At 40.9% G+C, this 72,089-nt stretch overlaps 2 long non-coding RNA genes across 3 annotated transcripts; one reads left to right on the top strand and one right to left on the bottom strand.

Moving 5' to 3' along the window:
* Positions 1-14,904: 14,904 nt before the first annotated feature.
* On the bottom strand, positions 14,905-46,242 carry LOC147343278 (uncharacterized). The gene is made up of 2 exons (XR_015156604.1): positions 17,536-46,242; positions 14,905-16,332 (listed from the first exon to the last, which is right to left on the bottom strand). It is a non-coding gene; the product is annotated as an uncharacterized LOC147343278 (long non-coding RNA).
* Positions 46,242-69,843, top strand: LOC147343277 (uncharacterized). Of its 2 annotated transcripts, none has more exons than XR_015156606.1 (3): positions 46,242-49,394; positions 68,120-68,201; positions 69,691-69,843. It is a non-coding gene; the product is annotated as an uncharacterized LOC147343277 (long non-coding RNA). The 2 variants fall into 2 exon arrangements; XR_015156605.1 differs by lacking the exon at positions 46,242-49,394 and adding an exon at positions 56,440-56,576.
* The last annotated feature ends 2,246 nt before the right edge of the window (positions 69,844-72,089 follow it).

The following is a 72,089-nucleotide window of genomic DNA, read 5'->3' as shown; positions in this document are numbered from 1 at the left end:
ATTGTCACCCTGTTTATTTAACTTATATGCAGAGTACATCATGAGAAACGCTGGACTGGAAGAAACACAAACTGGAATCAAGATTGCTGGGAGAAATATCAATAACCTCAGATATGCAGATGACACCACCCTTATGGCAGAAAGTGAAGAGGAACTCAAAAGCCTCTTGATGAAAGTGAAAGAGGAGAGTGAAAAAGTTGGCTTAAAGCTCAACATTCAGAAAACGAAGATCATGGTATCTGGTCCCACCACTTCATGGGAAATAAATGGGGAAATAGTGGAAACAGTGTCAGACTTTATTTTTCTGGGCTCCAAAATCACTACAGATGGTGACTGCAGCCATGAAATTAAAAGACGCTTACTCCTTGGAAGGAAAGTTATGACCAACCTAGATAGCATATTCAAAAGCAGAGACATTACTTTGCCAACAAAGGTTCGTCTAGTCAAGGCTATGGTTTTTCCTGTGGTCATGTATGGATGTGAGAGTTGGACTGTAAAGAAGGCTGAGCGCTGAAGAATTGATGCTTTTGAACTGTGGTGTTGGAGAAGACTCTTGAGAGTCCCTTGGACTGCAAGGAGATCCAACCAGTCCATTGTGAAGGAGATCAGCCCTGGGATTTCTTTGGAGGGAATGATGCTAAAGCTGAAACTCCAGTACTTTGGCCACCTCATGCGAAGAGTTGACTCATTGGAAAAGACTCTGATGCTGGGAGGGACTGGGGGCAGGAGGAGAAGGGGACGACAGAGGATGAGATGGCTGGATGGCATCACTGACTCGATGGATGTGAGTCTCAGTGAACTCCGGGAGTTGGTGATGGACAGGGAGGCCTGGCGTGCTGGGATTCATGGGGTCGCAAAGAGTCGGACATGACTGAGCGACTGATTTGATCTGATCTGATCTGATACTGTATTGGTGTTTTTCTTTCTGGCTTACTTCACTCTGTATAATAGGCTCCAGTTTCATCCACCTCATTAGAACTGATTCAAATGTATTCTTTTTAATGGCTGAGTAATACTCCATTGGGTATATGTACCACAGCTTTCTTATCCATTCATCTGCTGATGGACATCTAGGTTGCTTCCTTGTCCTGGCTATTATAAACAGTGCTGCGATGAACACTGGGGTACACGTGTCTCTTTCCCTTCTGGTTTCCTTAGTGTGTATGCCCAGCAGTGGGATTGCTGGATCATAAGGCAGTTCTATTTCCAGTTTTTTAAGGAATCTCCACACTGGTCTCCATAGTGGCTGTACTAGTTTGCATTCCCACCAACAGTGTAAGAGGGTTCCCTTTTCTCCACACCGTGTCCAGCATTTATTGCTTGTAGACTTTTGGATCGCAGCCATTCTGACTGGCGTGAAATGGTACCTCATAGTGGTTTTGATTTGCGAATCATCTTTTAAATATTTTTTCTCCATATGATCTTCTTCTTGATATTGATAGGCATGGGAACATCTAAGCCCTTTTGCAAGCATAATTATTTTTTTAATTCTACTTCTCTAGTTGTGTTTACTTAAAATTAACATCTAAGAGATTATGAGAGTGTCGGTAGAAATATAAGATCAGGGAAACCACCAGAGTGGTTAATGTCTGACATTGTAAACTTTGAAAATAATAGCATTTATTTCTAAAGGATAGAGATTATGGAAGCTTCACAAAGATCTATATGATGTAGAAATATTTTTAAAATATTAAGTTCAACTGAGGGAATTTCCAGGTGGCACTAGGGATAAAGAATGTGCTTGCCAGTGAAGGAGACATAAGAGATCCTGGGTCAGGTTTGATTCCCAGGTCAGGAAGATCCCCTGGAGGAGGGCATGGCAACCCACTCCAATATTCTTGCTGAAGAATCCCATGGATAGAGAAACCAGGCAGGCTACAGTCCACTGGGTCGCAAAGAGTCGGACATGACTGAAGTGACTTAACATGCACACTCACAAGTTTAAGTGAACAATTGGCCTGTAAAAATGAAAATATAGAGAATTGTCTTCCTAGATAAGGAAATAATAAGGAAATAATCTCCCTGACAGAAGGGAGATGCTTATTTGGTTTTTTCTGCAGTCAACAACTTACTGGTTTATTTAGTCATACACTCATATGTTCATTTGACATTCTTCTATCCAACTTCCATGAAATGCCAGACACTGTACTTTTCCAAAATTGGGAAAAGCATAGTCCTTTCTTGGAACACCAACAACATATAACTTTTGTGATTTTTATGGTTCTATTTGTTCAAGTGCCTTTTTATTTGTATGACACACATTTTCTCAGGAACCTTCAATATGTCAACCTGATAAATCACATTTATTCAAAATTTATTTATTCTTCTAAACATATGGTAGGTTTTGAATAGTTCTTTTTTGAAAAGATTCATTTATTTATTTTTGTGCTGGGTCTTCGCTGCTGCACATGCAGTCTTTCTCTAACTTCAGTGAGCGGGGGCTACTCTCCAGTTGCAGTGCACGGGCTTCTCATTGCAGTGGTTTCTCCTGTTCTGCAGCATGGGCTCCAGGTGTGCAGGCTTCAGTGGTTGCAGCTCTCAGGCTCTGGAACATGAGCTCAGTAGTTGTGGCACACGGGCTTAGCCCCACATTCCACTTTCCACATTCCCGTGTGGAATCTTCCCGGATTGGGGAATCCAACTGTGTCCCCTGCATTGGAAGGTGAATTCTTAACCACTGGACCACCGGGGAAATACTGAGTAGTTCTTAATAGCTGATTGTTAGATTGAAACAAGTAATTTTTGCAAATAACATTAGAATATAAATATAATCAATAAAATGTTACTTCTAAAAAATGAATCTGAAATAGATTCTTATGGTTATAATTATATACGTATAAGGGATTATTTGTTATTGTTTTGTTTAATATATCTTATTTAATTCTCCTATAAGTTAAATTTCATTAATTTAAATAATTAAGAAATGATATGGATAAAAATAATCAAGAAGTAAGATTTTTTAATAATTTAACTTGCATTCTCACAAGGGCTATGCAAACTCTATTTGGTTCTTTCTCTATAAAATAAAGATAACTATGTCTGTAGTTTCATAGACTTGCATGTGTGGAACTGTTACTCAGATCACTCAGAATTACCTAGGCACTTAATAAGTGTTTTGTTAATTGACTGAGGTATTGCTGATCATTTCACTGATTTACAAGTTAGGAAAGACAAAGGAAGTTGCTTAAATCATTTTACAAGTAATCCTACTTCTAATAAATGTACTACTTTTGTTATTACAGCTCTGTATTTCCGTGTAATCGATGTATATAGTAAAATATGTTGTTGTTGTTGCTTAGTTGTTAAGTCATGTCCAACCCTTTGCAACCCCATGAACACTAGCCCACCAGGCTCCTCTGTCCATGGGATTTCCCAGGCAAGAATCCTGGAGTGGGCTGCCATTTCCTTCTCCAGGGGATTTTCCCCACCCCGGGATTGAACCTCTGTCTCCTGCTTTGGCAGGTGGATTCTCTATTGCGGAGCCACCAGGGAAGCCCGTAGTGTGTTCAGGGAGTCTGTGTTGTGTTAGTCACTCACTCGTGTCCAACTCTTTGTGACCCCATGGACTGCAGCCCACCAGGCTCCTCTATCCATGCGATTTTCTAGACAAGGACACTGGATTGGGTTGCCATTCCCTTCTCCAGGGAATCTTCCTGACCCAGGGATTGAACCCGCATCTCCTGCATTGGCAGGTGGGTTCTTTACCATCTGAGCCACCAGGGAAGCCCATCAGGGAGTCTAATAGATATATCATCATATCCTGTCAGACTTGTTTATAAAGGAATGTTGCTCTTTTTATCAATGAGGGGAAAGTCAGGGTTAGATTGAATATTCCAGAAAACGAAGTTTTTATTATAGGATATGTTTTAAAAAACATGTATTTGGTTTCATACATCCCGATTATCTAGTATTTATTTTGAGAATTTAAAAAACATATATTAATGCCTCTAAATGTGCCAGAAAAGAAGGTGGAAAGCTCTTCTTTGAAGATTGTTAGATATGAAGCAGTTTTTCTTTTTCAGAACTACATACATTGCATTTTTATAGCTGCACAGATACTAATTCTTGAATCTCAGTTGCTGACATAAGTTATAACATGAATTTGCATTCTTAAAGCTCCAGCTTACTTGAGATAATACTTAACTTTTAAATTTTCTTAATCTACTTAGTAATAAACCTCAGTCAAGCTTCCTGTTGGAGTGGTCCCTACTGGTTCAGCCATACAGAAGTGCTGGTGCTATTTAGTCATTTCTGTTTAGATAGTAGTTACACCTGTTAATAATAAGAAATAAAATTAATTAATTAATTTTCTGGTTGAGGAAGGTGAAAGCAGAAAGGTGTGTACAACTGAGACAACCCTCAAAACAGTTGTGCTTCCACTTGGGGCTCAGGTGGGAACAGAGCGAGGGAGGACAAGACCGTCTGGGCCATTAAACTAAAGTAACATGACACAGAGAATGTCTCCCTTCATCCTAAATATTCTCATCTACATGTGTGGGTTTACTGGGATGAGTTTTATTTAACGCTGTATATTTAGTCATTTTAAAAAATGTATTTCTACTCACTTTGGTCTCTCTGCCTAGGACAATAGCAGAAGCCTGTTGTCATATATCGTGTCATATGATCTTCGAAATTTTGATGAGGTGAGATAATGTTCACAGAGTCGCATTCTGTTATTCCCTGTTGTTGAGCGATGTGGTCGTGTTTCGTGTTGTTTGTCATTGCTGCTGCTGCTCTGTCCTCATTTATTTAAAAGTCTGTGCTTCCTGCTGACCAGGAGGCTGGGAAAGAACAGTGTGTGTTTCCACTGCCCAAACCTCAGGACCTCTTTCAGGCCTCACAGATGAAGTTTGAAGATTTTCAAAAAGACCTCAGAAAACTCAAGAAAGACCTGAGAGGTAACTTACAATTATGCTTCTTTAATGAGAAAACAGATTTTTTGGTGTTTCTAAAGAAGGTAAAAATCAGTGTAAATAAACATTTTCATATGTGGCAAAAGAAAAATTTTACAAGTAATCTTATTCTTTTATTGCTTAAAAAGTATGTGTATTAGAATTCTAGTTATTTAATCACATCTTGGTTATTTGAATAGGAGCCTCTTTCATCAGGCACAAATTTTATTGTCTTACTTTCACTTTATGTTCAAGAATATTTGTACATTTATCATATCGTGTTAAAAGACACATATTTCCTCCCCACTCACCCTTGGTATACTTGCCTAAGATTTTGTGGCATGTGAACTTTCCCAGGAAGAAAACATTTTTTCATGTATTAGGTTAAAAAAAAAAAGCACGTGTAATGCTTTATTGTTATTGTTCAGTGTTACTGTTCAGTTGCTAAGTCGTGTCTGACTCTGTGACTCCATGGACTGCAGCACACCAGGCTTTCCTGCCCTTTACTGTCCCTCAGAGTTTGCCCACACTCGTGTCCACTGGGGCTCCCAAGTGGCGCTAGTGGTACAGAACCCAGCTGACAATGCAGGACACAGAACAGATGCAGGTTCAGTCCCGGGGTTGGGAAGATCACCTGGAGAAGAGCGTGGCTGTCCACTCCAGTATTCTTGCCTGGAGAACCCCCATGGACAGAGGAGACTGGCTGGATACAGTCCATAGGGTCTCAAAGTGTCAGACACCACTGAAGCAACTTAGCACACAGGCTCAAATGTCCACTGAGTTGGTGACGCCATCCAACCATCTCATCTCTGTCACCCCTTCTCTTACTGCCCTCAGTCTTTCCAGCATCAGGGTCTTTTCCAATGAGTCAGCTCTTCGCATCAAGTGCCCAAAATATTGGAGCTTCAGCTTCAACATCAGTCCCTCCAGTGAATATTCAGGATTGATTTCCTTTAAACTGACCAGTTTAATCTCCTTGGTGTCCAACATACTCTTAGGATTCTTCTCAACTGTTAGTTGAGAAGCCTTAGATCATTTTGAAAAGACTTTGAAATTCTTCAGAATGGTAAATTTAAAGTAATGCACAAAAGCAAATAGTTTACAATTTTTTATTTTTTGTAAATAAAAATCCTTTCATCTGTCCTACCTTTATAAATGAGGTACAGTTGGCTTATTATTATTAGTTTCAGGTGTACAACTTAATGATGACAAAGGTCCATATAGTCAGACTATGGTCTTTCCAGTGATCATATACAGACGTGAGAGTTGGACCATAAAGAAGGCTGCTGCTGCTAAGTCGCTTCAGTCGTGTCTGACTCTGCGTGACCCCATAGACGGCAGCCCACCAGGCTCCCCCGTCCCTGGGATTCTCCAGGCAAGAACGCTGGAGTGGCTTGCCATTTCCTCCTCCAATGCATGAAAGTGAAAAGTGAAAGTGAAGTCGCTCAGTCGTGTCCAACTCTGAGCGACCCCATGGACTGCAGCCTACCAGGCTCCTCTGTCCATGGGATTTTCCAGGCAAGAGTACTGGAGTGGGGTGCCTTCGCCTTCTCCAAAAGAAGGCTGAGCACCGAAGAATTGATGTTTTCAAATTGCAGTGGTGGAGAAGACTTTTAAGAGTCCCTTGGAAAACAAGGAGACCAAACCAGCCAATCCTAAAGGAAATCAACCCTGAATACTCATTGGAGGGACTGATACTGAAGCTGAAGCTACAATACTTTGGCCACCTGTGTGAACAGCCAATTCATTGGAAGAGACCCTGAGGGTGGGAAAGATTGAGGGCAGGAGGAGAAGGGAGTGACAGAGATGAGATGGTTGGATTCCATCATGGATTCAATGAACTTGGGCAAACTCTAGGAGATAGTGAGGGTCGGGGAAGCCTGGTGTACTGCAGTCCATGGTGTCACAAAGAGTTGGATACAACTTAGTGACTGAACAACAACAAAATTTTCATATATTATACACCAGCGTATTACAGTGTTAAATTCCCCATGCTGTACCTTGCATCCCTGTGACTTATTTATTCTGTAACTGGCAGTTTATACCTCTTTAATCCCTTTCACCTGTTTCACTCACCTACTTTATCTTCTTTTCATGAAGTTTCATGGAGCTTTGTATGGTCACAGATAGTTACTAGACTCACCATGGTATTCATTCCATAATGTATTTAAATGTTGAATTAGTGTTGTATACCTGAAACTAACATAATGTTGTACATCAACTATAATATTTTTAGTTTCTTTTTATAATCCCCTAAAGTGAAGCCTTGATGCTGGGCTTCTTTTGACAGCATTGGATACTGACATTTGTCAGTTGCCATGGTTAACAGGATTTCCTAAAACGATTTGTAATTGTTTCAGTGCACTGTTAGCAATGTGACATTCTGAACACTGTTTCTCTTTAATTTCAGCCTGTGAAGTTGAAGTGGGGAAAGTTTACCAAGTGCCCTCAAAAGAGCACATCCAGCCTTTCAAAGAAAACATGGAACAATTTATTATTCAAGGTAAATTCTGAAAAGATACTGCACTTCCCTCCCTGCTCAGCAGAAAGGTAGAAGGCATTTTGAAAAATAAGCATTGGTTTAAAAGGAATTATTTTAACATCACAGAAAAATAAATGATGTTGTATCATAAATCATACAGTTGTGACAGATGAGCAATTAGCTAAACATGCTGTTCAACTTGGTATTTGCTTTATCAAAACATTGTGCTACAAAACAAAGTACATTGACGATTTTCTGATCTTTAAAACATTATATTCTATTTTTATAGGATGTATAAATACTCCTGGATATTTAACACATTTTCCCCAAGGACCATAAAAGCTTTATAAGTATTATATTCTTGATTCTTTCTATATTCCTATGAAATAAGCAGCAGTGGAAAATTTCAAATAATATTAAAGGAACAAAAAATTTTAATAGGAAAAATCTATTAATCTATTGCTGTTTGAATTCCTTGAAACATGATTATATCAAAGGACTCACTACTCCACACATTGCTGCTTTGGAATGTTACATATCTTCTGAAGATCAGATCTGTATGAAGCTGTGCTCTGGGGAGGCTCTCCTAGTTCAGGAATTCTCTGGAGACTATATAGTCAAGACTGAAGCCTGAGACTGAAGCCAAGCAGTGCTCTGGAGACTGGCTTCATCTTCTGTCGTTTTACAGGTTGTTCAGGCATCTGTAATGATGATAACCCAGTGAATGAGTTATACTGGAATTTGATTAAACATATTTATCTCATGTTTCCATACAAATAGTAAATTCTTTTCTTCTAATTCTGTGAAAAATGCTATAGTTTCATAGGGATTGTATTGAATCTGTAGATGACTTTGGGTGGTATGGTCATTTTGACAACATTGATTCTTCCAATCTAGGAGCATGGTATATCTCTCCATCTGTTAGTGTCATCTTTGATTTCTTTCATCAGTATCTTACAGTTTTTGAAGTATAGGTCTTTTGCCTCCTTGGGTAGGTTTGCTTCTAGATATTTTATTCTTTTTGATGTGATGGTAAATTATATTGTTTCCTTAATTTCTCTTTCTGATCTTTCACTATTAATGTATAGGAATGCTAGAGATTTCTGTGTTTTAATTTTGTAGTTTGCAACTCTACCAAATTCATTAATGAGCTCTGGTTTTCTGGCAACATCATTAGGATTTTCTATGAATAGTATCATGTCATCTGCAAACAGTGACATTTTACTTCTTTTCCTTTTTCATTTTTATTATGAAATTTAAAAATATTACTATATGTATTTTTAGATATTTTATATTATATTACATAGAACTTATTTTATATGTAATAGAAACACAGCATATTTATGTACATATGTATGCACACATACATATAATTTTGCATATTTTATATTCATTTCATTTAGAACACAAGATAAATATAATTCTCATTATTTGCCATCATTATGTTCTACAGGGTTGCCACAAACACTGAATTATTGAGTACTGGACCACTGTTCCTAGCAGTAAAGACAGTTCTTCAAGCTTCTGGTCACATTTTGGTCTCATTTCATCAACCAACCAAAGTACAGTCTTGCTTTATGTGTGTTCATGTTTGAATACACCTTCTTTACTATACTGCTAATTCATTAATATCAAACTCACAGCCAAGTCTGACAGCCCCTGAGTGAAGTTTACCCAACACATGTATTTTCTCCATAAGGCACACCATAGCCTCCTCAGGTTTAGGGCACTAGATAGCTCTGCACCTACATGCTTGTGGACTGTTTAAAAAGAGAGATCACCAGAAAAGAAGGAGGTTAAAAAGATGCCAAACTGCGTCCCAGTAGACTGAGAAAAGGACACTTGTACAGGATGAGACTTGGAATAAAGCAGAGCCACACTGTATTCAGCCTTAACCAGGAACCTGTGCCTGGTGACTCAGACTTTTCAATGTTCTGCATACATCTGTGAGCAACTACAAAGGCACTGCGGTTGTTTATTTTGGAATTAAAATCAATTTTAATGAATTGGCAACTTCACAAATACAAAATCCATGAATAATGAGGATCACCTTTGAAAGGTTATGTATGTATAACATAAATAAGGGCAAGTGTGTATACATGTGAAATACTGGGCTCGATGAATCACAAGCTGGAGTCAAAATTCCTGGGAGAAATATCAACAGCCTTGGATATGCAGTACGATACCACTCAAATGGCAGAAAGTGAAGAGGAACTAAAGAGCCTCTTGATGAAGGTGAAAGAGGAAAGTGAAAAAGCTGGCTTGAAACTCAACATTCAGAAAACCAGGATCATGACATCTGGTTGAATCACTTCATGGCAGATAGAAGAGGAAAAAATGGAAACAGTGACAGATTTTATTTTCATGGGCTCCAAGATATGATACTGTACATAGAAAATCCTAATGATGCTTCCAGAAAACCAGAGCTCATCAATGAATTTGATAAAGTTGCAAGTTACAAAATTAATACACAGAAATCTCTTGCATTCCTACATACTAATAATGAAAGATCACTGCCGACAGTGACTGCAGCCATGAAATGTAAAAGATGCTTGCTTCTTGGAAGGAAGGTTATGACAAACCTAGACAGTATATTAAAAAAGAAAGACATCATTTGCCAACAAAGGTCCGTATAGTCCAAGCTATGGATTTTCCAGTAGTCATGTACCAATGTGATATTTGGACCATTAAGAAGGCTGAGTGTCAAAGAATTGATGCTTTTGAATTGCGGTGCTGGAGAAGACTTTTGAGAGTCCCTTGGACTGCAAAGAGATCAAACCAGTCAATCCTAAAGGAAATCAGTCCTGACTATTCATTGGAAGGACTGTTGCTGCAACTGAAGCTCCAATGCTTTGGCCACCTGATGTGAAGAGCCAACTCATTGGAGAAGACCCTGATACTGGGAGAGATTGAGGGCATGAAGAGAAGGGGGTGGGAGAGGATAAATTAGCTAGCATCACCAACTCAATGGACACGAATGTGAGCAAACTCTAGGAGACAGTGAAAGACAGAAGAGCCTGGCATGCTGCAGTCCACAGACTCACAAAGAGATGGACATGACTCATTGGAAAAGACGCTGATGCTGGGAAAGATTGAAGGTGAGAAGAGAAGGGGAGGACAGAGGATGAGGTGGTTGGATGGCATCACCAACTCGATGGACGTGAGTTTGAGTAAACTCCAGGAGTTGGTGATGGACAGGGAGGCCTGGCATGCTGCAGTCCATGGGGTTACAAAGAGTCAGACACAACTGAGTGACTGAACTGAACTGAACCAGTCTGATCCACTACAGCTTTTTGAATCCTGGCAAAACCATTACATCTGAGAAGTATGCTCAGCAATTTAATGAGACTCTCCGAAAACTGCAATGCCTACAGCTGGAATTGGTCCACAGAAAGGGCCTAATTCTTCTCCATGACAATTCCTGACCACACGTTGTACAACCAATGCTTCAAAGGTTGAATAAATTGAGCTCTGAAGTTTTGCCTCACCTGCTGTATTCACCTGACATTTCGCCAACCAACTTTCACTTCTTCAAGCACCTTGACAACTTTTTGCAGGGAATATGCTTCCACAACCAGCAGGATTCAGAAAATGCTTTCCAAGAGTTCATCAAATCCCAAAGCATAGATTTTTATGCCTTAGGAATAAACAAACTTATTTCTCGTTGGCAAAAATGTGTTGATTATAATGGTTCCTATTTTGATTAATAAAGATGTATTTGAGCCTAGTTATAATAATTTAAAATTCGTGGTCTGAAACTGCAATTATCCACTCCAGTATTCTTGCCTAGAGAATCCCATGGACAGAGGAGCCTGGTGGTCTGCTGTCCATAGGGTCTCACAGAGTCGGACACAACTGAAGTGACTTAGCATGCATGCATGCGTTGGAGAAGGAAATGGCAACCCATTCCATTATTCTTGCCTGGAGAATCCCAGGGACAGAGAAGCCTAGTGGGCTGCCACCTATGGGGTCGCACAGAGTCTAACACAACTGAAGCAACTTAGCAGCAGCAGCAGCAACCTAATAAAAAACACAGTTGGTCTAAGATTTTGGTCACTGCATGTAATTAATTTGAGTGCTCCCTAAATGAATGGCAGAGTTATCTAAAAAAATACCTTAATTTTTACTACCTTAGTAACATTTTATTTTAGTTTGGTTGGTTTCATCCTCACAAACTAAAGAAACACATACAGCATTTGTCACTAAATTAACATCTTGTCTGTGCATGCTAAGTCACTTCAGTCATGTTAGAGTCTTTGTGACCCTATGGACTATAGTCCACCAGGATCCTCTCTCTGTGGGATTCTCCAGGCAAGAATACTGGACTGAGTTGCCATGCCCTCCTCTAGGGACCGAACCCATGTCTCTTATGTGCCCTGCATTGGCAAGCAGGTTCTTTACCACTCACATCACTTGGGAAGCCCAAGTTAACATCATAAGTATGCCTAAAAGATTGTGATAACAAAATGTGGATGGTGTTTTTCTGCAAGCAGTGTGTTGGGAAATGGTAGCTCAATGTCTCCAGAAATCTGAAATGCACCCCAAGTTTCCAGAAAATTTTTTATTTCTTTTTTTTTTTTTTTTTTTGGTTGCATTGGGTCTTAGTTGTGGCCTGTGGGATCTTAGTTCCCTGACCAAGGATTGAACCCACGTCCCTTCATTGCAGGGTGGATTCTTAACCACTGGACCAACAGGGATGTCCCAAGTTTTTTATTTCTAAGATTGCCCCACAAAAGAGAATCGTCTCTCATAGGACTTTATCAAAGCTGATTACAGCTGAGAAAACAACTCCTTTTAGCTTCAAAATCATGTTTTAAAAAATGGAAAACAGAGTAATTTAAAGTATTCCCTGCTATCCCAATTTGGTTTTATGGTTGTAATATGGCTATTAGGTTTGGACAGAGAGCCTATTTTTGTTTTCTTCCTTTAGTAAGAATCATTCTTCTGCCACATTGAACTGCAGTGTTTATTCAGTAAAACTTGCTCATACAATGAAGCCAAAGCTGTTTTATCTGCCACATTGAACTGCAGTGTTTATTCAGTAAAACTTGCTCATACAATGAAGCCAAAGCTGTTTTAGATACATCACAAGGAATCATTATGAATAACTGAAACTCACTTCATTCCACTCACAACTAGTTAGGGGCTTATATTATGTAAAAAGCTGTTAGGTGTCTGTTTTCTTTATCTGCACATAATGTTGAAGCATGATACAATAGCAGTTGGTGTATTCAGTTAAACATTATTATGTACTGTATCACTTTAGGATTTCAAGAGCTTGAAATCCAACATTTTCAAAGAATATTTATGTAGCCCCTACTAATTATTGGGGGCACTATGCTAAATATTTTGTATATGTTAACAGATTAATTTATATGCCTAAGATTCTGTGTGTGTGAGTCACTCAGTCGTGTCCGACTCTTTGCGACCCCTTGGACTATAGCCCACCAGGCTCCTCTGTCCCTGGGATTTTCCAGGCAAGAATACTGGAGTGGGTTGCCATCTCCTTCTCCAGGGGATCTTCCCGACCCAGGGATTAAACCCAGGGCTTCCTTGGGGGCTCAGCAGGTAAAAAATCCACCTGCAGTGTGGGAGATCTGGGTTCAAACCCTGGGTTGGGAAGATTCCCTAGAGAAGGAAACGGCTACTCACTCCAGGATTCTGACTGGAGAATCAGAGTCAGACATGACTGAGCGACTTTCACTTTCTTTCTCCTGCATTGCAAGGAGGCTCTTTACCATCTGAGCCACCAGGGAAGACTAAGATTACAAAGCTAATTTCAGAGGCAGAATCAGAATAGAATACACATCACTGGAATCTCATTCTAGGGTGTTTTAAATTTCATAAATAATTTACTTGGTGCATCTAGAATAGTCCAAAAAATTTCATCCTTTCTCATTCTTAAATTCTATATTTTACAAAAGGAAAAAATGACGCAAGGGCAGTTGGAAGAACGTCCTTCCTGAAAGTGTTATGCATTGTGTTGCTTTGTTGTTTTCTCTTAAACTTTTCTGTGGTTCTAGAACTACTTCTGGAAATGAACCATTTCATACAGCAGCCCAAAGCAGATTTTGTAAGTAAATAGGTTAACATTGGAGACTTTTCAAAGTGAAGTCATGGAACATCTATCCTGTTTCTTAATATGGCTAATGATTGACCTGTAGCTTTATGTAAGCAGTCTAAAAAACCAGAAGGGAAAGGGAAAACATACCTCTGCTACCATCTCCCAGGATTGCTGTTAAATTCAGGCAGTCTTGTAGAGAGCCTGCATAACACTCCGTGGTGGCTTTGCAGATGTGTCCAGACCTTCAAATAAACAGTCTTGAGATTGTGCAACAGCAGCCCAAGCTGGCAACTGTTTTAAGTTGTGATGCAGTCACTGACATTTCCCAAGTGGCTACAGGTTTGATTTAATGCCCAGTTCCAATATTTATAATCATTTTTCCCTGCTCCTTTCTGTCTTTTAATTTTTCCAAATGGCTGCAAGTATGCCCCCAAAGGAAATGATTATGAAAAGACAACTTCTTTCACTAGCTCCAGGGTGGTTTTTTTCTTTGATTGTTTTCATTTTTTTGTCCAGTAGCTCAGTGATTTTCAAACTGTGTGTCACAGATAATTAGTGAAGAATGAAATGAATTTAGCGGGTCACAACTACATTTTGAGATCTAGGGGAATAGACTAAAAATATTATTAAAAGCATTGTAAGAAGTGGAAGTATATTTTAAACTTCTGTACCAAATATGTGTGTATGTATATAAAGTAATACATAAATTCCTAGAATGCTTACTGGCCAGTGAAAGTCATTGCCATACACACTTTATGTGATGGGAGTTTCTGTGTTATTTTAAACAATTTTAAAATAGTGATGTAATCCCTTTCCCAAATTTGATCTTTGGGTTTATGTCCAGCTACCTTTCTTTATTTCGAGACAAATCTAGTAGCAAATCAGTGGGTGCACTGTCACGTCATCGCTTGAAGTTAGGAGAAAGTATTAGTATTTTATCCTATGTCTGCATAGAAGTCAGCTCTGGATCTACTCAATTGCAATCTGATGTGGAGAGCACTGGTAAAGATCATTACATATCTTTTCTATTTAGGTTTTTACTTGGTTTTCAGACCTCTGTTTGAGAGAATTGTTTTCAACTAATTATTGGTATTAAAATCATCGACAGACAAATTTGATGTGAATATCAAGTTATCTGGTATTTTATTTTCTCAGGTTAATGTGACTAATTTAAAGAAATTACTTAGAAAGTAGTATTAACTTAATGAAAATTAAATATAACCTATTCAATCATATCTATTCATAGATTTTAAATAAAATTCTATAAGTATATTCCAATAAATTTTTTTAAAAATAAACTTTTGGTGGAGTGCATTAGCATTAATGTATTGAAATATATTTCATATTATTTGATCTATTTTAAGATGGTTATAACCATTTATCATATCTCATCTATTTCTTTTCTTGCATTTTCAGCTAAAATTGACCAAAAAGCAGAGGAGAACTCACTGACAGAGACTCATAAGTGGTGAGAAATTACTTTCCTTTAATATTTGTTCTCAGAGTAGGCTTATAAAGCATTTAATGTGCTTCATCTTAAGGAGTCAATCATTAGCTCAGTTTTTATTTTCAAGCATAAAAGAAACTAACAGTGTACTTTAATTATACATTGGATTTCTGACTTTTATTTTTATAATTCTGGTGATGTATAATCCTGTTATATCAAATTATTGTGACTAGATAGCTTATTAGCACCTTCTCTTTAGAATAGGTTTTAGGGCTGTGGAAATACACCAGAAAGGAAGACAGCAGGAAACTATTTCAAGAAAAAGTGTGAAGGGTTTGGTTATAGGACATGAGTTTCCATGTGCAAAAGCAGAGTTCAGGTGGGCCCCTGAGTTCCCCTTGCAGGACCCTTACTTTCACAGTAGAGGTTTGCCATCATCAGTTCAGTTCAGTCTCTCAGTCGTGTCTGACTCTTTGTAACCCCATGGACTGAAGCATGCCAGGCTTCCCTGTACATCACCAACTCCCAGAGTTTACTCAAACTCATGTTCATCCAACCATCTCATCCTCTGTCGTCCCCTTCTCGTCCCGCCTTCAGTCTTTCCCAGCATCAGGGTCTTTTCCAAAGAGTCAGTTCTTAGCATCAGGTGGCCAAAGTATTGGAGTTTCAGCTTCAGCATCAGTCCTTCCAATGAATATTCAAAACTGATTTCCTTTAGTATGGACAAGTTGGATCTCCTTGCAGTCCAAGGGACTCTCAAGAGTCTTCTCCAACAGCACAGTTCAAAAGCATCAATTCTTTGGCGCTCAGCTCTCTTTATTGTCCAACTCTCACCTCCATACGTGACTACTGGAAAAACCATTGCTTTGACTAGGTGGGCCTTTGTCGGCAAAGTAATGTCTCTGTCTTTTAATGTGTTGTCTAGGTTTGTCATAGCTTTTCTTCCAAGGAGCAAGCATCTTAATTTCATGGCTGCAGTCACCATCTGCAGTGATTTTGGAGTGCCAGAAACGAAAGTTTGTCACTGTTTCCACTGTTTCCCCATCTATTTCCCATGAAGTGATGGAACTGGATGCCATAATCTTCATTTTTTGAATGTTGAGTTTTAAGCCAGCTTTTTCATCCTCCTCTTTCACTTTCATCAAGAGACTCTTCAGTTCTTCTTTGGTTTCTGCCGTAAGTGTGGTGCATTTCTGAGGTTATTGATATTTCTCCTGGCAATCTTGATTCCAGCTTGTGTTTCATCCAGCCCGGCATTTCACATGATGTACTCTGCATATAAGTCAAGTAAGCAGGGTGACAGTATACAGCCTTGACATACTCCTTTCCCAATTAGCAACCAGTCTGTTGTTCCATGTCCAGTTCTAACTGTTGCTTCTTGACCCACCGACAGATTTCTCAGGAGGCAGGTAAGGTGGTCTGGTATTCCCATCTCTTTAAGAATTTTCTACAGTTCCCCACAGAAAGAGAGAGAAAGAGATTGATTTTAAGGAATTTGCTCACAACAGTGGCTGCCTGACTTCATTTTATAAACAGTTAGCCCTCTATCATGATTTTAGTCCGTCATCACAGCAGAGCTGGCCTTCCTCATTATTCTCTGTATTGGGGCAGTGGTGTTCCTATAACAAGACATTTAGTTTTACTTTGCACCCCACCAGAGACCAAGTGAAAAATTGGTGGGAGATGTATGTGATATAATTTCTAGAACAAATTGAGAGTCATTTACAGACTGTGATAGCTGAGTTGGGCTATAAATGTCCTGGGCATCTTTTCTACACCAAAAGAGAAAGTCCCCAAAGGTCTTGAGGCCATGTGTTGTTGCATATTCCCACCAAGGTTGCTATGAAGGAGGGCGGCCAGTGAGGTGCCAGGGCCCTGACAGTCCATCTTGAATGGCACCTGGGAAACCACACCATGTGCCTAGACCAGCTTCCTTAGCCTCCCTCCACCGTCTGGGGCTGTAGGGATGGAATGCATTGCTCTTTGCAGTATGCATAATTTTTTCAAGTGTGAACAGTAAGAGATCTTACTAGAAAAGCGTATTCACATGAAAATGTGTTGTAAACTGCACAAACTTGTTTTCAGCTAGCTTTGCTGCTGCTGCTAAGTCGCTTCAGTCATGTCCGACTCTATGCGACCCCTTAGATGGCAGCCCACCAGGCTCTACCGACCCTGGGATTCTCTAGGCAAGAACACTGGAGTGGGTTGCTATTTCCTTCTCCAGTGCATGAAAGTGAAAAGTGAAAGTGAAGTCGCTCAGTCCTGTCCAACTCTTAGCAACCCCATGGACTGCAGACTCCTCCATCCATGGGATTTTCCAGGCAAGAGTACTGGAGTGGGGTGCCATTGCCTTCTCTGCAGCTAGCTTTGAAGGGAATTTTATTCATTTGTGTTTATATTTGACTACTTAGAAAATAAAAAGCCTTGACTCTTATTCATTTTAAAATGGATAGTGAACTCTCCTCAAGAAATTAGGATTCTTTTCTGCAGTGGAATATTATTTTTTTCAGGTCATTTTATGATTCCCTAACTAAATAAAAGTAGTCAATAAAATAAAAGTAATCAAATAAAAGTAGTTAGTATTTCTAACTAAGAAATGGTTAGTAAGCTTTTAAAGCAAATCAAATCATTTTTATATTCCATTTCTTACCATAATAGTATTATGTGCTAATTTTGTCTTCTTATTCATAGAATTTTGCTATTATTCTGAGAAGTGGGACTTCAAGTTCCTATTTTGTATGTACAAAATTATGTAACTTGTAGATAAATTGTTTGACCGAACTCTTCAGTTCTCCCAGAAAGTAAGACAACTGAGCAGATGAGTCTTGAACCACACACCCAAAGTCCAAATACACGTTGGATAAGCATGTTCTCATCTTCAGATGATTTCAGTGGCGGGCCAAGAGGTCACTTTGTCTTACAGGGCTTCACCAGAATTCTGTTCCATTAGAGCAACCCAACTGAATGTGTTTATTTCAGCCTCTGTCTTATTTCTTAATTCCCATCCACAGCTTTCTTCAATTATGGCAAAATATCACCAGACCAAATATGATTACTCAGCATCTGTATCAACTCACAGGTACAGAATTTAGCAATTCTCAGTTCAGTTCAGTCAGTTCAGTCGCTCAGTCCTATCCGACTCTTTGCGACCCCATGATTCACAGCACCCCAGGCCTCCCTGTCCATCACCAACTCCCGGAGTTCGCTCAGACTCACGTCCATCGAGTCAGTGATGCCATCCAGCCATCTCATCCTCTGTCGTCCCCTTCTCCTCCTGCCCCCAGTCCCTCCCAGCATCAGAATCTTTTCCAATGAGTCAACTCTTCACATGAGGTGGCCAAAGTACTGGAGTTTCAGCTTTAGCATCATTCCTTCCAAAGAAATCCCAGGGCTGATCTCCTTCAGAATGGACTGGTTGGATCTCCTTGCAGTCCAAGGGACTCTCAAGAGTCTTCTCCAACACCACAGTTCAAAAGCATCAATTCTTTGGCGCTCAGCCTTCTTCACAGTCCAACTCTCACATCCATACATGACCACAGGAAAAACCATAGCCTTGACTAGACGGACCTTTGTAGGTGAAGTAATGTCTCTGCTTTTGAATATGCTATCTAGGTTGGTCATAACTTTCCTTCCAAGGATTAAGCGTCTTTTAATTTCATGGCTGCAGTCACCATCTGCAGTGATTTTTGAGCCCCCCAAAAGAAAGTCTGACACTGTTCCCACTGTTTCCCCATCTATTTCCCATGAAGTGGTGGGACCGGATGCCATGATCTTCGTTTTCTGAATGTTGAGCTTTAAGCCAACTTTTTCACTCTCCTCTTTCACTTTCATCAAGAGGCTTTTTAGTTCCTCTTCACTTTCTGCCATAAGGGTGGTGTCATCTGCATTTCTGAGGTTATTGATATTTCTCCTGGCAATCTTGATTCCCACTTGTGTTTCTTCCAGTCCAGCATTTCTCATGATGTACTCTGCATATAAGTTAAATAAGCAGGGTGACAATATACAGCCTTGACGTACTCCTTTTCCTATTTGGAACCAGTCTGTTGTTCCATGTCCAGTTCTAACTGTTGCTTCCTGACCTGCATACAGGTTTCTCAAGAGGCAGGTCAGGTGGTCTGGTATTCCCATCTCTTTCAGAATTTTCCACAGTTGATTGTGATCCACATGGTCAAAGGCTTTGGCATAGTCAATAAAGCAGAAATAGATGTTTTTCTGGAACTCTCTTGCTTTTTCCATGATCCAGCGGATGTTGGCAATTTAATCTCTGGTTCCTCTGCCTTTTCTAAAACCAGCTTGAACATCAGGAAGTTCACGGTTCACGTATTGCTGAAGCCTGGCTTGGAGAATTTTGAGCATTACTTTACTAGCATGTGAGATGAGTGCAATTGTGCAGTAGCTTGAGCATTCTTTGGCATTGCCTTTGTTTGGGATTGGAATGAAAACTGAAGTGGCCATTCCTTTATATCTATATTTAAAAATAACGAGAATGAGAGTTATAAAACTAACTTCACATTCAGTGGTTCTTATTTATAAATTATGGCTAGCTTAAAAATTATCTTAGAATTTCTTTTTTTTACTCCATGGGTAAAAACCATACTTTATGGTGACAATGCTTTTGAAATACAAAAATAAAAGATTTTTTTAAATTTTTTTTACTGTTTTTAATTAAAATATAGTGATTTACAAAGTTGTATTAGTTTCAGGTGTACAGTAAATTGATTCATTTATACGTACAAGTATATCTTTTTTCAGATTCTTTTCCCTTATGGGTTATTATCAAATGTTGAGTATAGTTCCCTGTCCTATACAGTAGATTGGTTATTTTTTTCTACATAGTAGTATGTATATGTTAATCCCAAACTCCTAATTTCTGACTCCCCACAGCTTTCTCCTTTGGTAACCATAAGCTTGTTTTCTGTATCTGTGAATCTGTTTCTGTTTTGTATATAGGTCCATTTGTATCACTTTTATTAGATTTCATATATAAGCAATATCCTATATTTTTCTGCCTTATGCAACTTAATATGATAATCTCTAGGTATATCTATGTTGCTCCAAAAGGCATTATTTCATTATTTTTCATGTTTGAGTACTATACCATTAAATATATATATATACACACACACCACATCTCCCTTATCCATTCAGACAATTAGGCTGCTTCCTTATCTTGGCTATTGTAAACAGTGCTGCAATGAACACTGGAGTAAGCATATATTTTCACATAATGGTTTTCTCTGGATATATGCCCAGGGGTGAATTGCAGGATAATAGAGTAGCTCTACTGTTAGTTTGTTAGGGAATGCGCATATTGTTTCCATAGTGGCTGTACCGATTTACATTCCCACCAACATTGTAGGAGGGTTCCCTCTTCTCCACATTCTCTCCAGCATTTGTTGTTTGTACACCACTCTGACGGGTGTGAACTGAGACCTCTTTATAGTTTTGATTTGTATTTCTCTAATAATTGACAATGTGGGGCATCTTTTCATGTGCCTTTTGGCCATCTATATGGTGTCTTTGGAGAAACATCTATTTAAATACACCCATTTTTTGACTGGGTGATTTGTTTTGGGTTTTTTTTTTATATTCAGCTGCATAGCTCTTTGTATGTTTTGGAGATTAATCCTTTGTCAGTCGCATCCTTTGCAAATATTTTCTTCAGTTCTGTAAGTTGTCTTTTCATTTTGTTCATGGTTTCCTTTGCTGTGAGTTTAAATTTAATTAGGTCCCATTTCTTTATTTTTGCTTTGTTTTCCTTTGCTTTAGGAGACTGATCCAAAAATGCATTGCTACAATTTATGTGAAAGTGTACTGCCTATGTTTCCCTCTAGAAGTGTTATGGTTTCTGGTATTACATTAGGCCTTTAATTGATTTTGAGTTCATTTTTTATATGGTGTAGGAGAATGTTGTGATTTCGTTCTTTTACATATAGCTGTCCAGTTTTCCCAATATCACTTATTAAAGAAACCATCTTTTCTCCATTGCATAGTCTTGCCTCCTTTGTTGTAGACAAATTGACCATAATTATGTGGGTTTATTCCTAGGCTCCCTATTCTATTTCATGGAGTTATGTGTCTGTTTTGTGCCAGTCCCATATTGTCTTGGTTACTATAACTTTATAATATAGTCTGAACCCAGGGAGCCTGATTTCTCCACCTCTGTTCTTTTTTCTCAAGATTCTTTGGCTATTTGGGGTCTTTTGTGTTTCCTTCATTTTTGTTATAGTTTTGAGGAAAATGCCATTGGTAATTTGATAGGGATTACATTGAATCTGTAGATTGCCTTGGTAGTAAACTCATTTTGACAATATTGATTCTTTCAATCCAAGCACAGGTTATATCTTCTCATCTGTGTGTGTCATCTTTGTTCTTTCAGCAGTGTCTTACACTTTTCAGAATATAGGTCTTTTGTCTCCTTAGGTAGGTTTATTCTGATGTGTTTTATTCTTTTTGATGTGATGGTAAATGAAATTCTTTCCTTAATTTCTCTTTCTGACCTCTGGTTGTTACTGTATAGAAATGCAACAGATTTCTGTGTACTGATTTTTTTTTTTTTGTACCCTGTGTGTGTGTGCTAGTCACTCAGTCCTGTGCAACCTTTGTGACCCCATGGACTGTAGCCCACCAGGATCCTCTGTCCATGGGATTTTCCAGGCAAGAACACTGGAGTGGGTTGGCATTCCCTTCTCTAGGGGATCTTCCCAACCCAGGGATCAAACCCAGGTCTCCTGCATTGCAGGCAGATAGATTCTTTACTATCTGAGTTACCAGGGAAGCCTTGAGACTTTTTCAAATTTACTGATGAGCTTTAGTAGTTTTCTGGCAGCATTTTTAGGATTTTCTATGTAGAGTATTATGTCATCTGCAAACAGTAACAATTTTACTTCTTTTCCAATTTGGATTTTTTTTTTTTCCCAATTCCTGTGGTGAGGACTTCCAAAACTATGTTGAATAATACTCATGAGAGTGGACATCCTTGTCTTATTCCTGATCTGAGAGAAAATGCTTTCAGTTTTTCACCACTGAGAGTAATGTTTGCAGTGGGTTGGTTGTATATGGCCTTTACTATGTTCACGTAGGTTTCCTCTGTGTCCACTTTCCAGATAGTTTCCATCATAAATGGTTGTTGATTTTGTCAAAAGCTTTTTTCTGTGTCTATTGAGATGATCATATGGTTTTCCTTCTTCAGTTTGTTGATGTGGTGACCAGTCATTGTTTGATTTGTAAATATTGAAAAATCCTTGCATCCTTGGGATAAATCTCACTTGATCGTGGTACATGGTCCTTTTAATGTATTGCTGGATTTGATGTGCTAGTATTTTGTTGAGGATTTTTGCATCTATGTTCATCAGTTATGTGGTTGCTTTTTAGTCTCTAAGTCATGTCCCCATGACTTCTGTGACCCCGTGGACTGTAGCCCACCAGGATCCTCTGTCCATGGGATTTCTCAGGCAAGAATACTAGAGTGGGCTGCCGTTTCCTTCTCCAGGGGATCTTCCTGACCCAGGGATCAAATCCACTTCTCCTGCATTGGCAGGCAGGTTCTTTTCCACTGGGCCACCACGGAAGCCCCCATTAATCAGTTATATGGGCTTGTAATTTTATTTTTCTGTGGTATCTTTTTCTGGTATTAATATCAGGGTGATGGTGACCTCATAAAAGGAGTTTGAAAGTGTTCCTTTCTCTGCAATTTTGGGGAATGTATTCAGAAGCAAAAGTGTTAACACCTCTCTAAATATTTTGCAGAATTCACTTGTGAAGTCATCTGGTCCTGGGCTTTCATTTGATGGAGTTTTTAAATTACTGATTCAGTTTCAGTATTTGTAATTGGTCTGCTCATATTTTCTATTTCTTCCTGGTTCCATCTTGGGAGACTCTGTCTTTCTAAGAATTTGCTCATTTCTTCCAGATTGTCCGTTGTATTGGCATACAGTTGCTTGTAGTAGTATTCATGCTCCTTTATGTGGTGTCAGTTGTAACTTTTCCTTTTGCATTTCTAATGTTATTGATTTAGGCCCTCTCACTTCTTTTCTTGATGAGTCTGGCTAAAGGTTCTAACTTGGTTTACCTTTACAAAGAACCAGTTTTTGCTTTCATTGCTCCTTTCTATTGTTTTCTTAGTTTCTATTTCATTTATTTCTGCTCTGGTATTTATGGTTTCTTTCCTTCTACTAACTTCGTGCTTTGTTTATTCTTCTTTCTCTGATTGCTTTAGGTGTAAGGTTAGGATGTATGTTTGAGATTTTTCTTGTTTCCTGGGGTATGGTTGTATTGTTAATAAACTTCCCTTCTAGAACGGCTTTTGCTGTGTCCCATGGGGTTTTGATCTTGTGTTTTAATTTTCATTTGTGTCTAGGTATTTCTTTACTTCCCCTTTGATTTCTTGAGTGATCCATTGGTCGTTTATTATCATATTGTTTAGCCTCCATATGTTTGAAGTTTTTGCAGTTCTTTAGTTTATTTCTTTTTTACTATTTATTTATTTGTGGCTGTTCTGGGTCTTCATTGCTGCGTGGGCTTTTCTCTAGTTGGGTGAGTGGAGGCTGCTCTCTAGTCGTGATACATGGGCTTCTCACCATGGTGGTTCTCTGTTGCAGGGCACGGGCTCTAGGGTATGTGGGCTGCAGTAGTTGTGGCACGAGGGCTCAGTGGCTGCCTGTGGGCTCTGCAATGCAAGCTCAGGTAGTTGTGGCCCTCAGTCTTATTTACTACAGGGCACGTGGGATTTCCCTAGACCAGGGATCAAACCCATGTCTCTTGTATTGGCAGGTGGATTCTTTACTCCTGAGCTACAGGGAAGCTCATGTAGCTTATTTCTGATCTCACAGGGTTGTGACTGAAAAAGATGCTTGATATGATTCTAATTGTCTTCAGTTTACTGAGATTCACCTCATGGTCCAGAATGTGATCAATCCTGGCATGTGATCAATCCCAGCATGTAAGAATGTTTCATATACACTTGAGAAGAATGTGTATTCTGCTACTTTCAGATGAAATGATTATATATATACACACATATATATGTATCAGTTAAGTCCGTCTGGTCTAATGTGTCATTTAAGGCCTGTGTTTCCTTATTGATTTGCTGTCTGGATGATCTGTCGATTGATATAAGCGAGCTGTTAAAATCCCCCACTGTTGTGTTACTGTTGATTTCTCTTTTTCTGTCTTGTTAACAATTGTCTTATTGAAATGCTTCTCTGTTGGGTGCATGCTGCTGCTCCTGCTAAGTCGCTTAAGTTATGTCCAACTCTGTGTGACCCCATAGACGGCAGCCCACCAGGCTCTTCTGTGCATGAGACTCTCCAGGCAAGAATACTGGAGTGGGTTGCCATTGCCTTCTCCAATTGGGTGCACATATTGTTACAATTGTTATATCTTCTTCTTGGACTGATCCCTTGATGATTACATAGTACCTTCTTTGTCTCTTGTAACAGTCTTTATTTTAAAGTCCTTTGTCTGCTTTGAGTATTGCTACTCTAGCTTTCTTTTGATTTTGATTTACATGGAATAATTTTCCATCCTCTCACTTTCACTCTCTATGTGTCCCTAGATCTGTAGTGGATCTCTTGTGGACAGCATGCATACAAGTCTTGTTTTTGTATCCATTCAACCAATCTGTGTCTTTTGGTTGGGGCACTTAATCTATTACATTTAAGGTGATTATCAATATGTATATTTCTATTGTTATTTTCTTAATTGTTTTGGATTTGTTTTTGTAGGTCTTTTTTCTTCCCTTTCTCTTTTGTTCTCTTCTCTAGTTCTCTTGATGACTATCTTTAGTATTATGTTTGGATTCCCTTTTCTTTTTGTGTGTATTGAAATGTGTTTCAAATACCCTGCATTTGTACTCTCCTCCTCTCACAATTACTGGGTTAGATATCATATGTGTATAGATGATTTCCCATCTTTGCTATATGTTTGCCTTTACCAGTAAACTTCCCCATTTTGTTATTTTCTTGCTTCTTCTTCTGGCTTTTTCTTTTCCACTTAGAGAAGTTTCTGTAGCATTTGTTGCAAAGCTTGTCTCATGGGACTGACTTCTCATCTTCTGCTTGTCTGGAAACCAATTGATTTCTTCATCAAATCTGAATGAGAATGTTGCTGGGTAGGGTTTTCTTGTTTGTAGGTTTTTCCCTTTAATCATTTTAAATATATCCTGCCACTCCTTTCTGGCCTGCAGTTTCTGATGAGAAATCAGCTGACAGTCTATGAGGATTCCCTTGTATTTTATTTGTTGCATTTCTCTTATTGTTTTTAATTTTCTCTATCTTTAATTTTTGTCACTTTGATTATTCTGTGTCTCATTGTGTTGCTCCTTCAGTTTGTCCTGTGTGGGACTCTGTGCCTCCTGGACTTGGGTGACTCTTGTTTTCATTTTAGGGAAGTTTTCTGCTATTATCTCTCCATAAATCTTCTCAGGCCTTCTCTGTCTCTCTCTCTCTTTCTCTCTCTCCTCCTTCTGGGACCCCATAATGCCAATGTTGGTGTATCTGATGTTGTTTCAGAGGTCTATTAAACTGTTTTCATTCTTTTTCCTTTATTTTGTTCCATGGCAGTGATTTCCGCTACTCTCTTCCAATTCACTGTAAGTTCTTCTGCCTCATTTATTCTGCTATTGAATCCTTCTAGTGTATTTTTCATTTCAATTATTTTACTCTTCAACTCCATTTGGTTGTTCTTTATATTTTATGACTCTTTGTTTTTAAAAATTCTTGTAACTTCTCACTCTGTGCATCCATTCTTTTCCCAAGTTCTTAGATCATCTTTATAATCATTACTCTGAAGTCTTTCTCATGTAAATTGCCTAACTCCACTTCACATAGTTACTGTTCTTGAGTTTTATCTTGTTCCTTCTTCTGGAACATATTCTTCTGCCGTCACATTTTATCTAAATTTCTATTTTTATTTTTATGTATGTGGAAAGTTAGTTATATTTCTCAACCTGGGAGACGTGGCCCTCTGTAGGGGATGTCCTATGTGTCCCAGCAATGCACTCCTCTCTTGTCGCAAGGGCCAGGGATCAGCTGGTCCCAGGGTAGGTTCTGATCTACCTTTGGTGACTTAGTCTGTAGGCTTCTCAGTTCAGTTCAGTTCAGTCACTCAGTCATTTCCAACTCTTTGCGACCCCATGGACCACAGCATGCCAGGCTTCCCTATCCATCACCAACTCCCAGAGCCTACTTGAACTCATGTGCAGGCTGCCAGATCATAGTTTTCTTGCTTCTGTCTGCCCCCTGGTGGTTGAAGCTAGTTAAAAAGCTTCTGCAGGCTTTCTGGTAGGAAGGACTAGTGTCTGCCCACTGGTGAAGAGAGCAAGGTCTTGTCCCTCTGGTGGGTAGAGCCATGTGAAGGGGTGTGTTTATAAGTGGCTGTGGGCTCAGGGTGACTTTAGATAGCCTAGTTGCTGATGGATGGGTCTATGTCCCCACCTTGTTGGTTGTTTAGCCTGAGGCATTCCAGCACTGGACACTGAAGACTGTTGAGTGGGGCCAGGTCTTGGTACCAAACTGACAGCCTCCAGGGGAGCTCATGCTGGTGAATATTTCCACTACCAGTGTCCTTGTCCCCACAGTGAGCCAGAGCCACCCCTACCCACCAGGAGACCCTCCAAGACCAGCAAGTAGGTCTGACCAGGCTCCTATAAAGTCAGTCCTTTTGTCATGGGTCCTGGTGCATTTAAGTCCTTGTGTGAACCCTCCACAAAAGTAGAGTTTCTGTTTTACCACACTCCTGTGCAGTTCCCGCACTCCAACCCTGTTTGGCCATCAAACCAAATGGTCTGGGCACTCCTCTATTGAATGCCAGTTCCTCAGGCTGAGGACCCTGACAACAGGCTCAGAATTCTCACTCCTGAGGGAGAATATCTGCCATTTAATTATTCTCCAGTCTGTGGGCCAGCCACCCAAGTAGTGCGGGACTTGATTATATCACAGATGCACCCCTCCAACTATCTAATTGAGTTTCTTCTTTATGTCTTTGGATGCAAAATATTTTTGTTGATAGACTGCTGCTGCTGCTGCTAAGTCGCTTCAGTTGTGTCTGACTCTGTGTGACCCCAGAGACGGCAGCCCACCAGGGTCCCCCATCCCCAGGATTCTCCAGGCAAGAACACTGGAGTGGGTTGCCATTTCCTTCTCCAATGCATGAAAGTGAAAAGTGAAAGTGAAGTCGCTCAGTCGTGTCTGACTCCTAGCGACCCCATGGACTGCAGCCTACCAGGCTCCTCCGTCCATGGGGTTTGCCAGGCAAGAGTACTGGACTGGGTTGCCATTGCAGTCTTTTTTTAATAATAGTTATTCAGTGATTCTGGTGTCCTCAAAAGAGGAAGTGAACTCAAGTCCTTCTACTCCATAATCTTGCCCTCTCATGTGTAGTAAGTTTATTGCTGCTATAAATGCAATAGGAAAACTTTCCAGGGCACTTTGAATCATTTCAGTTCAATTCAGTTGCGCAGTCATGTCTGACTCTTTGCGATCCCATGGACTGCAGCATGCTAGGCTTCCCTGTCCATCACCAACTCCCAGAGCTTGCTCAAACTCATGTCCATCAAGTTGGTGATGCCATCCAACCATCTCTCATCCTCTGTCCTCCCCTTCTCTTCCCGCCTTCAGTCTTTCCCAGCATCAGGATCTTTTCCAAAGAGTCCATTCTTAGCATCAGGTGGCCAAAGTATTGGAGTTTCAGCTTCAGCATCAGTCCTTCCAATGAATATGCAAAACTGATTTCCTTTAGGACTGACTGGTTGGATCTCCTTGCAGTCCAAGGGACTCTCAAGACTCTCCACCAACACCACAGTTCAAATGAATCAGTTCTACGGCACTCAGCTTTCTTTATAGTCCAACTCTCACATCCATACAGGACTATTGGAAAAACCATAGCTTTGACTAGATGAACCTTTGTTGGCAAAATAATGTCTCTGCTTTTGAATATGCTGTCTAGGTTGGTCATAGCTTTCCTTCCAAGGAGCAAGTGTCTTTTAATTTCATGGCTGCAGTCACCACCTGCAGTGATTTTGGAGGCCAAAAAAGAAAGTCTGTCGCTGTTTCCCCATCTATTTGCCATGAAGTGACGGGACCAGATGCCATGATTTTAGTTTCTGAATGAGTTTTAAGCCAGCTTTTTCACTGTCCTCTTTCACTTTTTTTCAGGAGGCTCTTTAGTTCTTCTCTTTCTTCCATAAGGGTGGTGTCATCTGTGTATCTGAGGTTATTGGTATTTCTCCCAGCAATCTTGATTCCAGCTTGTGCTTCATCCAGCCTGGCATTTCCCATGATACTCTGCATATAAGCTAAATAAGCAAGGTGACAGCATACAGCCTTGATGTATTCCTTTCCCAATTTTGAACCAGTCCATTGTTCCATGTCTGTTTCTAACTGTTGCTTCTTGGCCTGCATACAGATTTCTCAGGAGGCAGGTCAAGTGGTCTGGTATTCCCATCTCTTGAAGAATTTTCCACAGTTTTTTGTGGTCCACACAGTCAAAGGTTTTAGCACAGTCAATAAAGCAGAAATAGATGTTTTTCTGGAACTCTTGCTTTTTCTATGATCCAGTGGATGTTGGCAATTTGATCTCTAGTTCCTCTGCCTTTTCTAAATCCAGCTTGAACATCTGGAAGTTCATGGTTCACGTGTTGAAGCCTGGCTTGGAGAATTTTGAGCATTACTTTACTAGTGTGTGAGATGAGTGCAACTGTGCAGTAGTTTGAACATTCTTTGGCATTGCCTTTCTTTGGGATTGGAATGAAAATGGACCTTTTCCAGTCCTGTGGTCACTGCTGAGTTTTACAAATTTGCTGGCATATTGAGTGTGGCACTTTCACAGCATCAGCTTTAGGGTTTGAAATAGCTCAACTGGAATTCCATCACCTCCACTAGCTTTGTTCGTAGTGATGCTTCCTAAGGCCCACTTGACTGTCTCACTCAATGGCACTTTGAATGGCATCAAATGATAAGGCTTGTTGCCAGATGTGGTGTCAAGAACCAGCATTGGGTTTAGTAGAACAGAGTAGATCCAATGTCTCCAGTAATTTGAGAGACCTTTTAAGGGAACCCTGATGCCTAAGTGGACAGCCAGTCAGTAGCTGAGAAAGAGCAGATTTTAGAAACAGTTTGTTTTAGCTATGAGTTCCTCCAGTTTCACTAAATTTAGCTCTGGCATCAATAAAGCAGATAGAAATGACTAAAGGTAAAATTTGAACTATATTACAAAAATCACATTACATAATTTACCTTATTCAGTTAATTTACATGTTGTACTAGATAAAGGAAATCAGGCTGTCTCATTTTTCTAGGAAGCTTGTGACTTTTCCTACAGATTAAAACATTTGGTTTAAAGATGTTTGTATTTTTCCAATGGGACATATATGCTACTGAAATTTTTACATAAAACTGTTTTTAAAATATATTTCAGAATGGAAGTCCATTTTTTTAAGTTCCCTGTCCACCAGAAATTAAGGGCAATGAAAAGAATTGAATATAATTAATCTTTTATAAGTAAGACTAGTAAATTTGTTGAATGGAGAAGCAATTTTTGCAGCCATACTTACAGATTAAAAAATCAATGTGCCTTATTTGAGCATTATTATGAGATGAAGGGTTGACTGTATAGTTTAAAAATATAGTTAGTGTACCTCAGAGTACCAATTTTTTAAAAATTTTGAATAGACTATTTCTCTCCCCTCATTTATTTGATTAATAACAAAGGCAATTGGAAATAACTGCTAATCAAAGGGAAAAAATAGTAGTGGGAGAAAACACATGTGTGAAAGAATTTTAAATCACACATCTTAAAAAAATGAATATTATTTTTCTGCATGTAAGTTTCACTGAGTGGTATTTTACCAAAGTCAAGATTGTATAACATGAATTTAAATGGAAAATATTTCCCCAAAAATAGACAAAGTGAAGGAAGAAAAAGAACATTAGTTTTAATCATTATATGTAATATGTAACTTTCACCATCATAATGGAGAAAATACTGAATCAGTCCTGAAATGACATATGCACACTCTATCATGTGCGGTAACTTTTAAGGGGTCAGCTTTTAAAGTGTTGTCCCGGGAATGAACTTCTGGATATGGATAAAATGAGAAGTGAAATGTTCAGTTCATGATACGCCTGTTTTCCAGATCTTTCTGAGTAACTATCTAGAGATGAATAGTCTGTGTTTATCTGGCTTAGGCTGACAGACTAGGCAGGTTGCAACCTGGTATTAAAACTGAAGTGATATGGAATATCTGTGAAAATCCCCCAAACAGTTAATATCATTCTTGTAACAATAGTGATCAAGTAAAAACAAAGTTGGAGTTTGTATTTTCCAACTTGGATTTCTTAGTTAACTACCTCAAATCCTGCCGAAGAGTCACCATGTGGGGGCCTGCAGGAGGGACCCTTCCAGGGCAGAGGAAGAAAACTGCTTCACACCTTCCAGGCTCAGGCTTTGGCACGTCTGGGGTGCAGCACTTTCTGTGTACAAAGGCATTTTCTTCAGTCACTACATTATTGGAATTTTTACAAACCCCACTGACTTTCAACAGTGTGGGGCCTGTGAAACCCACTGCAGATTTGCTGGCCTCTGTCAGTTATAAAAAACATTCTGAGGTGGTTATCTCTCCTGGAATTTTTTTTGTTTTAGCTTGTATGTATTCTGAGTAGAACAGCTTCAGGACCTTCTGCTTTATAGAGTTTTATGTTTCCTTCCAGTTTTGGTTTGTAATTATAAAGGGGAAATATGCATCAAATAATTTCTGCTCTTCTACAGAGTTTTGTTTTAAAAATGGAAGCTTTCCTATTGTATTGGGTTGATAAAATCTTCCCCACTCCAATATTTTAAAATATATTTGGGCCTAAACTGTTTCCAGAAGCTAAGTTCTTAAACTTAAAAGAGTTTAGAACTCCAAAATTTTTGTCCTCTATAACAAAGAAGAAAAGAAATGCCCACATTTTTATTAGAGATTCTGATCCCTGTGTTCTTGCAATATGTGGGGAAAAGAGACACATAAGAAAGTATACACTATCTTGCCCACTGTTTTATGTTTTAGACAATAGAAAATTATAGACAAGCTTTGATGTTATTGTTCAGTCACTCAGTCATATCCGATTCTTTGCATCCCTATGGACTGCAGCACACCAGGCTTCCCTGTCCTTCACCACCTTCTGGAATTTGTTCAAATTCATGTCCATTGAATTGGTGATGTCATTCAACCATCTCATCCTCTGTCACCTCCTTCTCCTATCCTCAATCTTTCCCAGCACCCGAGTCCTTTCCCATGAATTGGCTCTTTGCATCAGGTGACCAAAGTATTGGAGCTTCAGCATCAGTCTGTCCAGTGAGTATTCAGGGTTGATTTCCTATAGGATGGACTGGTTTGATCTCCTTGCTGTCCAAGGGATTCTCAAAAGTCTTCTCCAGCACCACAATTTGAAAACATCAATTCTTCAGCACTCAGCCTCCCTTGTGGTCCGACTTTCTCACATCCATACATGACTACTAGGAAAACCATAACTTTGACTATGTGGACCTTTCTTGGCAAAGTGATGTCTCTGCTTTTTAATACCATGTCTAGGTTTGTCTTAGCTTTCCTTGCAAGGAGTATCTTTCAATTTCATGGCTGCAGTCACTGTTCACAGTGATTTTTGAAGTCCAAGAAAATAAGGTATGTCCCTGTTTCCATTGTTTCCCCATCTATTTGCCAGGAAATGATGGGACCAGATGCCATGATCTTCGTTGTTTGAACGTTGAGTTTTAAGCCAGGTTTTTCACTCTCCTCTCTCACCTTCAAGAAGCTCTTTAGTTCCTTTTTGCTTTCTGTGATTAAGGTGGTGTCATCTGCATATCTGATGTTATTGATATTTCTCCTGGCAATCTTGATTCCAGCTTAATATTCACCCAGCCTGCCATTTCACATGATGTGCTCTGTATATAAGTTAAAAAAACAGGGTGACTGTATACAGCCTTGACGTACTCCTTTCCCAATTTTGAACCAGTTCCACGTCCAGTTCTAACTGTTGCTTCTTGACCTGCATACAGGTTTTTCAGGAGACAAGTAAGGTGTTCTGGTATTCTCATCTCTTTAAGAATTTTCCACAGTTTGTTGTGATCCACACAATGAAAGGCTTTAGCATAGTCAGTGAAGCAGAAGTAGATGTTTATCTGATCCAGTGGGTGTTGGCAATGTGATCTCTGGTTCCTCTGCCTTTTCTAAATCCAGCTTGAACATATGGAAGTTCTCAATTCACATACTGTTAAAACTGATCTTGAAGGATTTTGAGCATTATCTTGCTAGCATGTGAAATGAATGCAACTGTGCAGTAATTTGAACATTCTTTAGCATTGCCCTTCTTTGTGATTGGAATGAAAACTGACCTTTTCCAGTCCTGTGGCCACAGCTGAGTTTTCCAAGTTTGCTGGCATATTGAGTACAACACTTTTAACAGTATCATCTTTTAGGATTTGAAATAGCTCAGTTGGAATTCCATCAGCTCCAGTAGCTTTGTTCGTAGTTATGCCAGAAAGTGAAGAGAACTAAAAAGCCTCTTGATGAAAGTGAAAGAGGAGAGTGAAAAAGTTGGCTTAAAGCTCAACATTCAGAACACTAAGATCATGGCATCTGGTCCCATCACTTCCTAGCAAATAGATGGGGAAACAGTGGAAACGGTGTCAGACTTTATTTTTCTGGGCTCCAAAATCACTGCAGATGGTGATTGCAGCTATGAAATTAAAAGACGCTTAATCCTTGGAAGGAAAGTTATGACCAACCTAGATAGCATATTCAAAAGCAGAGACATTACTTTGCCAACAAAAGTCCGTCTAGTCAAGGCTATGGTTTTTCCAGTAGTCATGTACGGATGTGAGAGTTGGACTGTGAAGAAAGCTGAGCGCAAGAGAATTGATGCTTTTGAACTATGGTATTGGAGAAGACTCTTGAGAGTCCCTTGGACTGCAAGGAGATCCAACCAGTCCATTCTGAAGGAGATCAGCCCTGGGATTTCTTTGGAAGGAATGATGCTAAAGCTGAAACTCCAGTACTTTGGCCACCTCATGCGAAGAGTTGACTCATTGGAAAAGACTCTGATTCTGGGAGGGATTGGGGGCAGAAGGAGAAGGGGACGACAGAGGATGAGATGGCTGGATGGCATCACTGACTCAATGGACCTGAGTCTGAGTGAACTCCAGGAGTTGGCGATGGACAGGGAGGCCTGGCGTGCTGCGATTCATGGGGTCGCAAAGAGTCGGACACGACTGAGCGACTGAACTGAACTGAATGATTCCTAAGGCCCACTTGACTTCACACTCCAGGATGTCTGGCTCTAGGTGAGTGACCACATCATCATGGTTATCCAGACCATTAAGATCTTTATTGTACAAGTTCATCTGTGTATTCTTGCCACCTCCTCTTAGTATCTTCAGCTTCTGTAGGTCCGTACCATTTCTGTCCTTTATTGTGCCTACCTTTGCATGAAATGTTCCCTTGGTATCTCTAATTTTCTTGAAGAGATCTCTACTCTTAGTAATTTAAGATAACTGTTGTATTGAATCATATCATGATTCAAATCCATTAGAGTTGTATGTTTTGAGAAACTATGCTGCTAGCCCAGTAGATGCTCTAGAAAAAACAATTGAATAAAAGTAGTCACTTTCATATTGAAAGAAAATATTTTTCAGGCTAGAATGAAACTAAGAGAAAAATGAAAGTTATCGGTGAGTCTACCTATACACACGTTTCATAAGGCAAATTAGAAATCTTCTTTAGAAGGTTGTTGTTAGAGGGGCATATTTGGTTACAAGCTACAGAGAACCACCTTCAATTAAGTAACACATGGGATTAAGTAACTCAGTTAAATTCCATGGGATTAAGTAACTCATGGGATTTCTCGGAGGCCTCCAGGCTGCGCAGTAAAGGGAAACAGCCTCCAGGTGTGGGGACCCGGCAGGGATGAGCACAGGGCCCAGGCCCTGGCCAGATTAGAGTCACTGGCAGATCATGGTTTCATTTTTTTTCAAGTTGTCTGATTTGGAGATATTTATTGAACCGTACCTCCATTTCCTCATCTCTAAAATGAGGAGAATAATAGAACAGTGCCAGGCACAGTATCAGCACCGTATATTGGTATTCTTAGTATTCTTGGTATTCTTCTCACTTCATGATGTTTACTATGGGGACCTGCCACTAATGACCCAAGTCTGAATTTTCCCTGTGGCTATTATTGCAGATTCTGAAAAGGGTGAGTTTGATTAACTTCCAGACAGGTGGCATGAGCTCCTGAAGTTCAGCTGAGGCTGTGGGTGGCTGGTGCGGCAAGTCTTGCCAAGCTAAGAAGTAATGGCCCATTGACTTAGGGGGCATAGGTAGTGTAACAGTAAGGGTTAAAAAGAGATAATTTGGTGAATAGCCAATGACCTTTTATAGGCTGAACTTGTTTCTTTGTGGGAATTTTACATCACAAAGCGCATCATTTCACTTTTTGGGACTATAGCTGCATACATCAGATGTGACTAAACTTACATGAAAAGTAGCATGAAGAACTGTTTTGCCTGGTTTGCTCACCATTTGTCCTGAGAGTTTCAGACTTAGAGCAGTGGAAATTTCAGCTGCATTTACTTTGCAAACTTTGCATCAGAGCTGGAAGGAAATCACCTCATAGACTCTTGCCCCACTGAAGTTGTGCATCTGCAGAAAGTGTCGCGGAGGAAGACAGAAATACACCTAGGCTGACTGCAGGCCAATCCATCTTTCTGATCTGTTTCCTTCATGTGCATGGGAGGTCAACATGGTCAAGCAGACAGTTTTTAACACAGAAGCCAAACATGCAGTAGATCCACCATACACACTGCTTTTTCCCTAGACAGTATGCTTTTTTGTTGCTTTTCAAACAGCACTTTCTTTCAAAGGTCCACGTAGCAAATTGCAGAAGATACATAGTCAGGTTCATTCAGGAAAGTTTTTTCAGCTTGTTATCCTCATATTTTCCTGGCATACACTGTTTCTCCAGTTCATTTTGCTTTTGATTAATTTTTATTTTTCTTAAGGTTTTAATTGTAGACAGAATTGAAAAAGTCAATTAGTACCACCAGGCTTGTAACAAAAGGCAGCCTCCCCTGCTCCACCCTTCCCTACACCCGATTACATTTCTCTTAGCAGTTTCCTCTCATATTTCTGCCATATTTCTCAATAATAACCTTGTACTACTAGTTCATTTTAATTTGCAATACAGGTAGGTGAAGTTTTAACTCACTTTGTTGCCAAATCAAGCTTGGGTCAGCTCACCAATGTGCAGAAAAGTCAATCTGCTAACACTGGGTTGTGATGGAGGAAAATACAGCATTTATTGCAGGTGTCAAGCAAGGAGAACAGGCCAGTCACGCTCAAAGGACTAGAGTTCCCTGATGGCTTTCACACATGGGTTTAAAGACCACATTAGGGGTAAGAGTCACAGGGTACATGATCATGTCTAGTTATTCTTCTGACTGATTGGTGATGAGGTAACAGGGTGATGTTTTGAGAATCTCCATCATCAATCTTCAGGCTTTAACCAGTCTTCCTCTGTTTCTGCGTTTTCTCACTTCTCTCATCATTAACTGCTTGAGTCTCCTCTTTGGAACTCAGTTATTGTATTCTTCATCTCTGTTTGATTCTTCATTATTTTTTCTAATTCGTTGTTAAAAACTACCTTCTCCCTCTGTTCATCCAGTCTTCTCCCAAATTGTTTGATTATTATGATCATTACCTTGAACTCTATCAGATATATTGCCTATCTCCACATCACTTAGTTCTTCTGGGGTTTTATTTTTTTCTTCTTGGAATGTGTTCCTCTGTCATCTCATTTTTCCTAATTCCCTGTTCTTACTTCTATGTATCTGGTGGCTTGGTTACATTTCCCGACCTGGGAGCAGTGGCATCCTGTAGGTTCCAGCAGCACATTCTCTGGATACCATAGCTTCATGATCTAGGACTACCCCTGTTGGGTTGCCTTGGTCCTTCTCTTGAGGCAGGCTGGCTATTGTGGATGGTCTCCAAGGCATTGCTTGGCCTTGGTCCCTTTGATTGCCAAGTCCTGCCTTCTTGCTGATGGGTGGGGTGAGGCCCAGGGACTTCTGAGACTGGTGTCTGCATACTGGTGTGTGGGACCCCCTCCAGTGCAGGTGACCACGATGAGGCTGTAGTGGCTGCTCAGACCCTGGGTTCCACACCTCTTGAAATGCCTGAATATTTCCCTTTGTCCCTGAGCAGTGGAGAAGGACCTGGGGGATTAGTACAGTACACGCTCCCCACAGTGTTTCAGGGTCATCCCTCTGGTCAGTGAGTTCTGGATCTGAAATCAGCTCAACTCCAGGAACTGACCAAGGCATCTTGATTTTTTATTAGAGCAGCTGTTATCCTCCTGTTTCTCTGTTCTCACCCTTTCCTTTGGTTGTAGATGTTAAACAGTGTGTGTGTGTGTGTGTGTGTGTGTGTGCGTGCGCACACACACACGTGCGTACATGTGCCCATGTACCTCTAAGGATACTATGATCTATTAACTATCTCCACACTCCCTGTGGGGCAGACACAATGGTAACTGTGATCCCTGGGCTTCACCATTGGCCCCTGTTAATTTATCATCATCTCCATGGATGTTAATGGGCTCAGCTATGACCTCCTCTCCTTTCCTGGCCCACAGCATGGACTGAAAACAGTATCCCTGTAACCAGCAGTCTTGACTGCCTTGGTGCACAGTGGGCCCTCTGGGACTTCCCATGGAGTGTTCCATTGCTTAGTGCTCTGGATTCTTTTACTATATATGGACATGCCCACAGATCCCAGCCTCCTCACTCCCTCTTCTGTTTTCCAGAGCAGCTGAGTCATGTCTGCTTTTCTCTGCATGGCCACCATTTACTCTAGACCTGTAAGAGCTACCCCTGGGTCCTGCTACCTCAGGAAAGTTAATTCTTGCAGCAACCTGTGTGTATAATCTCTTTTCCTTCATCAGTTCTGGCACTTTCCTAGATGGGGAGCTCACCTTTACTAGAAAAGAGTAGACTCCCTCTGCAAACTAAGGATAGTTTCAGGGACCTGTAAGGGTGCGGAGAAGGCAATGGCACCCCACTCCAGGACTCTTGCCTGGAAAATCCCATGGATGGAGGAGCCTGGAAGGCTGCAGTCCATGGGGTCGCTGAGTGTCGGACACGACTGACTGACTTCACTTTCAATTTTCACTTTCATGCATTGGAGAAGGAAATGGCAACCCACTCCAGTGTTCTTGCCTGGAGAATCCCAGGGACGGGGGAGCCTGGTGGGCTGCAGTCTATGGGGTTGCACATAGTCGGACACGACTAAAGTGACTTAGCAGCAGTAGCAGTAGCAGTAAGGGTGACTCATATCTCTCTCACTTGTTTCAGGATCCCAGATTTTCCTAGCCCAGGATCTGATTTTAGCGTAGCAGACCTGCTTGGCTGTGCTTCTAAATGTCTCTGGAGATCTTCAGTTCTGTTAGATCTGCTTTTTGCTTTGTCGCTGTTTCTGTTCTCTCACTACAGGTGATAACAGCTTCTTTCCAATTATCGAGTTGCCCCCTAGTCTTTAGCTGTCTGTTACTGCTCAGAATCCCTCATTATCTCTCTGTGGGGTGTCAGACCCACTCAACTGTAGTCAGCCAATTCCAGTGTCTCTGTGGCTTTTTCTCACCATATCTTCAACAACCTGAATCATCACACCTGTGAGGACATTTTCTAGGCCACTTTGCTGATATCTCTACAAGTTCATGGCCTCCTCCACTGTGCCAGGGTCTGCCCTGTGTACCACCCAGAACAGTGGGGTGCTGGCTGACTGTATCTCAGACCTCATCTTACTACTTGTTTTCTCAGGCTCCTCGTGGCTCCACTTATACTATTTCAAGTTCTCCACAAACCTGGTGCCAAGACTGGATTTACTGAGAAAAACAGTAACAGAGGCAGAGGAAGCTGGGACAGCTATTAGACCCAGATGCAGGTCGAGCTCTCATGGTGGAGAGCGAAGGAAGAAAGCCTAAATAGCAAAAGCCTTAGACTGCAAGGCTTTTACTTAGACTGCAGTGCAGTTACCAGAAAGTTTTGGTAAAGCCAATTGAAAGTCCTCGAGCCAAAGTCACCATTTAGAGGAGCCTGTGTGTCCTAGATGACACCTACACCAGCATCCCTGCTGAGTGCACTTGCTGGCCAGGAGCAATCCTGGGCCTCCGTACAGATGGAGTGATGGGCTTCAAAACAGCATCTAAGGCCCTTGGTCATTTCCATTTTCCACAGTTGGAACCTGGGAGATCTGAAAGATGCATATGTCTGGTTGCCACAAACATGATATTTTTATTTCTCCTATTTTTAATACCTTTAAATTAACCAATGTTTATTTAATATCTTTGCCCCTTCCCAAAATAATATAACACCTTCAAATTGTTTAACTTTTCTCACCACAGGTATCAGTATTTTAGGTTTGTGTGTGTGTGTGTGTGTGTGTGTGTGTGTGTGTGTAAGATGTGATGTCTGTTTATAGACTCATTTTGTTGATTTTTTGCATATAAATATTCAGCTCTTCCAGAACCTTTGTTGAAAAGACTATCATTTCTCCATTGAGTTACCTTTGTTCTCTTTTCAAAGATCAGTCAGCTACATTTCTGAGCCTACATTTGGACACTCTATTCTGTTTTGTTAATGTATATGTCTACTCTTTCGCTAATATATCACACTGTCCCACTTTATAGTGGGTAGTGAATCAGTTTGTCAATATCCACAAAATAACTTGTTAGGATTTTTATTGGAATTACACGAATAAAATTAAGTTGGGAAGAACTGGCATCTTTAACAATATTGACTATTCCTACCCATGTTCATTGGAACAAAGGACTGGTTCAAAATTGGGAAAGGGGGACATCAAAGCTGTATATTGTCACCCTGCTTACTTAACTTATATGCAGAGCACATCATGTGAAATGCTGGGCTAGATGCATCACAGGCTTTGCTCAAGACTGGCAGGAGAAATATCAACAGCCTCAGATATGCAGATGACACCACCTATGGCAGAAAGCGAAGAGGAACTAAAGAGCCTCTTGGTGAAAGTGAAAGAGGAGAGTGAAAAAGCTGGCTTAAAACTCAAGATTCAAAAAGCTAAGATCATGGCATCCAGTCCTACCACTTCATGGCAAATAGATGGGGGAAATGTGGAAACAGTGTCAGATTTCATTTTCTTGGGGTCCAGAATCAATTCAGACAGTAAGTGTAGCCACAAAATTAAAAGACACTCGCTCCTTGGAAGAATAGCTATGTCAAACCTAGACAGTGTATTAAAAAGCAGAGACATCACTTTGCTGACAAAGGTCTGTGTAGTCAAACCTATGGTTTTTCCAGTAGTCATGTATGGATCTGAGAGTTGGACCATAAAGAAAGCTAAGCACCAGTGAATTGACACTTCTGAACTGTGGTGCTGGAGAATAGTCTTGAGGGTCCCTTGAACAACAAAGAGATCAAACCAGTCAATCCTAAAGGAAATCAATTCTGAATACTCATTGGAAGAACCAATGCTGAAGCTCCAATACTTTGGCCACCTGATGTGAAGAGCTAACTCATCGGAAAAGACTCTGATACTGGAAAAAATTGAAGGAAAGAGGAGAAGGGGATGACAGAGGATGAGATGGTTAGATGGCACCACTCACTCAATGGACATGAGTTTGAGCAAACTTAGGGAGATAGTGATGGACAGAGAAGCCTGGCGTGTTGCAGTTCATGGGGTCACAAAGAGTCAGAGGCAACTTAGTGACTGAACAACAACCCATGTTCATAGTATATCTCTCCACTTATTTAGATCTTATTTGATATTTTCATCATAGTTTTGTAATTTTCCTCACAGACTTTATATCTGTAACTAGATTTATACCTTATTATTCCATTTTTTTTGTGCTATAGGAAATTATTTATGTTTTTAATTTCAAAATTTAATTATTCAATGCTAGTATATCAGAAAACATTCAAGTTTTGTTTATTGACCTGTATCCTTCAATGTTCCTATATTTGTTTATTAGTTCCAGGAATTATTTTGTAGATTCTTTGGCACTTCTACATAGACATGCTGTGCTGTGTGTGTCATTGTTCACTCATGTCTGACTTTTTGCGACCCCAAGGACTGTAACCCTCCAGGCTCCTCTATCCATTGGGATTCTCAGGCAAGAATACTGGAGTGGGTTGCCATGCCCTCCTCCAGAGAATCTTCCAGACCCAGGGATTGAACCTAGGTCTTCTGCGTTGCAGGCAGATTTTTGCTGTCTGAACCACCAGGGAAGCTGAAGAATACTGGAGTGGGTAGCCTACTCCTTCTCCACGGGATCTTCCTGACCCAGGAATTAAACTGGGTAAATTCGATTCCTGCATAGCAGGTGGATTCTTTACCAGCTGAGCTACCAGGGAAGCCCCTACATAGGCATATTCATCTGCAAATACAGTTTTACTTCTTCCCTCCCAATCTGTGAACCTTATTTACTTTTCTTGTCTTATTGCATTAGCTACAACTTCCCATGTGATGTGAAACAGAAGTAAAAGAGAGGACAGTCTAGCCTTATAACCATTCTTAGGAGGAAAAATTTCAGTATCTTAACATTTAGTATGGTGTTGGCTATAGGCGTTCTTTTGTAGATGTTCCTTCTTAAGTCAAGGAAATTCTCTATCCCTGGTGTGCTGTGAGTATTTTATCAAATATCTTTCCTGCATAAGTTAATATCATCATATGATTTTTTCTTTAGTTTATTGAGGCAGTAGATTAAATTTTTTAATTTGAATATTGAACTAATTTGCATAACTAGAATAAACATCACTTGGTCATGGTGTATAGTTCTTTTTATTCATGTTGAATTCTATTGGCTAATTTTGTTTTGAATTTTTTAATTGATTCTCAAGAGGCATATTGGCCTGCACTTTTTTTTTTCTTGTAATGCCACTATCTTGTTTGGGTATGAGACAATTTCTGGCTTCATAGAATGAGTTAGGAACTCTTTCTTCTGCTGCTACCTTCTGAGAGAGATTCATTTTTCTTTTCCCCTATAAGGATGTGATAGAATTCTCTAGGGAAATCACCTAGGCCATGTGTTTGTTTTCTGGAAGGTTATAAATTATTGAATTAATTTCTTTAATAGATGTACATGTTTTCAGATTATTTCTACTGTGAGATTTCTGGTAGTTAGTGTCTTTCCAAGATTTGACTTATTTTATCTAAGTTATCAAAATTTTTGTCAAAGAATTATTCATAGCATTTCTTTAAATGTCCATGGAATTAGTAGTCACAATCCTTCTTTCATTATTTACATTAGTAATTTGTGTTTTTTAGAACACTTCCTCACACCACATACAAAAATAAAATTGTTCAAAGACTGAAATATAAGACATGACATCATAAAACTCCTAGAAGAGAACATAGGCAAAACATTCTCAGACATAAATCACAGCAACATTTTCTTAGATCAGTCTTCTAAGACAAAGGATATAAAAGCAAAAATAAATGAGACCAGGACTTCCTAGTGGTCCAGTAGTTAAGATTCTGACTTCCCAATGCAGAGGTCCCAGGTTCGATCTGTGGTCAGGGAACTAGATCCCACATGCTGCAACTAGATCCTGTGTGCTACAGCTGAGACCCAGCACAGCCAAATAAAATTTTTTTAATAGTTTATTAAATAAAATGAAAATAATAATTAAATTTTAAAATAAAAAATTCAAAATAAATAAAATAATTAAATAAAAGTTTTAAAATAAAAATAAAATTTTGAAATTAATTAACTAAATAAAAATGACAAATAAAAAATAAATGAGACCCGGGCTTTCCTGGTGGTCCAGTGGTTAAGAATTCACCTGCTGATGCAGGGGACGTGGGTTTGATCCCTGGTCTGGGGAGATCCCACCTGCCATGGAACGAGTAGGCTCCTGCACCACAACTACTGAGCCCGTGCTCTAGGGTCCATTCTCCACAAAGAGAAGCCGCCACAATGAAAAACCCATGCACCCCAGCGGGAGAGTGGTCCCCATGTGCCACCACTAGAGAAAGCCTGAGTACAGCAACAAAGAGGCAGCACACTGCTGGGCATACACACTGAGGAAACCAGAGGGGAAAGAGACATGTGTACCCCAGAGTTCATCACAGCACTGTTTACAATAGCCAGGACACGGAAGCAACCTAGATGCCCATCAGCAGATGAATGGATAAGAAAGCTGTGGTACATATACACAATGGAGTATTACTCAGCCATTAAAAAGAATACATTTGAATCAGTTCTAATGAGATGGATGAAACTGGAACCTATTATACAGTGTGAAGTAAGCCAGAAGGAAAAACACCAATACAGTATACTAACGCATATATATGGAATTTAGAAATATGCTAACAATAACCCTGTGTACGAGACAGCAAAAGAGACACTGATGTATAGATCAGTCTTATGGACTCTGTGGGAGAGGGAGAGGGTGGGGAGATTTTGGAGAATGGCATTGAAACATGTATACTATCATGTATGAAATGAGTCGCCAGTCCAGGTTCGATGCACGATACTGGATGCTTGGGGCTGGAGCACTGGGACGACCCAGAGGAAGGGTATGGGGAGGGAGAAGGGAGGAGGGTTCAGGATGGGGAACACAGGTATACCTGTGCAAGATTCATTTTGATATTTGGCAAAACTAATACAATATTGTAAAGTTTAAAAATAAAATAAAATTTTTAAAAAAGACAGCATAGCCAGGAATAAATAAATATTTTAAAAAATAAAATAAATGAGGCCTAATCAAATTTAAAAGCTTTCACACAGCAAAGAAAAACATAAAAAAAATTTTTTTAATGGAAAGGCTACCTACAGAAGGAGAGAAAGTATCTTCAAATAATGTAACCAACAGGATGCTATCATGGAAAATATAAAAATAGCTCATATAACTCAGTATTAAAGAAACAAACAACCTAGCCAAGAAGTAGGCAGAAAACACAAACAGACATTTCTCCAAAGAAGACTTACAGGTGGTCAACAGCACATGAAAAATGCTCAGTGTGTCTAATTATTAGAGAGACATAAATCAAAACTACAGTGAAGTATCTCCTCACACCCGTCAAAATGGCCATTTTTAAAAAGTCAACAAATACTAAATGCTGGAGAAATTATAGAGAAAAGAGAACCCTCCTACACTGTTGGTGGGAATGTAAACTGGTGCAGCTTCTATGGGAAACATTACAGTGGTTCCTTGGAAAACTAAAAATAGGGTTACTGTATGACTTCAAATCCTAAAAGATAATGCTGTACTGCACTCAATATGAAAGAAAAAACTCAGCAGTGGCCACAGGACTGGAAATAGTCTGTTTTCATTCCAATCCCAACGAAGGGCACTGCCAAAGAAGGTTCAAACTACTGCACTCATTTCACATGCTAGCAAGGTTATGCTCAAAATCCTTCAAGCTAAGCTTCAACAGTATGTGAACTGAAAACTTCCAGATGTTCAAGCTGGATTTTTAAAAGGCAGAGGAACCAGAGATCACATTGCCAACATCCACTGGATCATAGAAAAAGCAAGAGAATTCCAGAAAAACATCTACTTCTGGTTTATTCACTGTGCTAAAGTCTTTGACTGTGTGGATCACAACAAACTGGGATATTCTTAAAGGGATGGGGTTACCAGAACAACTTACCTGAGTAACCTGTATGCAAGTCAAGAAGCAATAGCTAGAACTAGACATGGAACAACAAACTGATTAAGAATTGGGAAAGGAGTACATCAAAGCTATATTTGTCACTCTGCTTATTTAACTTTTATGCAGAACAATCATGCAAAATCCCAGGCTGGATGAAGATCAAGCTGAAACTAAGATTGCCGGGAGAAATGTCAATAACCACAGATGTGCGGATGACACCACCCATGGCAGAAAGTGAAGAGGAACTCAAGAGCCTCTTGATGAGGGTAAAAGATGAGAATGAAAAAGCTGACTTAAAACTCAACATTCAAAAAACTAGGATCATGGCATCCGGTCCCATCACCTCATGGCAAATGTTGTTCAGTCCTGTCTGACTCTTTGTGACACCGTGGACTGCAGCACTCTAGGCTTCCCTGCCCTTCACCATCTCCTGGAGCTTGCTCAAACTCATGTCCATTGAGTCACTGATGCCATCCAACTATCCCATCATTTGTCATCCCCTTCTCCTCCTGCCTTCAATCTTTCCCAGCATCAGGGTCTTTTCTAATGAGTCATCTCTTCGCCTCAGGTGGCCAAAATATTGGAGCTTCAGTTTCAACATCAGTTCTTCCAATGAATATACAGGATTGGTTTCCTTTAGGATTGACTGGTTTGATCTCCTTACAGTACAAGGGACTCTCAAGAGTCTCCTCAAACAGCACAGTTCAAAACCATCAGTTTTTTGACACTCAGTCTTCTTTATGGTCCAACTCTCACATCCACACATGATTACTGGAAAAACCATAGCTTGACTGTACAGACCTTTGTCAGCAAAATAACGTCTCAGCTTTTTAATACTCTATGTTTGTCACTGATAAAGAATCTGCCTGCAATGCTGGAGACCTCGGTTCAATTCCCTAGGTCAGGAAGATCCCCTGAAGAAGGGCATGACAACTCACTCCAGTATTCTTACCTGGAGAATTCCATGGACAGAGAAGCCTGGTGGGCTACAGTCCATGGAGTCGCCAAGAGTTGGACACCACCGAGCGATTATCACAATAGGTTTGTCAAAGCTTTCCTTCCAAGGAGCAAGCATCTTTTAATTTCATGGCTGCAGTCACCATCTTGCAGTGATTTTGGAGCCCAAGAAAATAAAGTCTGTCACTCTTTCCATTGTTTCCACATCTATTTGCGATGAAGTGATGGGACTGGATGCCATGATTTAGTTTTTTGAATGCTGAGTTTTAAGCCAGCTTTTTCATTCTCCTCTTTCACCTTCATTAAGAGGCTCTGTAGTTCCTCTTTGCTTTATGCTATAATGGTGGTGTCATCTGCGTATCTGAGGTTATTGATATGTCTCCTAGCAGTCTTGATTCCAGCTTGTGCTTTATCCAGCCCATTATTTCGCCTGATAGATGGGGGGAAAATGGAAACAGTAGCAAATAGGTGGGAAAATAGTGGAAAGTGGAAACAGTGACAGACTTTATCTTCTTGGGCTCCAGAATCTCTGTGGATGGTGACTGCAGCCATGAAATTAAAGGATGCTTGCTCCTTGGAAGAAAAGATGTGACAAACCTAGATACCATATTAAAAAGCAGAGACATCGCTTTGCTGACAAAGGTCTGTGTAGCCAAAGTTATGATTTTTCCAGTAATCAACGGAAGTATGGATGTGAGAGTTGGGCCATAAAGAAGACTGAGTGCCAAAGAATTGATGCTTTTGAACTGTGGTGCTGGAGAAGACTCTTAAGAGTGCCTTGGACAGCAGGGACATCAAACGAGTCAATCCTAAAGGAAACCAATCTTGAATATTCATTGGAAGGACTGACGCTGAAGCTGAAACTCCAATACTTTGTCTACTTGATTTTAAGAGCCAACTCATTGGAAAAGACGCTGATGCTGGGAAAGTTTGAAGGCAGGAGGAGAAGGGGGTGACAGAGGATGAGATGGTTGGATGGCATCATCAATTCAATGGGCATGAATTTGAGGAAACTCCAGGAGATGGTAAATAACAGGAGCCTGGCATGCTGCAGTCCATGTTTCAAAGAGCTAGACATGACTAGAGAACATTACACCTATTGAAATCAGTCAGGCAGAGTAACGCAAATACTTCTTATGATCTTACTTTCATGTAATATAAGTAATTAGAAGTTTTGGATTAGCAGACATAACCACTGTGCATAAAATAGATTAGCAACAAGGACCTACTTTATAGTCAGTATTTTAGAAATTATAGTGAGTATTTTGTAATAACCTATAATGGAAAAGAATCTGAAAAAATAACTGGATCACTATGATGTATACCTGGCATGCTGCGATTCATGGGGTCGCAAAGAGTTAGACACGACTGAGTGACTGAACTGAACAGAACTGAATAATGGAAAAGAATCTGAAAAAATAACTGGGTCACTATGATGTATACCTAAAATTAGCACAATAATATACTTCAATTAAATATATATACCTTTGTGTGTCTTTTTGTATGTGTCTCTTAGGGTCAGCAGGCCAGCACCACAGTGGGGTGACCACCCTTACCTGTCCTCCCTACTCATCTATAGTTTCACTCACTTTACTCAGCAGATGGTTTGCAATGGCTCCTAACAAGAGAATCCTTTCATTTTCAATGTTATCTCTTAGTGGTTGTGTGAGATATTAATATTAGGAGAAGCTGAATGGAGGCTATATTGGAATTCTCTATATTATCTTTTCAACTTTTTTTTTTAATCTAAAATTAATACAAAGTTAGGCCATGAAATAGGTGACCATTATGTCAACTGTCTCCTGTAAACTCCTGAGACTTTTGTAAGGGGAAAATGGAATATATTTAATTCAGTTTTCACCAGTTTAACCTAAAGGAGCAAAAGAAAGCTGTTAATAATTTCTCACTTTCAAGTTCAAGTAAATAAGACAGTAATGGTTCCATTACGTTAGGTCATGAGAGGGAAAATTGCTAAAAATTATATGTTTAGATCAGAGACTCTTGAGAGAAAAGTAGTGGAATTGTGGTCTATGAAGCCAGATTTTAAAATGAGTGAGGACATGGGATCGTTGAATACAAATAACATTTGTATATAAATAATGGTGTCTTACAATGAGTCTGCATGGCTGAAAGAATATTATTTATAGATGCAGAAATCTGCATATGCTCTTAGAATCTGGAGGAAAATCCAATAATAAGACATCTGGGATGCCAGAAATAGAAGACAATGATTTGATACTTTGCTAAAGGAAGCAGGGGTAGGTAAATTAAACACCATGCAGGTGAAGAGCGTAACTGTGATTCAGAGGCAGTAAACAGAATGTACAGTGACCATCATGCATTCATCACCCAGGTTCAGCAGTTCCTGAGTTGGCTTCATCTATACCCCTGCCCGCTTGCCCCTCCCACACTGGTTTTTAAGCAAGTCCTCAACAGGTATAATGTCATCCATGTATATTTTACTATGTGTCTGTAAAAGATCCCCTTTAAAAAATAACCACCAGCAGTTTCATCCCCAACAATAGTAATAACCTCTAATCTCATCAAATACCCAGTTTCTTTTCAAAACTCCAATTAGTTCATATATGTAATAAATGATTTTATTTTCTTAGTTTGTTTGGAGCAAGATATAAAGAAATTCAAACCATTATAATTAGACAGTGTCTTTTAAGTATTTGTAATAGACTTTGCCCCCTGAAATTTATGTATTTAAAAATCTAGATCATTTGCCTTAGTTCTGAGTGTTATCACAAAATCCCATACTGGATGGCTTAAACAGTGCACACTTCTGGAGTCTGGGAGGTCCACGTCAAGATGCAGCATAAATCTATGATTTACTAGTTGTGCGCTGTCAACCCTTTGAAACTCTTCAGAGCATCGCGTACGTGTAATATGAAACGGCCTTGACGGCACCGGAGATGGGCACTGCTGCCACTGTCAGGATGCTGGCCGCCCTGCTCACACCCACTCAGCTGTGTTACCGTGATCTTCAGGGGCAGCCTCTGTCAGTATCTCCCAGGGCTGTTGATTTTTCCCCATCAGCAATATAGGAAGTCAGATAGTATAGAAGGAGAACAATACACATAATGTATAACATGTACACGTATTAAACTAACATATACAATATACGTAGTTAGTTTAGGGGCAGAGGGCTGATGTTTCGTTTGTTTAGAGTCTAGAAAAAGGTATACATAAACTTCCCTTATGTCCCAACTTGATTACAGGTTCATTTCTGACATAGGTCAGATGCATAGTGATTAATTTTGAAAATGGATGGACCAGGGATAGTTAGCAGTATATGGAGGACTCTTATCTGCTGCTAACATCTGTGTTCAAAAACTCAAACACGAAACCTTAATAGAACTCCTGTTGGTGCCTGAGGATTTGAGTCCTCTTGGTAATAGTAACTGCCTGAATGAAATCAGCCTTTGGACGGAGAAAGAATACCCCATATTGGAAAGTAATTATAGCTTTTACACTTGTATGTGTGTGTGTGTGTGTGTGTGTGTGTGTGTGTGTGCTTTCACAGCTTTTTGGAGTCTACAGCCTATTTCTCCATGAGACCAAAAATTGGAGAGAAGGAAGTGTCCCCAAACGTTTTCTTCGGTATCTGGCATGATTTCAGCTCTCACTTTAAAGACTTTTGGAAGAACGAGAACAAACTCATTCTATGAGAAAGGTAGGTGTTTTTCATTTACACAGTGGCATTTTAAAGCTGTTTTCTCAGGTGTGACCTGTTAGGGGTTGCCAACTTTCACAGCCTGAATGAAAAACTAGGTCCTCACCCTGGGGTTTCCAGTCTAAGAGGGTGCTGAGGTTGGGCAGTACTTGGAGTTCAAGTAAGAAGAGTCAGCACAGTGGCTGTGATGCTGCAAAGGGCAGCTGGGGTGATGGTTTGCCAGGACCACTGTCTGGTAGACCAGGAAGCCACACAGAAGCAGGCAGGCAAGAAGAGGAGTGAAAGAGCCCTGCTGAGATGACAGGCCCACTCGTTTCCAAAAAACCTTAATAAGGTAAGATGAATCAGTTTGGTTTAACTTTTGCTCAATTCATGGGATATTGTCACACATTTCACCATTCATATCAAAATTTCTCCCAGGTGTCACCAAGAAAAAGATGATCAATATTTGTAAGAGATATTTTCAAGACTCTTATCATATTGTATCACATTTCCTTAAGTATATCTTCAGAAATGAAGGGAAATTTCCCTTCTTAAGTACATGGAATAGAGTCCTGTCCCTTGATTATGAAGCTTACACAAGTGCATTGTTACCAAGTTGGGAAGCGTGTCCCCAAATTGTGGGGTCTGAAGGGAGAATGAAAGGGAAACCAAACCCTAATCCTGAGCCTATTAGTGCACTTCCCACATCCTGACCCTAACAAGGACTTTGCTTTAGAAAACGTACCTCTTAAGGAACTTTATTGATCATAGTACAAAGTTCCACAATTTTTTTTCTTATCATCTTCATTTTGCTTATATACAAAACCATGCTGGCTCACCTAGTTTTCACTTGTAAGTAGATTTCAATCGGTCTTAAAATCAGGTGAGATTAATTGCTGACACTTGCTGAGCAAGTGGACCGTTCTCACTAATAGAATTACGTACCTAGAGCCCACGACTCCATCAGAGCAGGAAGTCTGCCTCGGTGACGAGTGGATGGAAAAGAGAGCGGTCTGAATGGAAGGGGAATACTGTAAACATCTATTTGGAGACAGTGAACTTGTTCTACCTCAAGATGCATCACCCAGGTTACTGTAAAGGACATTTGCCAGGAGTCCAGGTTGGTGAGGCAGGAGAGAGAACTGAGTGAATATGGGCCTATCTGGACCACCGTTCAGACGTGGATGTTTCCAGCTTTTCACCGAGCAAGGCTTGCTCAGTTTGGAAAATGGTGAGGAATGACTTTGGCATGTCGCAGACAGCCTCCCTCCCTGGTGCTCACTGCTCCCACGCATGCCTCCTTTCAGCTCTGACCTAAGCCTGGGAAGGGCCTGGGGCTCAGTCACACTGGGAAAGAATATAGAAAGATCAGTGTTTCACTTTGCACAGGAGCTGGGATGATACTGATCTCAGAGGGAGAGATCCTAGTTCCCTGCCCGGAATTAAACCTGGGCAACCTGGATGAAAACCAAGAGTCCTAGCCGCTAGACCACCAGGGACTAGAGGCGAGAAGCAAAAGTGGCCCGGGCTCTTGCCCCTGTTTGTAAGCAAGACTGTTTCAAGGAGACAAAAACTGTAAAAACAGGTCCAACGTTTATGATTAGATACATAGCACAACGTATGGGAGAGCACACAGGAAAACAGTTTGTTCATCCAGCTCAGAAGGAGGGCAGAGATACACACCTGCAGAGGAGTGCGGAGTGAGTGAGGAGGAACACAGTCTGGACGTGTTTAAATCACTTATATAGGACAGCCCTTCTAGGCCTTTGTTTACCTTTGGCCAATTACCTTGTATCTTTCTTCACACCTGACTGGTCCACACACCTTCCCAAAGATGTGTGTGCAAGTTTCTTCTAAGATGTATCCCTCCATAGAGGCCTATGGGTGCGTGTCCACACTTATTATGGGGTGGGGTCCCTTCCCTTTTCAACCCCAAAGAAGACTTCCTGAACATGTGCAGACAGGGAAGTCTTCCTTGACCTCAGGAGTGGGCACCTTTTCTCTTTGCTTTAGCAGAACTCAGCTTTTACCACTAGCTTTGTCCTTGGAGTGTCTGGGTGAGAACAAAGCTTGAATTTTACTCCACTTGACAAATACCAGGTGTCTGGCCCAGAGGTCGGCTATCTCCTACCTCAATACTGACAGAGTGGAAGTGGCGAGAGGTAGGCACAGACAGCAGGAGTGGAGAGGGCCTGAGGGCACGTAAGTGAGCAAGGGATTCTCAGCTAAGGTCCTGGCAGGAGATCACAGGGGGTCTCTCATCCAAGCTCTCTTCACCACGTGGCCTGTCCAGAAGTGCTGAGCGGCTCCCATGGAGATGATGTTGGCCTGGAGCAAGTCATTCACCGTCAGGAATGGCGAAGGCCTTGTCCCTGAGATAGAGCTGGGTTTCCAGGAAACTCTGTGGACAACAGTCCACCATTTATGAGATTTTAGGCATTGGACATGCTCGCTGAATATCTCATACAATCAACCCGATCCTCTTTTAATACTTCTGTGCTTAAAAAAATCCAGTGGGCTTTTTGGCTCGCTGGAGGTGACTTCATTTCGTCTCGTAGTGATGTTAACGGGCAGGTGACAGGAGCTGTCCAGTGCACACGGCTCGTTTGCTCTGAACAGAGGACTGAGGAGGAGCCATGGCAGGTGAGAGAGCTCCTTAGCCCTCTGCAGGACAGGGTGGAAGGTGTCTGTGGGTGCCTCACTGCAGAAATGCCAGCCGCAGCCTGGAGTTGGGTGGGGGCGTTGGTCACGTGTGTCTGTACCTGCCACCCTCCACCTGTCTTTTCAGTGTCCTCTCCTCCTCCTGTGCTCCCTCTTCTCCTCTCTTTCTCTCTCATCTGCACTCTCACCTTCTCTTGCCTTTCAACTCCCTCCCTCCAATCGCTCTGTGCTTTAGCACAATTTCCAGGCCAGGCTGTTTCTTTAAGGGTGGACCCCAGGCCATCAGTCTGGCCCTGGCTCACATTCTCCCAACTCAGGAGGAGGGGACATTCTCGAGCTTCTAGAGAAATCCTAGAGAGGAATTCCAGAGGAGTCGTGTTCATCTTTGGATCAGCCACAGTGGCCAGAGGTTGGTTCTGCAGGGACTGTGATTGGTTCAGCAGTCCTGCAGCCAGAGCAGAGGATTGCCGTGAGTGACAACCCCCTTCTTGGCAGTGTCACTGGAGTTGGGGAGGGGCAAGTAGATGATGCTCTACCAGCCCGAATTTATTAAGCCTTTAAAAATAACCTGTGTGATTACCAGAATGTCTTAGCATGTCTTGAACTCTAAAGATGTTGTAATGTCATGGTTGAAACTTTCCTTTCTGATCAAGTTTTCCTTGCTCTAATTTGTAATGTTTACACTGAATAATAGTTTAAGGTTGTAAATACTCTATAAAAATCATTACTAATTGTTTGAATATGGAGTGGTAGTAATGTATTTTTGGCTTTTTCTGATGACTTATATGATTTAATAGATATATTTCTTGAAATGGTGAGTTTCTTGTCTATGGGGAAAAGGTCTGCTGTCTTTCTAATCAATGGGGTGTGGGAAACACAAGCTTTTCCAGACCAGAGTTTTTATTGGCTTCCCAGGTAAGTGCTAGTGGTAAAGAATCTACCTCCAAGGCAGGAGATGTAAGAGACTTAGGTTTGATCCCTGGGTTGGCTAGGTCCTATGGAAAAGGGCATGGGAACCCACTCCAGTATTCTTGCCTGGAGAATCCCTTGGACAGGAGCCTGGTGGGCTACAGTCCATGGGGTCTTAAAGAGTCGGACATGACTAAAGTGACTTAGCATGCAAACAAGCTTGCTGGCTTGAGCCCTAGACAGGCATGGCTTCAGAGTTAGCAAAGTGGAGACAGTAATAGCTGTCCTGTAGAGAGACGATAACTGAACAAGGTTATTAGAGTATGTACGGCAGTGTCTCTGTGCTTAATATTCAGTGGCTGTTGTGTATCATTTAATATAAATGACCTCCTGATTATGATGACCCACAAGGTCATGTGACATTCTGACAAGGCATGTTAAGAACATATCTGTAAATGCAAGGCATTATTGTGATGCAGTTGCCTTCTTGGTTGGTAAAATGTCTTGATTCTGAGTCCAAGGATGAACTTTTGTTTGAAGATGCTGAAGTGACCTGTCCTTTCTTGGTTTTAAATCATGCTCTACTCCTCTTGATGCTTTAAACACCTGACCTATTGGTTTTGTCTTGAGTCAGAAAAAAATTTTTTTTCATGTATGTGGAACTAGGCTTGTACACTTATTAATTAGAGGTCCATCTCCAAAGAAATCTGGACTCATTATTATTGAGCAACACAAAATATGAATAATAATTTTTTTAAATATCAGCTTGACTCTATCCAGAAGATGGGGACAAACTGACATGAATGCTGCCCAAGCACATTGTCCATATGTGAGGACCCAGGGGACCCATCTCATCCCCAGGGGGCCGTCAGCAGCACCGACCACTCAGGAGGCTAAGGGAGCTCGGGGGATAGGAGCTAGGTGACTTAGACAGGGTGCTGGAGGCACTGGTCCTTTTCTTTCCTTTATTTTTTTTGTATTTAAAAAAATGTGTATTGGAGTGTAGTTACTGTGCAGTGTTGTGTTAGTTTCTGCTACACAGCAAAGTGAATCAGCTATACGTGTGTGTGTGTGTGTGTGTGTGTATAATATATCCCCTCTGTCAACACATGCCTTTCCACAGTGATGGAAAACTACCATGATGGATGACCACCATGGTCCTGGGGGAGACAGTTGTGCCCAAGACAGCTTCATTGCCGGCAAATGCTCTGTTATAGCTGGACTTGGTTTTTAGGCAGAGTCCAGTTGTGTGACGTGTGGTCATCATCTCCTTCCATGTTGAGTTTCCAGGCCCAGGAGACCCTCAGTCATTTGATGGCGACCCTGTCTCTCCGGAGCTGACAGCCTAGCCCTGGTACAGTGTGACAGGCGGGGGAAGCAACAAGGGGGATCAGTTCCTCCAGAATTCTGTTGACGCAGATCTGATTAGGAGCGTACCAGGTGGTCCTGGGGGTGAGAGTGTCCTAGACGAGGAGACCAATCTCCAGGAGCCAGGCCTCAAGCCCCATCATGCAGGGAGGCCTGTCACCATTTCATCTGTAGTCAGCTTGAGACATTTTAATTAATCAGTGATGGCATTAGTAAGGGTTGTGCTTAAAGTGCTGTCTAACTTAATTTGCTCATTTAATTTACTCTGAGGAACCAGGAGAAAGGGCAGCTACTCCTCCCGCTGCGCAGGCGAGGGGCAGTCGGATCTGGTCTCAGCCCCAGGGGTCTGTGGTTGGAGGAAAATGTCTGTGTTCCCGCCTTAGGGTATCGTACATTAAACTGAAGGTGCCTCGTGCAGTGCTGACATTCCTTTTTCCATCATTTGTATGCGTATGAGCTGTGCGTTCAGATTGAAATGGGATGTCATCAGAGTAGAAGGAAGCAACCATTTTCAAAGCAATGAAAATAAACTTGAGCTAAAGAGACAGACTTATTGTTCTGTAATCATGTGTTCGTTGGACACCTAAGTGGAGCTGCCTCTTGGACCTCCACTCAGCACTGTCATATGGAGCAGTACGTGAAGTTGGCCAACCACTTACCCCTTTAATTCAGGTGTCAGTTTCTAGAGAAACGACCCATAATGAAACCTTCCTCCTAGTTCTGATCCCTGTAGCAGATGCCTTGGCTGGAAAATGACAAGACAGAACAGTGGCCAGTGGAGCCTGGGAATGTGTAAGGAATATGACATACACTCATTAAAGGAGTAATTCATATGCATTAAGATATAATAGGCAATTAAATTCATGAATTTATTAATTCAGCAAATATTTACATCCTACTGTGTGCTTGGCAAATTTCCTGCCCAGGTATATCTTACCCTCTAGTGAGAGAGGCAGACAATAAAAAAGTGAACACACACATTTTTAAATTATAGGTTGAAATTATCACTATGAGGAAAGTAAAGAGTGAACCAATTTTGCAGAATGAAAAGCAGAAGAGTTTCATTTAGAAAGTGTGGTCAGAGGAGGCCTTTCTGAAGAGGCAACATTTATGCTAACACCTAAAGAACTTGAGGCTGGTGAGGGCCAGGATGGTGAGCCTGGCTGGCAGAAGTGTGGGAAGGTCACAGAGCCTGACAGAAAAGACTGACTGCTCTCCAGGTCATGAGATGAATCTGAGGGAACAGGCAGGGGCCTGACCATTCAGGCCCTTGCAGTCATGCAAACAGACTGACTTCTATCGTGGGTACAGTAGAAGTTCTCGCAGGGCTTTTGAAAGGGAATGACCTGATGCGATTCATGCACAGAACAGATGGTTGGGCCAAGTGTGTAGGAGATGGGGGACCATGGTATTGAGAAACGAGTTGGGAGTAACTAAGGTGGCCCAGGTGAAAGGTGTGATGCTCTGGACCAGGAGAGGCAGCAAGAGGTGACAGGAAGTGGACCCTCTGCACACACGTTATCTTGAGTTCCTGACTGGAGTAACTTTGGAGGTCAGAAAAGTCTGTCTCAGCTGCATCGTGACAAGCTTATGTTAACCAGATTTTAGAGATCAGGAAAGCAAACTTCCCCCTTTCTTTCTTCTAAAATGATTTACAAAAAGCCATGGCTAAGAAAAAATCTGAGACTGTGGATATCAGAAAATTTATTTTCTAAAACTTAATTCTCCAAAAATGATGTAAAACTCTAAGGCAAAGGTTAGATGGGGAAAAGTCACTGCACTTGCTTCTTTATCTTATCATGTTTCAAGAGATGTTTTTAAATTTTGGGAAAATCCTTTCTCAAAGCCTCATGTTCAAAAATGAAAAAATCTCACCCTGAAAGGTTCTGGTTCGAGCTTGTCCACAAACATTTTTTGCTTTGAAAAAGGATTTAAACATGTCTGGTGAGTTTGTAGAGACTTATGAAGGTATCTGAGCAATTATTAATTTCTCTTTAGCATTTGCTTAAAAGTTTTTTTGATGTATTAGCAAAGTTTGTAGTAAAACATATTTGGATCAAAATATGGTACATAGAGTAAAGATATTTAAAAATTACTCATTAGAAATAACATTATGGAGTTTATAAGAGCTGAAAATGGGCTTCCTTGGTGGCTCAGTGATAAAGAGCCCCCTGTCAAGGCAGGAGACACAGTTTCAATCCCTGGGTTGGGAAGATACCCTGGAGGAGGACATGGCAACCCAATCCAGTATCAGTGTCTGGGAAATTCCACGGATAGAGGACCCTGGCAGTCTACAGTCCATGGGATCGCAAAAGAATTGGACATGACTTAGTGACTAAACAACAGTGAAATGAAAATAATTCCTAAAGTAAGCTATTCCTTTACCAGCAAGCTATTATTTGGGGAGTCATTTTTAATTTCTTTAGGAGCCTCTCATTGTGATGGTTATAACCTGTGGGAAGAGGAGGGCCAGATTTGTCTAAAACTAAATTCTTAGGTTTGTGTGGACTTCACTGGAGCCTGGATTTTTTAGATAGTGAAAAATGTTAAGAATTCAGGGGCCCTGCCAGTCACCCCTTGTGACATCTTCCTGACTGGCTCTGAGCCCTCGAAGCAGAGGAGCCCACTGGCCAAACATCCTTCTTCCTGTCTGCTTGGCACTGCACAGTCAGACATGGCAGAGCAGTGGGGAGCTGAGAGAAATGGAAAGCGTTGAGAGAGTAGCATTGAAACATATGTATGTAAATCATATGTAAAATAGCTAGCTAGTGGGAAGTTGCTATATAACACAGGGAGCTCAGTCCAGTGCTCTGTGACAACCTAGAGAGGTGGGATGGAGTAGTGGGTGGGAGAGAAGTTCAAGAGGGAGGGGACATGTGTATGCTTATAGCTGATTGACATTGTTTATGGCAGAAACCAACACAACATTGTAAAGCAATTATCCTCCAATTAAAAATAAATTTTAAAAAGTTTGGGATCACGGGGTCAGTAATGGGTATTCAGAAGCTAGTTGTGAGAGAAGGGGGTGGGCAGGATCGTCTCCAAGACGCAGGTGTTAGTCTCTACAACAGATTTGAAGCTGATGGCAGCATTAGACCCAGCCGTGCTGGGTCATTCTATTTGACAAAGAGCAGTTAACTCACTGGTTTTGCCTGCTGAAGTCTGATTAACACTTAAGAAGCAACTGTTATAAGACATCAAACTCAATTTTGAATGTCTGTGACTCACATCCTGGAAGGACATGGCCAAAATATTTTTTAAAAGGTCAGCCTAGAGTTGCCATGAGGTCCACAGCTCCCTCCTGGAATCCGTGGAAGAAGACACACAGCAGTGTTACTCATAACATCTGAACGCTGGAAACAAACTCAAATGTCCATCAGCAGATGAGTGGATAGACAAAACACAGCACATCCTTACAATGGAATAGCACTCAATGATGAAAAGACATCAAGCACTGATATGTGCTGTAACATGGGTAAGCCTTCAAAATGCTGTGCTAAGCGAAAGAAGATGGTCACAGAAGACTATGTGGTGTGATTTGATTTATATGAAACACCCAGAACTGGCAAGTATTTATATAGGATCTGGAAGTAGATTAGCCCTTGTTGAGGGCTGGGGACAGAAAGGAATGGGAATTAACCTCTGACAAGATTCCTTTGGTGGGTGGAATGTTCTAAGAATAGACAGCTGCACAGCCTTGTGGGGTGTGGGGTATGGGTTCTTCTGTTGTTTGGTTTGTTTTGTTATTTGTTTGCTTTTTGGCCACATCATGTGGCTTGTGGGGTCTTAGTCCCCTCATCCTTGACAATCCCTCAGCAGTGACACCACTGAGTCCTAACCCTTAGACTACCAGGGAATTCCCTGTTCAGTCCCGTGAGCTGTCCACTTTAAGTGGACATTTAATAATATGTTAATGATATCTTAATAAAGCTATTTTTTTTAAAAGCAAGTAAATAGAATTTCTCACATTAGCCACTAGACCTAATCGTGGGCCACAATTGAACATCCCACCTGTCCTCAGCAATCTGTTCAGGCTGGTCACAGTTTTGAAATCGTATGTTGGTTACTTTCCTTCCTGCCTGGTCCACTCCTGGCCATTTCCCCTGTGCTCAGGAGATATACTCAAGGAAACCAAGTCTTTCAACTACTAATATGACTAAATGAGCTAAATCAAAATTTGAGAGATAAATCTGCTGGCACAAATTTGTAGGAAAACAAGTAGCAGAGTTTATTCCAAAATTTAAAAGATCTCCACCTATTTAAATAATGACTCTGTAGGGATGAAATGAGCAGTATTTCTCTGTATAAACTTTAGGTTGAGCAAATCTTAAAACGCATACATTCACAAAATAGGTAATATGTGTGTATGTGATCTGAAATGAGTCATCTATTCCAAATAAACTTTTTTCAGACATAATCTCCATGAGAGGAGTCAGATTGTCCAAGTTTTCTCAATCTGTAGTTCTAATGGAGAAGGAATCCCAGAGCGATGGTATTGGGAAGGAGGTGGGAGGAGGGTTCAGAATGGGGAACACGTGTACACTCGTGGCGGATTCATGTTGATGTATGGCAAAACCAATACAATATTGTAAAGTAAAAAAAAAAAATTGTGACATGACTGTAAAAAAATAATAATAATAAAAGAAAAAATTATTTTTAATTGAAAAAAAATAAATTACCTCTGTTCAAATAGAAAAAAATCCTTAGGAACAAAGAGTGGCAATGATAATGGTTACAATAAATAAAAGGGGGAAGAAATATGTTCGCCTTTGCTCTGAGGTAAAGCCCCATCTCTCACTTCTGTTTCGTTGGGCCTCCACCCTCTCACCAGAATGTCCCCAACTACCGCCCACTGGGCCCTTGCCTGGCCTCTGAATCTCCACTTAGGACCCCTCTCCATGGGCCCCTGACCAAGCCACTGCTCAAGATCTTTGCTTCTACTTATCTTAAACAGGCTTAGAAACATGAACCACGGGCAACTGCTAGGTCAGGAGAGGAAGTCTGAGCCCTTGAGAAGAAAGCAGACATTTCCTGAGGCGAAGACAGACCTTTTACATGGTGCTTCCTAGCCAGTGGGCCCGCAGTGAGGACTGGCCATCCTGGTGCTGTGGAACTGGCCGTGGGAGCACAGCATGGCCTTGGACACGGGCATTGCTAGTCTATTCAGCTGTCCAATGAACAGCCATCGTGGCAAATAAGTGCCCTCCAGTCTAGGCTCCCCTTAGTTTCTGTGGAAAGCTCTTGTTTATAATTTTTTCCTCCTTAAAAGGACCTTTAGATCATTAGCACCATGGTTGTCATCACCATCATCAAAGTTATTATACCTGCTTAATATTTCTTATCTGCATATTATAATTCCATATCAAACTCAAATTTGGATGTTTTTTTTCTGCTTCCTCTTTTTTAATTTTTAAATTTTTAATTGAAGTATAGCTGATTTATAATGTCCTAATTTCTGCTGTACAGCAAAGTAATTCAGTCATACATATATCCACTATGATTTATCTCAAGATATTGAATATATATCCTGAGATATATATTCTCAGTGCTATACAGTTCTCTGTGCTACATGGTAGGATCTTGTTTTTCCATTCTATATATAATAGTTTGCATCTGCTAGTCCCAACCTCCCACTCCATCCCTCCTCCAGCCCCCTCCTTCTTGGCAACCACAAGTCTGTTCTCTATGTAACTCTATTTCTGTTTCATATATAAGTTCACTTGAGTCTTATTTTAGATTCCACATATAAGTGATATCATATGATATTTGTCTTTCTCCATCTGACTTACTTCACTTAGTAGGGATTCACCCATCCCTGGATTCACCCATCCCTGTTCCTAGATGGACCTGCTGCTGCTGCTGCTAAGTCACTTCAGTCGTGTCGGACTCTGTGTGAGCCCATGGACGGCAGCCTACCAGGCTCCCCCATCCCTGGGATTCTCCAGGCAAGAACACTGGAGTGGGTTGCCATTTCCTTCTCCAATGCACGAAAGTGACAAGTGAAAGTGAAGTCACTCAGTCATGTCTGGCTCTCAGCGACCCCATGGACTGCAGCCTACCAGGTTCCTCCGTCCATGGGATTTTCCAGGCAAGAGTACTGGAGTGGGGTGCCATTTCCTTCTCCGAGATGGACCTAGAGAATGGTAAAACTCCATTGTATTGAATATATATGTAGCACATCTTCTTTCCCCATTCATCTGTCTGTGGGCATTTAGGTTGTTTCCATGTCTCGACTATTGTAAGTAGTGCTGCTGTTGGGGTGCACATTGGGGTGCATGTATTTTTGAATTACAGTTTTCTCTGAATCTGTGCCCAGGAGTGGGATTGCTGGATCTTCTGGTACCTCTGTTTTTCTGAGGAATCTCCATACTGTTCTCCATAGTGACTGCACCAACTCATGCTTGCTCTTTCTGAATGTTGTCTTATGTGAAGCCCATGAGCATTTTATTTTATTTCATTCTATTTTGATTTATTTTGCTTCTGGGTGTTGTTTTTTTTTGTTTGTTTGTTTATTAAAATCAGTAATAAAACATCCAGGATCCCCGATACTTTGAGTATCTTTCTAAGTTTGAAAACTTTAATCAGTTTCATCTGCCATTTTATCTTACTCAGCAATGTTGACATTCTCTGGATAATCCACCAGCTTTCTCCCCTCCTCCCCCACCAAGCCCTGGCCACTCTGCATTTACTCAAAGGGCAGGTGGCACTCTCCCAGCATGAGCCATCGTGTTGTCCAGAGGCTACACTTGACAACATGAAAACTAAGGCTCAGAGGGGAATGAAGGTGTCCTGTGTTAGTGCTCAGTGAGGAAAGAGGCCTGCCCTATCCTTTGGGGGCTCAGGGCAAAGGGAAGAGAGAGTTGAAGGAGTTACGGCAGTGTATGTGGGCCTGTCAGACAGTGTTCTGTGAGAAGTGACGGGTAAACAGGGACTTGAAGGAAGTGAAGGAATAAAGCAGGGGCTATGGAGATAGAACATTCCAGCCAGGGAGAGTGGCAAGTGCAAAGCCTGAGGGAGGCAGATACAGTGAGCATCCTGAACAGAGTGAGCAGGAGGAACGAGGTGGAAGACGACTGCACAGAGGGGTACTGGGCCAGATCATGGAGCCTGGTGGACCATGTGGAAGAGGCTCCAGAAGAAGCGGGTAAACCAGAGCCATGTGGCATGCTGTGGTGCTTGCAGGAGCAGGAGGAATCAGTGTCTTCACAAAGGCAGGCACCATTAGGTAGTCAGTGACAGACGCCTGGTTAGATGGGTGCAGGAGAAGAGGATGATGGGTGGCTTTCTGGAGGAGCCAGTACACTCGGAGGTCAGCAGAGAAAAAAGGTCTTGCTGGAGGGGGAAGGAGTGAAGGATTTTTTTTTTTTTTTATGGAGGAATCAACAGCATATTTTTAGCCTGAAAGGAATAATCCAGTAGAGGAAAAAACTGTGGTTTTGTCCTCCCTTAATATGTATATTTCCTAGATGTGCTCCTGCCTTGTATTGCCTACATCTTTCTCGCACGTAATTCCAAACCACTGTGGTATAAATAGCTCTGCTGTACTCTCTTTTGAGTGTCACGGGAGGAAACGTGATAAACTCTCTATGTTTATAGTCTGTGCCTATGTCTAATAGTCCTTGGGGGCTTCCCTGGTGGCTCAAACAGTAAATAATCTTCATGCAATGCAGGAGACCTGGGTTCCATCCCTGGGTTGGGAAGATCACCTGGAGAAGGGAGTAGCTACTCACTCCAGTATTCTTGCCTGGAGAATTCCAATTTTCTTGGGCTCCAAAATCAATGCAGATGGTGACTGCAGCCATGAAATTAAAAGATGCTTGCTCATTGGAAGAAAAGCTATGACAAACCTAGGCAGAGATATCACTTTGCCGACAAAAGTCCGTATAGTCAAAGCTATGGTTTTTTCAGTAGTCATGTTTGGATGTGAGAGTTGGACCATAAAGAAGGCTGAGCATGAAAGAATTAATGCTTTCAAACTATGGTGCTAGGGAAGACTCTTGAGAGTTCCTTGGACACAAGGAGATCAAAGCAGTCAATCCTAAAGGAAATCAACCCAGAATATTCATTGGAAGGACTGATGTTGAAGCTGAAGCTCCAATACTTTGGCCACCTGATGAGAAGAGCCAACTCATTGGAAAAGACCCTGATGGTGGGGAAGATTGAAGACAGGAGAAGGAGATGACAGAGGATGAGATGGCTGGATGGCATCCCTGACTCAATGGACATGGATTTGAGCAAACTCTGGGAGATGGTAAAGAACAGAGAAGCTTGGCGTACTGTAGTCCATGGGGTCATAAAGAGTTGGGCATGACTGAGCGACTGAACAACGACACTACAAAAGCCATGAGAAAAGCAAGCTCTTTTTTTTTTTTTAATGAGAGGTTTGTTTTTGTTTTTTGGCTGGCCTGGGTCTTGGTTACTGTGCTCGGTCTTTCTCTAGTTGTAGTGAGCGGGGGCAACTCTTCCGTGGTACCCGGGCTTCTCATTGCAGTGGCTTCTCGTTGCAGAGCACAGGCTCCAGGGTGTGCAGGCTTCAGCAGCTGCAGCTCGCAGGCTCTAGAGCCTGTGGCTCAGTAGTTGTGGTGCGTGGGCTTAGTTGCTCATTGGCATGTGGTGTCTTCCCAAACCAAGGATCCAACCCGTGTCCCCTGTGTTGACAGGCGGATTCTTAACCACTGGATCACCAGGGAAGTCCCAGGAGATTTTAAATTAACCATGAAAACTACATTATCAGGGCTTTAAAGTCCCAACATGTTTATGAATACAAATATTCCTATTTTCAGTGAATGTTTAAAATGTATCATCCAAGCATTTTTAAAAGTTCTAAATGGCATCTTCCAGATTTCTTAACTTTCTGAGACCACAGTAAATTTCTTATGGAAGAACAGGAGAAGATGATCTGGTTTGACAGAATATAATTCAGGGTGTTATTTACACAATGGAGTGTGAACCTTACTGTTTAATCATCTAGTCTCTAAAATAGATGCACCTCCCATGTTCAGCAGCACAGAATGTCAGCATTTTCAACACTTGTCAGAGACTCTGAGCACCTACTGGCTGCCATTTGTGTAAGACCACTATGATCTGAGATAACAGGGGAAATATGTGCTCACTGTCCTTGTAGGTTTCTCAGAGTTGTAGCCCTCTGTCAGGTTACATCACCGAAAAGCAAGGGCACTACACACTCCAAGTGTGTGCTGACTTGCCTCTCCTCACAAATGCCTTCACTGAGTTAAAGCTTAAAAATTAGTCTGTTTATAGTGAAGATTTGTGTAAACAAACAAAAAGCCTAATAGAAAAGTTTCTGTCTTCTGTATTTTTGCCTTTTTACTAACTACAGTTCACATCCCTTTTATAGACAGCCACATCAAGAATTCTTCCCATATATTAGAATCAAGAAAATGTGGTTGTAGTTTTGTTTTCTCTGGATGATCTTATATGCTTTCCTTTTTCAAAAATGAACACTGTAGCCCATTGTGTTTCCATTAATATGTTTCCTTGAATAGGGTTGAATTTGTCTGGTTAGACTACTCCTCTCCAGGATCAGGCTTCCCTAGTGGCTCAGACAGTAAAGAATCTGCCTGCAATGTGGGAGACCCAGAGATTGAACCTGGAATCTCCAGGATCTGGTAAAACACACGCAACCATTTTTCTAGGTACTTTCTTTTATCAAAAACTATTTTAACCTGCCACATTTTATATATTCAGAGTTCTAGGAGATTCAGCCTTTCAGAATCAAATACTTCTAAATAAACAGAAATAAAAGCAAATAATAAATATAAATTACTATAATGAATGTAAATATATGGTAAATATAAATGCATAAGTGTAAATAACTATGTTCATGTTAATAACTAGAGGAAGACTTTGGTGGCGGTGTTTTTCATCGTCCTGTGCATTTGCCTTGTGAGGAGGCCATTCAGAGCGAGGCTTACAGCTTGGACTAAGGAGGTGTTGTCTGTGTCTGGCTGGATCTGCCACTCACTCTGACCATGAGTGAGTAATTTGACCGTTTTAAGTTTCAGTTTCTTCATGGTTAAAGTTGGGTAACAACAATATGTACCTCAGGAGGTTATTCTGAGATATATGTGAGTGTGTGTGTGAGTGTGTGTGTGTGATATTTTTGTTTCCTTTGCCTTGAAGTAAATGCACAGCCTTGTCCTCTGGACCCATCTTTCCTTATCTACAGCCTTTCCAAACCTTAAGAAACAGCTATTTCTTCCTGCGGTAGCTCATCCATATAATGTCCTACATTTATAGGACATTGGACAGTTATCAAAGAGATCCTGAATCTAGGGGATTAACTTCACAACTTGAATGTGTTTTCTTATGAAGAAATGATCCATCTCTTTGGACTCACCTCTTCTCCACAATAACAGTTTCAGGAAATGCTCATGTACATCATCTCTGCTTATTGGCCTTATACTCGTGAGAAGAATATATTTGCAGCTTTCAGAGCATAAGCACAAAACATATATATCTAACTGTCATGGAATCTTAAGTTGAGCGGGTCTTGTTGACTAAGTGGCAGACTCCTCTTGTGCTCTGCACACTGAGTGGCGCGTGTGGTGCAGGCTGCACAGAGGTGCCTTCTGCCAGCCCGGCCTCCTAAGGCAGGTCCCACAGACCTGTCCCGCAGAGTTCTGGGGCTCCTGTGAAGTCTGGTCAGAAGAGTCGAAGTCTCTGTGAGCTGTTCTAACTGCGTCATCACCCCTGGACATGCAGATATGGTTGCTTTTCTCGCTGAGTCAGACTGTCAGAGTTAAAGTTCAGAAATCCAACTCAAATTCAGAAATATGTCCCTGACAACACTTAAGTTCTTTTCACCTGTAGTCATAAGAAATATTGTGGTTGATTGTTTTCACTGTATTTTCAGGATGTTTGTGGGTGTATGGGTGTGTGATCATTGCGGTTATAAAGAAGGACAGGCCGAGCCAGGGCTCAGTCCACTAGGCGTCTATACCTGCTTGATTCCTGGAGTCCCACCCCCGCCCCAACCCAGCCTCCGTCCAGAGCCCCTCCCCGCTCTTTCGGATTAAAATATTTTCACTGAAATTAATAGGCTGCCAATAGAGAACTATAAAAGGAAGTAAAATTTTTTCAGATGACATCTTTGGTAGGCTAATTCTAAGAACTGCAACTTCTAGTCAGCAACCTAAACAAAGATAATATGAACAAAAACAAACCATGTGATACTGAAAACTCTTCTCTCATCACTTCCAGTGGTTTTGAAAAAACAGCATCACAAAAAGTGGAGAGACTAGAAAGAAGGAAAGCTAGCATTATTTTTTAGACCCAACAGTCCAGGTGACTCTGCTAAGCTGGTGGGGAAGGAGAGCACTGCTCTCAGCCCGTGGTTGGAAGACTCTTTTCTGCTCCCAACCTGATGCTCGAACCGGGCTCCTGGGACACTCACTTAGACTGGATTATTACTGCTCGGTGTTAGAGGAGTGGCTCCCTTCCCTTTCAATTGAACAACAACAGCAGTGTATCTGTGGCCTTTGTTTCTGTTGGGAGACTAACAAGGTAAAGTCTTGATTAAGGAATATTCTTAATTGTGACTTCTCTGGTGGCTCAGACAGTAAAGCATCTGCCCGCAATGCGAGAGACCCGGGTTCGATTCCTGGGTTGGGACGATCCCCTGGAGAAGGTAAATGGCAATCCACTCCAGCACTCTTCCCTGGAAAATCCCATGGACAGAGAGTCCTGATAGGCTACAGTCCATGGGGTCACAAAGAGTCCAGTACGACTGAGTGACTTCACTTTCACTTTTCACTTAATCAAGGGCACAACAGCCATATTTGAAAGAAATCATCTTCATAAATCTTCCAAGACTTATATCTCTGCACACCATCCACAGACCCCCATCCCCATCCTCACTGGAAGTTAAACTCAAGTGCCAAACCCCGGCTTCTTCCCTGCTCAGCAGGCTGCTTTCTCCATTTGTGAAGTGAAGTGAAAGTCACTCAGTCCTGTCAGACTCCTTGAGACCCAGGGACTAGTCCATGGAATTTTCCAGGCCAGAATAGTGGAGTGGGTAGCCTTTCCCTTCTCCAGGGGATCTTCTCGACCCAGGAATCAAACCAGGTTCTCCTGCATTGCAGGCGGATTCTTTACCAACTGAGCTATCAGGGAATCCCTTTGTGAAGGAGGTCCTATCCCCTTCTCCTTTCCAAATTGGACCTGTAGGTCATTTTTGTTTGTTATTTGAAATGTTATCACCACTGTGCCTTTTCACTTAGTACCTAGTTATGTAATGAACTTCTCTTTCCTACTCAATTTAAGAAATTTTAGGAATCATTGACTGAGGGGTGAGGCAGAAGGGATGGGGGTTATCAGCAGGCTCGCACTTGGAGCTCGTGGACTATCTCCAGTGCCTGGAGGAAGGCCTGAGCAGGAGGGGACTGGGGCCTCTCCATCCCCGCTTCCCTCAGTATTTTTCCTCTTACTTCTGCCAGCTCACCTCCAGGGACATGTTCTTTTTTCCTGCCTAAAGTGTGGGGGGAAAGTCTTGTCATTGTCAGAGTTTTGTTGAAAGAGAACTGGCATTTGGGAGCAGCATTTGCTAGGAGGCTTAGGATAGATAGGCCTGCTCGCAGAGCTGCCCACAAGTGCCCACATCTGCTTCCAAGCAAGTACATCCCAGGGAGACTAACCTGGAACAGAGCCACCTGGCCCGGGAGCTGCTTTTCCGAAATACCTCTGCACCTGACTTTGAGAATCCTCTCTGCTGTCTGGTGCCCAGGGCCCAGCTCCTAGCTCAGCTGTGTGTGCAGCCAAGAGTCTAGGGACACAGGAACCACTTGCCCCATCAGTCACGTTCATATCCAGAGCCTGAACCAGTAGGGTGGAGGACGCTCTGGCCTCGGTGGGGAGTCCTAGGGCAACAGGGTCCCCTGCAGCACTCCCAGGTTATTCCGTACAGAGTCCTTGTTCTCAGCCCCATTTCCCCTTCTAAAGGAAGTATGGAAAACTAAGATTTCTCTTTGAAAGCCCTCGGGGCACAACTGCCCTGAATCCTGAGCTGGGGCAACATCCTTGGCATCTGTGCACACCTGTGACTCTTGCCTGGGTTTCAGGGCCCTCAGCCCTGCACCGACTCAGGCATCCTGACCACACTCTCTAGTTCTCCTGCTGTAGGAATGGCCACACTTGTTTTCTGTGTAAAACTTAAAATGTTTGTATTAGACTGGGCTTTCTGTGATACTTAGAAAATAAGATAGTAAGAAAATTAAGATGCTTTGGTGGTCTAAATACTTGTGAAGTACATTTTTTTTTTAATATTACAAAATGCCTTAAAGAGTTCTAAGTAAATTTAAGAGAGGATTTACTGGATTTTCACTAACTGTAGGGAAAAAAAGCAAAAAGAATTAGTTTGATCCATCGTGTCTTACTGTGAGCTGTAACAGTAACCTCATAGCTGCTGCACTCAACGAATGTTTCATTCTGTTGTTTAAAAACAGGGATTCATTCAGCTGCATAGGAGATGAAATCTGTCATTAGAAACTTTGCCATCAGGCTTAAGAAATATATTTATAACTCATTTCTTTCAGGAACTAGGTTTCAAGATCTCCATAAGAAGTCTTTTATTAAGATAAATCACAGCTTTGTTAGTTTCTCAGAAGCACTCTTTTTAATTCCCAAGGAGAATCACAATAATGAAAATAAATTAACCTAGTAGGTTATTTTCTTTCTAATGGCACCTGTTTTTATTAATAGAATTCCAGTCTACATATTTCTTGGGCTTCCCTGGTGGCTCAGGCAGTAAAGAATCTGTCTGCAATGCAGGAGACCTGGGTTCAATCCCTGGGTTGAGAAGATCCCCTGGAGAAGGGAATGGCAACCTATTCCAGTATTCTTGCCTAGAGAATTCCATGGACAGAGGAACTTGGAAGACTGTAGTCCATGGAGTCACAAAGAGTCGGACACAACTGAGCAACTAACACACATATTCCTTACTATTTGCTTAGTAGAAGCAGTCATTCATAACATTGTAAAGCATTTTATAAGAACTTTTAGTGCCTTTTTTTTTTTTAGCTGGACTAGGTCTTAGTTGCCGCACATGGGATCTTACCTGTGGCATGCAGACTCTTCCTTGCAGTGTATGGGATCTAGTTCACGGCCCAGAGATGGAACCCGGGCCCCTGCACTGGGAGCGGCCCCTGGGTCACCAGGGAAGCCCTCTAAAGGACTCTTAAAGTGAAGCTTTCTGGATGTTTGCAGCAGCTCTGGGCAGTCCTAGTAGTGATACTCTTCTGCGTTCTTGAGCCCTTGTCCTCCCCGAGGGACACAGGGGGCCAAGCGAGCAGATGCTACCCCAGCATCAGACAGCAGGGCGACCTGCTGTGCAACCTCCCTTCCAGTGATGTCCTCTTTTAACTGTTTCTCTGGTAAATTCAATACTGTTTTCCTTGGAGCATGTGTTTAAAAGGAAATGCTAGATGAGTTCAAACATTACTGCTCAGTCTCTATTTTCTGTTTTCAAATGACTGGTCCCCATGCTTGATGATGCTCAATTAAAAAAGAAAAAATGGTCCCAAGTATTCATTGTATAGATTTCCATGCCTGGGGAAACATAATGTGGAAACTGAATCTGAGATCATTTTAAATAAACATAAGAGTTCTTATATGATGCTGCTTATTTCACTAATGCTTCTGATTTATATGGTAGTGCCATCCCCTTTTATGTAATGGAGCCAATCTCAGCACCTCACCTGAATATGAGGGATATTTCTTTATTTTCCTGTGTGTAAGACTCCTTTAGTATGCCTAAAAATATAAACGTGCTTGTGTCCTATTCCATTCGACCTTCTTTGATTCCAAGTTAAGAGCCACTGGATGAATTCACCTCTGGCTCTATTATGTTTTTAAATCAAGTATCAGGTAACATTCCTGTGTATGTGGTATTATTTTTCTCTAATAAATCAAATTCTTCATGATACTTGCTCACCTACTATAGATGGACTGTAGTGATCTTTGTAAGTCTTTGTTTATATCATGTGTTTTCTCCCCATCCAGAGTAAAAGAAGCTGAAGAGGTGTGTAGGCAGAAAAAGGGAAAGTCACTCTATAAAATAAAACCAAGACATGACTCTGGAATTGTAAGTATTTATTCTGTTTTTGATTTGTAGCTTTCTCTGGCTTTTAAACACTCTTTTCTCAGAAGATACAAATCCACCTAATAATATTTTAATCATCTTCCTCTTAAGTTTGAACAAATAGTGAGCTTCCAACTTAGAGAATCTCCTTTTCCTTCTGCCTGTAATCAAGTACCAGAGGCTAAAAGAATCTCGGTGTTCAGCATTCAAAGCCTAACCATCAAGATGGGTCCACTGAGGGGGTGCATATATGTGGGGGGCTGCTGGTGGAGTTGGGGCCATCTTTCACTCTCCTCATCATACATGGGTCACAGCACAGCTCTTGTAATCCCATGAGCACCCTTGGGGCCTAGCACAGGGAGTGCAGGTGCAGCATGTTCTTTGCTCAGACCAGGGGCTCAGGCTGCACAGGGGCTACCAGCAGCTGTCAGCCCACAGCCAAGCGTAACAAGCCAAGCTCTTCCCTCTTTGCTCGTTTCTTCCTCAAAATAAAACACCAGGTTGTGCACCAGGAAGGGAAGGGTTTGGTGGACATGATGAGTCCGCGTGATGCTGTCTTATGTTTTGTTGAATGTTTGAGGGATTATCACTTGGCACTACAGAGCAAGTAAATGCTATTTTAAATGAAAAGTTGGGTTAGACTTTAAAATAGCATTTTGAATTAGTCTAATATAGTGTAAATGGAAGATACTCAAATAACCAAAATTGGGCCACAATTAAATAGCTTTATTTAGAAAAAGTTAGAAATTATATCTGCATTTAAAAGATATTTTCCCTTCTGTTTCTCTGTATCAAAATCTTATTGAACAACAAGTATGATATTATGGTTTGGTTTATGTTCTGTCTTTTTGATGAAAGTAAATCTTCCAGTACATGTATAGAATGAGAAGGAATAGTTATTTACTAACCACAGTTATGCTGTTATAAGGATAGCAGAGAATTAAATCACATTAAGAATGAGATGAAAGTGTGTTAGTCCCTCAGTTGTGTTTGGCTCTTTGCAACCCCATAGACTACAGGCTGCCAAGCTCCTCTGCCCATGGAATTCCCAAGGCAAGAATACTGGAATGGGTCGCCATTCCATTCTCCAGGAGATCTTCCCGACCCAGGGATTGAACCCGGGTCTCCTACATTGTGGACAGATTCTTTACCATCTGAGTCATAGAAGAGAATTAAATTACATTAACAATGAGATGAAGGTTGAATTTTCATATTTATGTGTTTGTACATAAGACTGAAAATGAGAAAGGTGAGCTGATACTTCTTCACATCGATTAGAAGCTAAATTTTTAAACCCTTTTTTCCCTCAAAAACATTAGTGACAATTCTGAGATAAATAGATTTTACTTATATCTTTTTTCATTTATGAGCTTGTGGATCTTTAACCTTTTCTCAAAGAATTTGATCCAAATGAAAATGTTATTCTAAACTCCATACATTCTTTAAAGTTATGCCTTCTAACTATTTCTCTTATCTGATGAATTTATTTCAGAAAGCAAAAATAAGCATGAAAACCTGACCAGTGAAAAGCAAAACAAAAATGAGTAACTGCAGCCGCTTCCACAGAATTCAGCCGGCCTGAGGGCAGGAAGGAAACTCATCATTTTGATCATGTTTCTTCTTGGCCTCTTGCATAATCTTTATGTTTTCCAGACAGTTTACTGGTTGTTGAATTCTACACTGTACTCATATAAAAATGCAAAAGCAGTAGACCAGTGGAGAATGTGACATCTTTTCTTTTTGTAAAAGTTTATGGTATTTTACCAATAGACCAAAACAGTATGTATAAGAGGCAGTATCTGCATTAATTCTGAATATGTGAAACAGTAACCTCCAACTTACTGTTGTGAGAATATTCCCTGTTACAGAGAAACATTCTTTCTCCTGATGACCAGTACTCCACATCACTGCATTTAGATTTATGGTTAACATGTTATTTCTAGTGACTTGTTTGTATCAGTTTCACATCTACATATAAATTTTCTATTTTAAAATTGAGGTACCATTTATATATGTCATAGATAAGGCTTTCCCAGCTCTTGGGTTGGTCTCTGTAACTATATATTTGTGAAAGAAGATTATCATTTTTTTTTTTACTCATCACACAATGAATAGAAAAAAAATATATCAAAAGGAAAACCCTTTCTATACATCATTTAATATAGGCTGCTACTGCTAAGTCACTTCAGTCATGTCCGACTCTGTGCAACCCCATAGATGGCAGCCCACCAGGCTCCCCCATCCCTGGGACTCTCCAGGCAAGAATGCTGAAGTGGATTGCCATTTCCCTCTCCAATGCATGAAAGTGAAAAGTGAAAGTGAAGTCGCTCAGTCCTGTCCGACCCTCAGCAACCCCATGGACTGCAGCCTTCCAGGCTCCTCCGTCCATGGGATTTTCCAGGCAAGAGTACTGGAGTGGGGTGCCATTGCCTTCTCCTTAATATAGGCAGGAATCATAATTTTAAGTTAAATGAGGGCCTTTATCAACCATGTCCTTTAGGACCTACATAAAGCCACTCTGCAGAAAAGGTCAATTAAACCAAAATCGTGCCTCTCTGTAACTTTTACCATTGCCCTTCTCAAAGAAAATGACACAGTGCTTTTAAATGATCCTCATAAAATTGCCAAACTTGACTAACTGTTGGCAAAAAAAAAAAAGAGAGAAACTTTTAGATGGATATCTACCTAGGACTTGTTCATTAAACCCACCTGCCTGAGTATTGTGACTTGATTGGGGTTTTCTTTAAGTCACTCCTGAAGCATTGTGATGGCTTTGTCTAACATTAATAGATTTTAAAAAATGATATGTCTTGGGGTATGGCTATGAATAAAGGGGAGAATCTGTTGCTATTGCAAACCAATGATGGAAGCAACTTACAAAGAAAATCTGAATTGTAACTATGTTGCTATTTATGTAAAACACTGTCCTCACCTTTCAGTCTGTAGTTGATGTGCACAGACACGGTAGTGGCTCTCGGGTTGCTGTTCTGCCGTCTTCCTGTCTCCTTCAGTCCCTCCATGTGTATATGAACTTCAATGATACAATGGGGCGTTTAACAGAGATTGCTATGTGCAATACTGTATTTAGTGTTTCTATTTTAATTTTTCTAGGATGTTAATTTATATGAAAATAAAACACATAATAAAAGAGTTCTGCGCCTATTGTGTATATATAACCTAAAGTACATGCAAAACATTTACCCTAGAGGGGAATTAAGTTAGAGCGTCTGTGTCCAAAGATTTTTGAAAGTTCTTATTTCAGGCTGAACAGTTATTAGTGAATAGTGAAAGTCGCTCAGTTGTGGAAAACTCTGTGAACACATGGACTATACAGTCCATGGAATTCTACAGGCCAGAATACTAGAGTGGGTAGCCGTTCCCTTCTCCAGGGGATTTTTCCAACCCAGGGATCGAACCCAGGTCTCCTGCATTGTAGGTGGATTCTTTACCAGCTGAGCCACCAGGGAATCCTGAATAGTTATTAGCAGCTAAGTGGAATGGTATGGACCTAACAGAAGCAGAAGATATTAAGAAGAGATGGCAAGAATACACAGAAGAACTGTACAAAAAAGATCTTCATGACCCAGATAATCACGATGGTGTGATCACTGACCTAAGCCAGACATCCTGGAATGTGAAGTCAAGTGGGCCTTAGAAAGCATCACTACGAACAAAGCTAGTGGAGGTGATGGAATTCCAGTTGAGCTCTTCCAAATTCTGAAAGATGATGCTGTGAAAGTGCTACACTCAATATGCCAGCAAATTTGGAAAACTCAGCAGTGGCCACAGGATTGGAAAAGGTCAGTTTTCATTCCAATCCCAAAGAAAGGCAATGCCAAAGAATGCTCAAACTACCGCACAATTGCACTCATCTCACACACTAGTAAAGTA

The sequence above is a fragment of the Bos grunniens genome, chromosome 28 (genome assembly GCF_055505025.1).
Source record: "Bos grunniens cultivar Pamir isolate PY7600 chromosome 28, Bosgru_T2T1.0, whole genome shotgun sequence".
Taxonomy (NCBI): domain Eukaryota; kingdom Metazoa; phylum Chordata; class Mammalia; order Artiodactyla; family Bovidae; genus Bos; species Bos grunniens.
This window is presented reverse-complemented; position numbering and strand designations above follow the sequence as displayed.